Source organism: Balaenoptera acutorostrata, chromosome 15 (genome assembly GCF_949987535.1).
Source record: "Balaenoptera acutorostrata chromosome 15, mBalAcu1.1, whole genome shotgun sequence".
Classification (NCBI taxonomy): Eukaryota; Metazoa; Chordata; class Mammalia; order Artiodactyla; family Balaenopteridae; genus Balaenoptera; species Balaenoptera acutorostrata.
In genome coordinates this window covers 60,719,314-60,789,800 of record NC_080078.1, presented here as the reverse complement: position 1 = coordinate 60,789,800, position 70,487 = coordinate 60,719,314, and the positions used below count along the sequence as shown (strand labels likewise).

At 52.6% G+C, this 70,487-nt stretch overlaps 1 protein-coding gene across 2 annotated transcripts; it reads left to right on the top strand.

Moving 5' to 3' along the window:
• Positions 1-26,704: 26,704 nt before the first annotated feature.
• SIRPA (signal regulatory protein alpha) lies at positions 26,705-69,349 on the top strand. Of its 2 annotated transcripts, none has more exons than XM_057530226.1 (9): positions 26,705-26,845; positions 27,706-27,793; positions 45,615-45,968; positions 51,701-52,021; positions 52,607-52,936; positions 54,761-54,871; positions 57,901-57,925; positions 64,395-64,434; positions 66,850-69,349. In XM_057530226.1, the coding sequence occupies exons 2-9, from the start codon at positions 27,715-27,717 to the stop codon at positions 67,102-67,104; spliced, it is 1,515 nt and encodes a 504-aa protein (XP_057386209.1). In that variant the 5' UTR covers positions 26,705-26,845; positions 27,706-27,714; the 3' UTR covers positions 67,105-69,349. The 2 variants fall into 2 exon arrangements, with proteins under 2 accessions (XP_057386209.1, XP_057386210.1); XM_057530227.1 differs by lacking the exon at positions 26,705-26,845 and adding an exon at positions 27,113-27,220.
• Positions 69,350-70,487: the final 1,138 nt, after the last annotated feature.

Sequence of the window (70,487 nt, the reverse complement as noted above, 5' to 3'; positions counted from 1 at the left end):
GAAAGGCCCAGGGGCCGAGGGTGGGGCCTCCCCAGCTTCTGCCCCAGTGAGTACGCACAGTGGATGAGCCCGACATCTGGGAGGGTGGGCAGGGGCACTGGCACACGCAGCCTGGTACGGGGATAAGGCAACACGCCCCAAGGAAAGACGGACCCAGGGCCGTGCTGGATCAGGCTGGCTAAGGCTGGTCAAGTGGAGACTGACCGACGCTGGACAGCAGGCCCAGTGCAGCCCTCAGGACCCACACGGTGTGGGCCAGACCTTCCTTCCAAATGGAGAGTCCTGTCTCAGTGAAGCAGAGCTGCCCCCTCAGTCCCTGATTAAAAGTAGAACGTGGCAAGAAAATGTATCGAGTGGGAAAAATGCATGTTCAAGGGTGTGTTCTTGCAGAAACATAGCAGGGATGTGTGACCTCAGGGGAGGGACATTACCTCTCCCGGCCTCAGTTTCCTCATCTGTAGTAAGATGTGGTTCCCAGAAGTGCCAACTGCATAGGCTTGCTGTAATTAGGACGTAATTAGATGATGCATCGTGATGCCTAGAAGTCACCTAATAAATATTACCTGTTATTATTGGTTTTTTCGACAGTATTTTTGGAGCATGGCACACATGCTAGGCCCTGGGGCACAGCGGTCATCCAAGAGACATGGTTCCTGCCCCCACCCTCGTGCTGCCTACGGCCTCATGGACGTGCTGAAATGCTTTATATAGAATGTTAAAGAAAGCAGGATAGGAAATTATGCATAAAGGATGAGTCTAATTTTGTTTAAACACACACACTCACAAAGGCCCAAGGGATATACACCAACATGCAACGACAGTTAACACTAGATGGTGGAATTGAAAGTGGCTTGCATTTTTACAATTCTTTCCTGTTTTTTTTTTTTTTCTTTTAAAATTTCACAGTGGGTTGTATTATCTGAATAGTCATTTTCTGAAAAGAAAGGAAAACAAACACGCTTCTTTCTCTGACTCCCTGCCCCTCACAAATTTCATCTGCTTCTTCGGGAAGCAGGAGCTCCTCCCATTAGCGGACACTTGCTGGTTCTTCCCAGGGTTCCGGGGCCTGGCCTCACCCCCACTGTCGGGAAAGGGGGTGGGGACCACCGTGAGAGCCACAATCCTGCATCAGTGAGCGGAGAGCAGGAGTCGAGCTCCTCATCCTCCCGCCCTCGGGGTCTGAGGACAGTGGTCTGTGCTTGTCTGTCTACATGTGACTGGGGAGGCAAGGTGTCCAATGCTGAGGGTGGGCGCTGGCCCCTGCATGTGCCTGCAGGCCCAAGCCCCATTCTCTTTCTCCAAAGCTCACATCTGTTCACCTCTTGACTCCCATGTCTCCTTCTACTGATTCTGAACTTAAGTGGGGGAAAAAGAAAAGTCATGTTGACACCATAAAATCACATGGTCCAAATCTGGCTCCTAGAAATTGGCAACTAATAAGGATATTAGTTAGCCACTGATTTTTCTCAAGTTTCCTGTCCCCTTTGACATCTAAGACAGCGTGATAGGCCTAGCACTCTTGGAAAGTTCTAGCAAGGTCCCCTTTAGTGGACTTGACGGTATTATCTGTCTGGGTCCCTTTTTTGAGAAAATGACACCTCCCCCACAGCATGTGGGCTTCATGGGGCTTCCATCAAGACCACCCAAACAAGGGTGGCCGCAGGTCCCAGAGAGGACCAAAGTGATTTTCTGGGCTTGATATGCAGATATACACATGGGTATATGATGTGTGGGGGAAGGAGCCCTCTCTTCTGCCAGGCCTACTGATCTTGGGGCACCTGTGAGTGGCCATCTTCCCTACCACATATTGAGAGCCTGCTGGTAGGATAAAGCCAAGAAGAACAGATGCGTGTGTTAAGTCCCTCTGTCCAGCTATTCCTGAAAATGCCTTCCTCAACCAGAGCCAATACATTCCTTTATTTTTCTAAGTGAGTTCAAGTTGGGTTTTTATCAACTGAATCCGAAAGAATCCTGACTAGCATCATGGAGTGGACATCTATTGGTTAGAATTTTGTGACCGCCCCCAAATCCACATCCCCTTCCTAACATCCTCACTGTTTAGGAAAATTGTCTCCATCACTGAAAATATCTGGAGGAATTTCTGGGTGCTGACACCACTCCTCGTTCACTCCTAGGTCACTACCTGGATCCCCAAACAGAGCAGGTGAGTTGGTCATAAGTCCCTTCCAAGCCTGCCAATAAAACCTCCTACATGGTCCTCCACACCCTGTCCTTTCCTCTCCTCTGCTGGGGGATGCAGAAGACCCAGAAAAGAATCCCAGACCCCAAAGGATGACAGAGGCACTGGAGGGAAGGGCCTGGACCTCTGAATAACTGTGAGGACTTGACCCACGTAGGGCGGACATGAGTGAGAAATAAACATTATGGTGTTAAGTCATTAAGATCTGGGGGCTGTCTGTTACAGCAGCCGCTCTGCCCTGATCAATACAGTACGGCAGCACTTTGGAGATCGTACCTGAGAGCTATGATTCTGCGAGAGACTCAGAGCTTTTCAACCACAAATATATACTGAGCTCCTATTCTGTGCCTGTGTGGCCCCTGGGTTTCTCTTTACTCGACCCACTATTGCCTCCTTCCTCATCTGTCTTCTCCACCTGGACCATAAGCTCCCCAAGAGCCAGGTCCTCATCTGCCCTCTTTCTCTATACTGGGTCCCTGGGATCTAGTCTAGTGCCAGGCGTGATAGATATTGATTGATTGGCTTTGCAAAATGACCAGGTGCACAAAATTGTTGTGAGGCTTAAGTGAGGTTCTGATGGTAAGGCTATAGGACACTCAGTAGGTCCTCAGCCAATAGCCCCAGAGTAAAAAGGAGCTATCTAAAGACACATGTGTTCTGGGGAAGGCTTTCAGAGGGAAGGCTAGGACTTATCCTACCCCAAACCCCTTAGAGTCAGTTCTCTCTGGTCCCTGGCTGGCCCCAGACTCAATACAGCAGACGGAGACTGGGCAGAGCAGGGCAGGGGAGGGGACCCACTGCTTCTGTGAGGGAGCCCCAGCCCCAGAGCGTTTGGGCTGTGGTAAGGGTAAGGCGACACTTCAGAAAATCATATTCCAAAGGCTTTTGCTGCGCCAGCAGACTTCTCACCCTTGCCTCGGCGTAGAGGTGGGTGTGGAATGACTGATACGCTTCTGAGGTAAGGCTTCCCTTTCACAGCTTGAAATCTCATCTCAGGAAAGGTTAACTCCTTGTACCCAGTCCTACTTACTGGAGACAGGCTCCAGGGATCTAGAAGAAGACTCCTAGGATAACGTTCAAGGTGCACGCCAGGGCTGAGGATGAAGGCGGGCACCCAAGCAGCATAATGTAGTAGTTAATAGCTTGAGCTCTGGACCAGAGAACCTGGCTTCCAATCCTACCTCTGGCTTCTTATTAGCTATGGGATTTTATGAGATTTATGAGATTTTATTTTACTAATTAGATGAGTCTCAGTTTTCTCATCTATGAAGTAGGATGATAGTAATAGTAACCACACTAGAGGGTTGTTGGGAAAATTAAATGAGTTAATACAAGACAGGTTCATGATACCCTGTGACCACCGGGCCTTTCTCTGGTGGTGGTGGTGGGCGGTGTGAATTTCATGTCTTTACTCTTGTGGCACTGCAAACCAATTACAAGCTCTGATTTCATTAACCCTGTGATTGCCCTATGCTGCATTTTGGATCTTTGGGATTACATGATTGGATCTTTGGGGTTACACTTACTATGTCCCAAAAGCCGGGCAGTAAATCCTTCCTTCCTATGGGGGAGCTGGGCACCCACCATATCCCCTTACTTGCTGTGTGATCTGCCTACTCTGAGCCTCAATTTCCTCATCAGCAAATAGAGGAAATAACTTGCAGAGGGATGATGAGGATAACATGAGATCATTGTTGCCATTTGTATTTATTCAACAGTTGCTCTTGTTGAGCACCTACTATGTGTCAGGCACTGTTCTAGACTCTGGGGATATAGCAATGAACAAAATAGACAAGATCCCAGTCCTAATGGAGTTGACATTATCATCGGGGCTGCCAGACACTAAATAAATAAGTAAAATTACTTAGCATATCAGGTGGTGATAAGTGTGAAAAAGTAATAATTAAACCAAGAAGGGGAATAGGAAGTGAGGTGAGGAGGCCATGCAATTTAAAATAGGATGGCCAGGGAAGGCCTCTCTAAAAGGAACTTGGCAAGGCGAGGAGGTCACGTACCTATCTCAGGGAAGAGCTTTGCAGGCAGAGGGGCCATGAGCGTGTGGCTGGAGCCAAGTGAGCAGGGGAGACGGACTGGAGGCAAGGTCAAAGGAGCGGCGGGGGTCAGCAGGACAGGGCGCTGCCGGCCACTGCAGGGACTTTGGCTTTTCTCCACCTGCACTGGGAGCCAAGGGAGCATCCTGAGCAGAGGAGGGCTCGACCTCACTATCATCTTACTAACAGAGCGGAACCCAGGTGACCAGATGAGATTGCAGCCACCTCCTCCCCTCTGCAGGAGCACCTGTGGGGGCCCATGAGCCCTGCCCACCCGGGCAGATGCTCTCTGCTCACTCTGCCCTCCAGACCTCCTCAGCCCCACCGGCAAGCCCCCTGCTGGCTCCCCACCCCACCCCCACCCTTGGGGCTCTGGTCCCACTTCCCTCTCCCACTTCGCTGTCTTGACTCCTACTTGTCTTCTGGCCTAGGCTATACCCCACCTCCTCTGGGAAGGCACCCAGAGCCCTAACCTGCCCTCATCCCTCCCTTCCCAAAGAACCAAAAAGCAGGATCAGGGGCCAGGTCTTAGCACTGAGGCACAAGGTTCAAATCCTCCCTACTTAGAATTCCTATGCCTCAGTGCTCTTCATCTATAAAATGGGGGCAATAATAACAGACACTCCCTCATGTTAGTGGACTCCCAAAGGTCCAATCCTGTAAAATGCAGCAAGGGGAAGTCATAGAGTTAATGAACATCAGAGCTTTAGTTGGTCTGCGCTGTCACAAGAGTAAAGACACGGCACTCACACCACCCACCACCACCCAAGGCTCATTTCCTAACCTCCTCCACCCCACTTCCCACTCAACCTAGGACCGTCTACATTTCAGAACAGGTGCAGGACCAAGGCTGGCTGCTCCTCACCACTCAAATTATGCTCACCACCTGTGGAGAAGGGTAACGAGTCCGTACGTGAAGAATCCTTGGGGGTGTACCTGGCGTGTCTGGTGAATGTCAGCTGCCGTCACAGCACCCATCGCACCATGCGGGAAGGACCTCCTTCCCCCTCGGCTTGCCTGCAACCTGTGAGAGAGATGCAAGTAATGGCCACGTGTGTCACCAATGCCTGGTATACAGCAAGGGCTCAATAAATACGCCTTGGAGGCAACCAGAGCACAGCTAGATGTGGGTGTGTGTCCTGGTTGTACCATTTCCGGGTGTTTGGCCTGGGGTGAGTCTACTCTGAGCCTCTGTCTCCTCATCTGTAAAATGGGAGGACTCATTCCTCCCGGCAGGGTGAATGGGGCACCCCCCAGGGCTCCCGTGCCTCAGCTGTGTACCTCACCAAGGTACCCAGAGTACCCCTGGCAGGGGCCCAGTGGACACAATGGTCCATCAGAGCCAGGACAGCACCCGGGCAGAGAAGATGGTGTGAGCTCTCAGGAGTCACAGGTTGGGCTCCGGATAAGACCTGGTGAGACTGGCAGGGGCTGAGGGCCTGTAGCAACAGATGGGAGTGTGAGTGAGTCGTTGTTTCTGTTCCGTCAATGATTCTGGGTTTGGTAGGTTTTCCCTGGGCTCAGAGAAGAACAAGACTCACTGGGAGCCTCTCCCCCTCCCTTGACCCAGTTTAGGGCAAAGAGCCCCAAGAAACCCACCACGAGTGAGGGCCTTCTATATGGTCCCTGGGCTTCTAGATGCTTCCTGACAGCTAACTTCCTGACCATAATTGACAGTTACTGAGCACATACTAGCAGTAGGTCTGCTCTGTGCACATCTCATATTCCATCTCAGATGAGGCCTCACAGCAGCCCTCTTAGCTCTGTCTTTCTAGTATCTCCAACTTGCAGGTGAGGAAACTGTGCCAGGGCCACACAAGTAGTAAGTGCTGGAGCCAAGATTTGGGCCCATGTCTGAGACCCTGCTCTGTCCCCCTGATGGGAGACTGAAGGCAGACAGGCCACCAGCCTGTGGCTCCTGAGCTGGAGTGGTCTGGGGGTAGAAGGAGCTCCACTGAGCCTCAGAGCTGAAGCCTGACTCTCCACCTGGTTTCTCCTCCCCCTCAGTAGCTTTCTGCTGAGAGAGCCTGGCCTGATGGTTAGAGCCATGACCGCTTCCAACGCCAGGCACCGGGGTGCAGAGCCTGGCTCTGCCCTTTGTTCTCCATGCCTCAGTTTCCTCGTCCGGAACGCCAGTGACATTACTGTCTTATTAGGCTGTTGTGAGGGTCGAGCTAGAGCTGCGTTTAGAGTGATCGACAGTCCATGGTCAGCAAAGCTCGCCCTGGTCCCACCAGATCCTGGCCCTTCTCTTCGTCTGCAGACTCCTCGCCACATGTCTCTTCCTGCCTTACTCCTCTCCTGCTCTCTGCTTTCTCTTCGGAGGCATATCTGTCTTGCCTTGAAAAACTTCTCTTTGTCACTTTCCTCTCTTTCTCACTCCCTTCTGGGTCCTAAATCCTGGCTCTGCATTACATGTTGCATAAACTTAAGCAGAGGGCAGAACAGCCATCCTGACAGGGGACACCTCAAACTTTGCTCTCTAGAAAATTCTCCTGGGGAATTCACTAAATGCAGATTCCTGGCCCCACTCCAGCGATTCTGGCTCCATAGGTCCAGGGTAAGGCAGGGAACCTGCATTTTAACCAGGACCCTCTCCCGCCACCTCCCAGCTGAGATAGGGTGGCTCTTGGGCTATACTTTGAGAAACACTGCAATTGCCCTCGGTTTCCACATCTGTAAAATGGTAGTAAACAGAACCCACCTCCCAAGGTTGTAAAGAGGAAATGAAATGATTTGTCTGGAAAATAGTGCATGCTTCTTCATTTTTTTCTGTCTTGGCTTTTAAATGATTTCTTTTGTCTCTGTCTTTCCCATTCTCTGTTTCTGGTGTTTTCATATCTCTCCCACCCTCTACCTGGAAGTGAACCCGACTCCAGAGCCAAAATGGAAGAATTGAAAAAGAGTGGCCTTTCTGTAAGGGCTGGGGGCCCCAAGACCATCCAAATGGCCCGTCAGCTCCTCCCCGCCTGGCACTCCGGCTGTCCCCCAAAACAGAGCATCTCCCGCCCCTGCAGCACCCCCAGCAGCAAAGCCCAGGGAAGATGGGGGGAGCCATTGTGCAGGAATGGCCCTGCTGCTATGGAAACCAGTGCTTAGGAACCGCTCAGAGCAGATCCATTCGGGGAGGAGCCCGGCCTTGGGGGAGGGGGAGAGGCCAAACTGCACCTTGGACTCTGCCCTCCCACTACCCGCCCTGTGACGCTGGGCAAGTCACTTAACCTCTCTGAGCCCTCTCTCCCTCACCAGGGTGGGAGCAGCAGCCCCCATTAGCAGTGGACGATAACAGCCACAATGACTGAATGCTGCTGCGGCTTTCAAGCCTGAAGACACGCCAAACTGCGGTTTGCTTTCACTACTACGAGCTCGAAATATTCTAGTGCCAGCTTGCTGTGCGACCTCATGCCACCCGAGGGTCACCAAACGATTTCCATGATAGAATTCCGTCTCGCAGAGGCGCAGGTCCGCTCTGAGTCACCCTCGGACACACACGCACACACACCAGCCACCGAGCTAAGCTCCCCAAACACCCCGTGACCCCAGTTGAGAAACGCTCTGCGAGGAAGGGAAGAAGTGAGTGGGCAGTCTGCGCGGTGACTCCATCCACAGCCCCAGTGCTTGCAGCTGCCCTGCAGCGCCAGGGCCCTTGTCTGACGGCTCATTTCCCCTCCTCTCCCATCCCCAGCACACTGGGCACCTCAGGCCTCCAGCCCTGTGTCTAGGTGCATCAGCCTGAGGCCCGCAGCACCGGCCTGAAAGGCTGCCCTGTCCCCCTGCTCCCTGGCATCACCCCCTGGACTTGGTCCCCACGAGGGGCTGGGAACTGCCCTCCCTCCCCCCGCGGAGGGGCACGAGGCCAGGGCTTTCCCCGTCTGTGCCTTAGCTTCCGCACACACAGTGCCCGCCACGCTCCCACACACACCCCAGTGCAGGGCCAGCGTCGGTCCCACGGACGCCTGGCCATACTCTGAACAAGCCTCCTTGTCTTTGCACACATTCCTCCAGAACTCTCCAGGATCCTCTGCGTGCCACCCCTCCTCACTCACCTATCTAGATTTGCAGAGGACACTGTGACTTGCCCAAGGTCACACAAGAAGTGTGTGCCTGAAGAGCCTGTGTCGGATCCCAGACCTCAGCGGTACACTGAGTCCAGCTGCTCCAAAGAGCACCCATGCATTCCCTCAGCCAGCCAGGCGTCTGTGTGTTTGTTTTCCCAGCAAACATTTATTATGCCTCAGGCAGGCTGCTCAGTGCTGGGGACCCAGCCATGAACAAGGCCAGCAGAGAGAGTATGCAGCTCAGAGAAGCAGACAGATGCTAAACAAGTAATTACAAGCGTGATGGATGCCGCAAAGGAAAAGCAGGGAGAGTCCTGGGAAGGGCCGGGAGGGGGTCACCAACGGCTCCTATTTGTACAAGGTTTTACCCTGGGGCATGGTCCTCCAGGCCCCTGCATCCACACCTCTGGGAAGCCTGTTTCAGCCCCCTAGGCCTGCAGATCAGCATCCCTGGGGAGAGATGCTTCCTCCTGAACACATGCCCAGGGAAGGCTGCTCTGAGGTGTGAGGGCCACAACTTAAGGGGCCTGGAGGGAGTGGGGGCTACGTGTTTTCTAATCACCCACCACATCCTGAGCTCATCCGCCTCTTGCCAGGCCTCTGAGAGAGAATAGCCTCAGTTTAAAGATAAGTAAATTGAGACCCAGAAAAACACAGTGACTAGTGAGTGCAGAGCAAGGATAACAACCCAGGCCTGTCAGAACCTAGATCTCCAGAAAGGTCCTCAGAGATGGTCCTGCTCCTGGGTGCCCAGCGCGCAGCCCTGCTGAATGTGAAAGAGAAAACAACCAGCCCCCAGTGAGCCCCAGGTTACTGATACAAGGCACCACCTGTACTTCACAATCGAGTATCTTCATAAGACGGTGATAGGAGGCTCTGGCATCAGAATGAGTGGTATCTGACCAGGTGCCTCTGTGTACCAGCTGTGTGGCCTCAGGCAAGTTGTCTAACCTCTCTGAGCTCAGTTTCCCTATCTGTAAAATGGAGATGATGATGGGGGGACCACCGCCGGGTGGTTGTGAGGAGTTTCACCCCTCTGGCTCCATCGCCTTCCCTCTCCCTCTCCATCCCTGCACTCCAGCTGCTCTGGCCTCCAGGCTCTTCTCAAACATGCCAGGTCCTCTCCCTGCTCAGCTGCTTTGCACATGCTGTTCCCTCCTCCTGAACACTCTTCCTCTAGATGTTCACATTGTCTCTCTCACTCCACTGCATCCTTTGGGTCTCTGCTCAAGTATCATCTTTTCAGAGAGACACTCACTTATCCTTCCAGCGAAAATAGTCCCTGCACCATCACCTGTGTCCCCTCATGCTGCTTTATTTTTCTCCCTTGTGCTGTCTCCAGCTTTTATGTCTCCCTGCGCGAGAACATAGGCTGCATAGAGGCGGAGACGTTGTTTTGTTCACTGCTGTTTCCCCAGTCAAGTTGACTAGGGCCACCCAAGCACATGGCCTCGTACATCCCCATGGCCTGTGCAGACCCCCAGCAGCCCAGCATTCCACCTTTAGCCTGGGCAGACAGCGAGGCCCAGGCAGAGCACGTTTGCTGCTCTGCAAACCTGCTCAGGCCTCCTCAACCACAGCTAAGGCTCTGGGGACAGGAGCAATGAATCCCCCGAGGCCCCCTCCCTGAGTGCCCTGGAACCGCCAGGCAGTGGAAAACCAGGCCCAGGCTTGGCAGGGGCTTGGCAGGGGCTCGGTGCCAAGGGGCAAGGCCCTGCCAACCTCACTCCCCAAACAGCAACTGATTGTCCCAGCAGCTCCCAAGTCCCCTGAAGACCTCCCAGCGGCCACTCTCTCACAGGGACACTCGCTCTGAAAGGGGCCGGTATCCTGGTTGCTTCCGGCCACGACAGGGCATGGTGGTCCCAGCCTCACAGGAGATCCTGGGACTTCCGGGCCTGCTGGGAACTCACAGCCTGGTGCCTGGTGGAGAGCAGGTGGGGACAGATCCCGGGTCCCGCCTGTCCTCTTGGCATTTGTATGCAGGTGCAGGCCCCGGACATGAGCTGGAATCCATCGCCAGAAAATAAAACACTCAGGGAGAGCAGGCCTCAGAAAACAAACGGCTGCAGGGCGAAGGTAACACCCACCCTGGCTTGCTGAGCCCTCGCTGTGACTCTCTCTCAGGGCGCCTCTGGATGGAGAAGCCTCCAACCCTCACAACAGGGAGGTGGGATCCCCACTTTCCAGAGAGGAGAATGAGACCCAGAGATGGGAGGCCACTTACCCAGAAGAAGGAAGCCAGGATTAGAACCCAGGCCTCCTGGCTCAGAGGCAGGGCTTTGACTGCTCTGCCACATCCCAAAACTTCCCTGCTAGTGCAGAGGATGGGGGTGAGGAGGGGCTGGTTACGGGAGTCATGTTTCCATGGCAAAGCTCTCCTTTATCACCCTGTAGAGCAGTGGGTTTGAGTCTGGCCTCAGACTACCTGCTTTAGAATGGAATGCAGGGAACTTGCTAAAAAGCTTATTCCCAGGCCCATCCCAGAACTGCTAGGCTGACTAACCTGCCTTTCTCACACAATTCTAATTGATTCTGATGCTCATCTGAGTTTGAGAACCACTGGCTTAGAGATAATTCTGACCTAGACAGAACTAGCTTTTTAATTGTTAGGCGAATAGACCTTTAGAAGAGTAGCTTATGTGGGATGTGGAGTAATAATAAGAGCTACTGTTTATTGAGCATCTACCATGTGCTAGGTACTTTTCTAAGTACTTTATGTTCATTTCATTCTCAAAACAACCCCATATACGAGGTAATATTATTATTTTGCCCATTTTACAGATGAAAAGGCTGAGGCACAGAGAGCTTAAGTTCCATTATACAAGGTTGCACAGCTAGAAAGTGGCAGAGCCAGGATCTGAACCCAGATCCACTCAGGTGGAGGCTCCAGAGCCTGCCCTCTTACTGCTAAGCTAAAGTCAGAGTTCCATCTCCAACCACCAACCACCCCCACAGACACACACACACACACCGCCCCGACCCCAGCCTTGTCCTGGAGCTCATGTCTGGTAAGAAAGGAAGAAGCAGGCACAAGTTGCCACTTCATGAGAATGTTCACTAAGAGAGGGGCATGCATGGGCTGGGGAAGCACAGGAAAGGGACCCCAACCCAAAAGGGGGAGCTTGTTGGAAAAACCTCCTTAGAGGAGGCCCTTGAGAGTTGGGCTCTGACAGATGAGCAGGAGTTTGCCAGGCAGATGTGGCGAGAATGGTGCTCTTACACAAAGACCAGGACGCATATTTGGAGAAATGCCATGTGACAGCCACAGGGTCCTGGCGGAGTACTTGATGACTTAGAAAGGCCTTCAAGTCCTGGTTAAGGAGTTGGACTGCATCCCAAGGACAGCCAGAGTGCCCCTGAAGTGTGGAGGACACAGTCTCGCATTCGGAAAGCCTGGCCTATGGCCTGGAGAGATCGGATTGAAGTCGGAGACACTGGAGGCAGGAAGATCCTCGGCTCAGGGGGCAGGTGGGGCTGAGCTGGGGCAGCAACGGTGAGAATGGGGCAGATGCACTGCTCGGAGAAACACTTCTGAGGCAGACCAGGCAGGACTGGGGCTGGGTGGCTATGGAGAGGAAGGGAGGCAAACAAAGGGTGTGGGAACGTTCTGGAAACTGGGAGGACAAAGACAGCCAGAAGAAGAGCAGGTGGGGGAGACAGTGAGGTCCTTTACAGGCACTTTGAGTCTGAGGCCCCGTGGGGCATCCAGGAGGAGCATCCAGGAAGAAGGTGGGGTTACTTGGGTGGGAGTCATCAGGGTGAATGGAGCTTCAAAGCTGATGATGGGTGAGGTCAGCCACTGAGAGGTGAAGTGAGGGGGGAGAGCCTTCACCCACAGTGGGTGTCCCACCCAGACCAGACCTCTCCCCTGCATACTGTCACACACTTTCTCTCCTCCCCACATCCTCGACTGGGGACAGGTGGGGGACGGGGGGAGATGGATGGGAGGGGAAACCATCACTTGTCCTGCTGTCTGTCCTCTGAGAGTCACACAGTCATCTGGAGGAGATCTGTCCGTCTTGTCTCTGGTGAACTTCCAGGTGCCTTGTACATGCTTGAGGCACTAAACGTGAACTAGGCCAGGTGATTCTGGTAGTGTGGGGTCACGGGATGGAAGCTTCCAAGGGAGCGAGGTTTGGGGGCTCTCCTACCCCCACCTCACCCCACACTCACACATCCACCTTCCTGTGCTCCCGAGCGAGGGCACAGAGTCCCACCTACTGACAGTTAGCAAGTTGCCTCCTCATCTTCATCTATACATGCCAATAGCACCTAATAGAGAAACGGGGTCTAAAGGGATCACACAGATAAAGCCCTAAGGAATGAACGGGGGATGGGGTCAAGCTGTGGAGTGCACGTCCAGACAGACCCTAACTGGACACCGTTTGAGGGTGACACAGACTTCCATCTCCAAGTCTGTACGATGGGGGTCGGAACTGCACGCAGTCATGTGAAGATTGAATATGCAAAAGGCCAGCACACAGTGGGCTTCCTGTATGGTAGCTAGAAGAAGGGTTGGTGCCTCCTGACCCTCCTTCCTGGACCCGAGCACTGGACGGACTTCTGGGGGGTTCCCCCGCCCCTGGTCTCAGCTGGAGGCTGGAGCAGGAGGCCCATGGGCTAGGTCGCAGGGAGAGCTGAGCTGTGGAGCTGGCTCTGGTAACAAAAGGTATTTGCATCAGATAATGGGTAAAGTGTCGTTATTCCATTAACTTGTGTAACGATGACTGCAGAAGAGAGAAGGGAGTGCTGGAAACCCACAGGGTGGGCAGGAAATAGGATCGCTGATCAGCGATCAGACTGGGGGCTTCCACGGGGCTGAGAAGCCTTGACAGGAGCTGCCGCAGGTGGCCTTCGGGCAGAGGGGTGTGGGTGAGGCTGGGCTTCAGTCCTAGACCCTCAGCCCCAGCTTCAAGGCAGGAGACCCAACCGGCGGCAAAAGCAAAAAGCACATCCCTGGCACCACCTCGCCAGCAGTCAGCGGCAGGTCACAGGAAGAGGGAAGAGCAAGCACAGAGCCCTGGTTTGGACTTGACCAGCATGTTCGAGGACAGGAAGGAGTCCTGTGTGGCTGAAGCAGAGTGGGCCGTGAGGATGGTACCACCTCAGGATGGAGAGGACTGAGGGACAGGGCGTATTGAGCAGTGTCAGCCGTAGGACTTGGGTTCGATTTTAAACACTGTGGCAGGCCCTGGAGGTTCAAAAGCAGGGAAGGGACGTGATCCAATTTAAATTGTTCAAAGGCCTCCTGGAGGCTGGTTGGGGATGGATTGCAGGGGGCAAGTTGGAGCAGAAGAGCTGAGAGGAGGCTGATACAGCATCCCGGCGTGAGCAGATGGTGGGCCGTGAGGGTAGCACTGAGGTGGAAAGAGACGAATGGACCAGAATTGGGTTCTAAAGGTCAACAATTGTCGTAAATGGATAAGGGGGTGAGGGAAGGAGGGGACAAGGATGAAATTAGATTATGGATGTGGGTAAAGGGTTTATTTAACATGGCACCTTGCATATAGTAAGTGCTCGATAAATATGGCCCGTTGTAAGAGCAGAATGTGCTGCACCAAGCCCAACCTGCCACCCAGACCCGCCCTGCCGACTCTGCTGGTGGAGTTTCTGGTCTCAGTTTCCTGGGTTGGGTCAGATGACCTCTAAGGGGAGAAGGAGGATTCTCCACCCTGGCAGGGGTCGGGCAGTCATGCTGTGCAGTAAGTGCAGTGGCAGCGGGAACACCGGGCAAGGACTTGCCTGGACTTCCCCAGGGTCATTGGGCTTGCTAGAGGCAGAGAAAGACCTGGAAACCAAGTCTTCTGACTCTGAAAATCCCCTCTGGGATCTGAAAAGTCAACGATTCCCAGGTGTGAATTCCAGCAGCACCTTCCCCCAGCATCCACTGAGAAACTGGCTCTGAAGTTCATTTCCTGACCCTTCTCTGGACCCCAAGGCTTCAGCGGTACCAGCAGCCCAGCCTCAGAGCCTTTGTGTTTGCTGTACCCTCTTCCCCAGCCTTCCCATGACTGTTCCTCACTCTCTCGCCCCAGCAACCCTGCAGAGGTCTGCTGCAGAGCAGGCCGGCCTCACAGTCTACGGGATTTCCCAGTGCCGGGCAGGTGCTTGAGCAAACCCAAGGGTCAGGTCATTACCATTGCCTCATCCCCTTCCACAGTCCACTTGGAAGGACTCCCCAACCCTATGCCAAAGGAGGCTGGCACAGCTGCCAGAACCCACTCTGTGGCGCCACCAGCCCTCACGTGGATGGGCCCTGGCCTCTGGGGGCAGAGCCACACAGGATAGACCCACCTTTCCTGCTGGGACGCAGCCCAGGCGGAATCCCCCTTTCTTCCTTCTCGCCCAGCTCGGATGTGAGTCAGGGAAGGTCCCATTGACATTTTTCCTCTCTCCTCCTCCCCAGCCCAAGAGGGCATGAGCAGGCACAGCCCTATATGGCAGGGAGGAGAGGTGGAGCCAGCTGGAGCCAATGCCCAACCTGCCTTGCGTGGTAAGGTCATCCAGGAGCTTCAAGCCAGTGGGCATTCCTTCCTCCTATCTCTGAGGCTACCACCTTATGCTGGCCCCAGACTCAGGATATGGGCTTTACACTTAACCCCAGAGCGGTCCCGGCCTCACTCAGGGCCAAGTTCAGACAAGAGTCAATCAGGGGCTTAAGTGGCTGCCAGAGAAGGCTAGCTGTCTAGTTATTAAACATTAAGTGGAGAGAGCCTAGGAACGTATAATTGCAAATGAGACTTTGAAGCAGATGTTCCCAACAGCTTGGACCAGCACTTGCAGTTGGGACCAAAAGGGGATTGCGCATCACCAAGCCAGGCTGCTGGCAACTGCCCTGTGTTTACTGGGCACCTGCTGGGTGCCAGGCTCTGAACTGGATGCTGCAGGTAAACATTGACCAGACATGATCTCAGCTTCAAGGGGTTCCTTGTCTAGTAAAGAAGACAGACAATGTAAGCAAAGACCCATAGCCTAAGGTAGTAAGTTCTGAGCCCCAGGGAAATACCTGTAAGGGGTTGGAGAATAGAGGTTTCAGAGGAGAAATTGTGAAGGATACTTTCAATCAGTTAGTCATTCAACAAACATTTGTTGAAAACCTACTGTGTGCCAAACATTGTTGTAGATACTGGGAAATAAAGTATTACATAAGTCAAACTTTTTCCTTCATGGCACTTGCAACTGAGTGGGAGCTTGCGCTCCATGGATGAATGAGTTTGCACCCTGAAGAAGAGGCCAGAGGGGAACAAGCCCATGCAAAGACTTGGAGGCATGAAGATGTAAAATAGATTCAAGGTGAGTAGGGAGTTCAGTGTGGCTGGTCACATGTGGGAGGGAGAGGTGGGATGGCTAGTAGTTGGGACCTGAAAAGTTGCCACGCCAAAGAGTTTGAGTCCTGGAGTTCAAAGTAAGTGGAGTGAGCTCCCTCAGGGACCATCCATGGCTCCCAGGATCCCTGGGATGGGACATAATCTGACCTCTTAAGCTGTCATCTTGAGAAGCGATGAGGGGAAGGAGACACCTCAGTGGACATCCTGGGGAGGGTGGCTGCCTGTTGGTGCCCACTGCACCCCAGACTGGGTTACTGAGCCTCCACTGCTGAGGCCATCAGAGGAGCCCCGCCCCTAGGCTTTCCTCACACCTGCAGCCTGTTACACAAGTTCCTGAAAGGCTGAAAACATACCCTGCGGACAAAGGCGCCTTTGTCTCAGTTCCTGCAGAAGGTGGAGGGGTAATATGAGCCCAGACCATTCAGGAGACAAGTCCTTGCCAAGGGAAGATTCCAGTTCAACATCCCCAAAAACGTCCCAGCTGACTGGGTCTCTCTCTCCACTGCCCTGCCCGATGTTGGGGGGAGCGGGGGGGCGGTGTCAGGGTGGACTGGATGAACCTTCAAAGTCATTGCCTGGCCATGATTCTGTACAAAGAAAAGCAAGAGAAGGGGGAGGGAGAGAAGAACAACATTTGAAGATGCTAAGATCCCAAGAGGATTAGAGTTCTTGAATATGCTTCTAAGAGTCTAGAGTTGCATGAGGCTGAGATTCTAGAATTCTATAGATGGAAAATTCTAGGATTCTAGGATCCTGTGATTCTAAGACGCTAGGTTGATTAGGGGAAGGAAAACATCAGCCATCGTGTCCTCTTAATAAAAACCATGCGTCTGGAGAGAACCCCAACCCTAACTCCAAAGCCAAGGAGGCTTGTTTTCCCCTTTCTGCCTTTAAATTGCCTTCTCACTCCTCCTCGGTGTCTGCTCATCTGCATACCACCCCCCCCCACACACACAGTCCCTCCTCCAAGCCTGGGAGCCACACATTTGCCATCTGCATGTAACCCAGTGATTAGCGCAGCCCAGCCGAGCAGGATAGGAGGGGTGTGGAACCCTCGCTGCCTGCCAGTCAGACGGCCTTAAGTCGACCAGGCTGCAGGGAGTTACCAGGCTCCCTGAAATGGTTGAGCAGGGGAGGGGAGACACACTCATGCAGACACACACACACAGCGCGAAACACACAAAGAAAGGCCCCAGGCACACAGGCACACAGAGACACAGAGAGAGACATGCACACCACACGTGGACATCTACAGACAGCACACACTCACGCGTGTGTAATACACACAATGCAAACAAACCAAACAGAGGCAGACACACAACCCTACAGTGACACACCCCCGAACACGCAGACATGCAAAGACTCAGAGAAAGACATGTACAGCACACGTGGATATTTGTAGTGCAACACACACACACATCCATAGAGACACGCCACAACAGTAAAACACACAGTGGCAACTCACACATACACATATGTACAAACACATGCAAACAAACGCAAACAAATAGACACATAATATATAGATGGATACACTCCCAGGAGGACACAGCACTGAGATGTTAGTGCACCCTCCAAATGAGGAATGACAGGAATGTCACCCTTCCCATCCCCATCTCATCCCTCTGCCACTCCCACTCATTCATGGGACATTATTGAAGGCCTACTATGCACACAGCCTAGCTTTGGGCCCTTGGGAGATTGCAGAGCTAAGACACATGAAGTGGGAGGGAGCAGTTCAGTTAGGTTGTGGGAGCTCAGAGGAGCTGACACACAGGTAGGCACCGAGTGCAGGAAACTGTTCCCAGAGCTGTACAAATTGGATTGCCCATAAAGGTAGTGGGCTCCCCACTGCTAGTGGCAATCTAGTGTAACAGAGAGGTTTGCATGTCAGATGAGGGAGGGAGTGATGGGGGAACTGAAGGACTTTGAAATTCCTTCCGGCTCTAATACTCTCTATTTCTATCAGTTCCACCGGGCTTTAAATCTGTCGTCTTCAAAAATGTTTTAATCATATTCCCTGTCAGTAAAAACCTTTTAAATATGCACCCCAATGTACATTTATTTGTGTATTTTATAAATGTACTATATACTTTTAGACTAATATATACTTCATAGACAGACATGAAAATAGAAAAAGTTGAATTAATAAGATCAAAATACATCTTTTTACACACCTTAAAGGACAGGCGGAATTAGAGGGAGTGATGTTTAACATTTATTGAGTACCTCCTGTGTGCCAGACTTGTGATATATATTATTTCTTTAAATCTTCAAAATAGCCCTATAAAAAAAAAGCCTATTTTTTCCTTTTTATAGATGAGAAACTGAGCACAGAGAGGCAAAATCTCTTTCCTGAAGTCACACCACCCGTGGCCAGCAGGGCTGGAGTGTGGACCCCAGCAGGCTGGCTCTGGGGTCCATTGCTCCCCCCAAGCTCCCAGGGAAGGGGTGGGGCTTTCATGGGGCGGGAAAGAGCCATTGCTTCTTGTGAGCAACAGTTACAAGTTTCAGGCCCTCAGGCTCAAAGGACACCCCAAGGATTTAGGTTTGAAATTGAACAGCAGGTAGGATTCCCAGGCCACAGGCACAGTTGGGCACCTGTGGTCTGTGGACGAGCAACTACAGCTTCACATGGGAGCTTGTTAGAAATGCAGAGTCTCAGGCTCCACCCGGACCTACTGAGTCAGAATCTACATTTAACTGGGTTAAAGTCTGGGAAGCCCTGGTTGACATTAAACTCCTCTGGTCTGTGATCCTATCCATTGGGATGAGGGGAAGCAAGTTCACTCTTGGTCATTCTGGGGATTCCCTCCTCTCCAGAGTTTGCTCAGTTCCAGAGTCTTAGAGAGTCCCAGGAAATCTGAGGTGGTTTCCAGGAATCTGTCTACACTGCTTTCCCTGTAACTCCAAGTGAAAGCTGAGGGCCTTGCCTTGCCTGTGAGGCTGTGAGCACTGCTTCCTCTCCAAGATCACCTCCCCACCCCAGCCCCCACAGCTGCCCATGTCCTTGACTGTGCCACCCCAGGGTCTTTGCACTGGCTGTTCCTTTCATTTTGTGGCTCTCCCTCTCACATCCTTCAGGAAACTCCATTCCCTGAGCAAGACCTTCACTGCCACCCTGCACAAGATAGCAGCACCCCTCACCACCATCAGTCTGTGTCCATCACCCCTCTTCCTTTTTCTCAGCAGCTACCGCTGCCCACATGGCATGCAGGGTATTTCATGACTCATGCATTCATTTTCCCATCTCTCCCACTAGAATGTAAATGCCTCCAGCACCCAGCACAGCCCCTGGCCCAAGGTAGCTGCTCAACAAATATCTGTTGACTGAATGCAGGCCATGAGAGTTGTCCCACTCCAAGGGGTCCGCTAGCTCAGCAGCTCTGTGGGACTACAGAGCCTGTGTGGCGAGGCCAGAGGCCTTGGAACCCAGGTCTGGCCTCCCAGGGCCACCAGGAGGCCTGCCCTGAGGCCTTGTCCCACCCCCCCATCCCGCCGGGGGAAGGGCAGCACCCTCTGCAGTCTGGGGCCCCCCAGCAGCCACATCCAATACATCTGCCTCCCTCCAGCCTCTCCCACTTCTCTCTGGCAATTTCTTCAGTTTCAGAGTTTACAAAAACCAAGAAGCCCTTACTCTGGGCACCCTTCTGCCAAATCCCTATGATAGCTGTTTACTAAGTCCCAGTATTTGCTTGAAACTGGGGAGAAGAAACACTAGGAGGACACACACAGACTAATACCTTCCTATTGGGCCTGTCAGCATCTCGGTGGGGAGACTTTGGGCCACCCTGTTTCCCTCTCTTCCCCTCAGTCTTCTTATCCATTCCATGGGAACCATTACTACTTTCTTTCTGGTCAGGGAAGAGGGTGGATTGTGGATAAAGACGTGGAGTAAAGGATTTGGTATCAGAAGATCTGGGTTCATCACCTTGCTTCCACTAGGCCAGTATGTCGCCCAGCAGTCTCTGCCTCTCCTGGAGCCTCTGTTTGCTCATCTGTACAAGTGGGTAGACATAAGTGGAACAAACTCCAGCCGGGCAAGGCTGACATGCAAGCCCAGTCTTTGCAGAGCGTGGCTGTGAGGCTCCCATGGGGTAAGAGGCCAAGGAGCTCTGGAAATGAGTTCTGGGGGGACCTCCATCCCACTGCCCTCCTCCCTCCAGGGGCAGTGGCGGCGTGGTACCAGCATGGCCACCCGCCGCCCTGAGGCCACAGCGCCAACTCTTCAGAAGCTGGGAGCAGGGAGCGTGGTGTGTGCTGCTTCAGCTTCCCCTGAGAGCCAGGCCATTTCCTGCCCAGGGACAGATACTTCCTCTTGGGAACAGGAATGAGGCCAACTGGAGTCCTGGCCTCCCCGCCTAGGAAGGAAACCCAAGTTCAAGGAGGACATCTGTTTCTTGAGGAAACCCAGGCCAAGCGGGGGCAGGGGGCAGAGGAACCTGCACCCTCAGGGGAGCCGCCAGCGCCACGTGGACAGAGCTGCTCCCTGCCGGGCTCCTTTCACTCTGTCAGCAGCTGTTGTGGAGGCCCCACTCTGCAGAGACAAGGCTCCAGGTGCTGGAGAGCAAACACAGAGACACGCATGGAGCTCGAATGGGGTGGGGGAAAGCTCCAGCGACCAAAGAGTATGTCGTATTTACATGCCACCAAGAAAAATAAAGTGGGTTGGGGTGTAAGAAATGATAGGACACTTTTAGAAAGAGTGGTCAGGACAGGCTTCTCCCAGGAGGGGACATCTGAGCAGAGACACAAAGAAAGAGATAGAGCAAGCCGGGTGGTTAGCTGGGGAGAGTGGGTTCTAGGCACAGGGAGCTGCAAGTGCAAAGGCCCTAAGGAGGGCACCTGCTGGGTGTACTCCTGGAATACGGAGAAGATGAGCATGGCTGGAGTGGAGTGAGCTGGGGGAGAGGGGGTAGGTGAGGTCAGAGACGGAGGAGTGGGTGAGATCACAAGGGGCCTTGTGGGTCACACTGAGAACTTTGGGGTTTATTCCAAGAGATGAGAGGCAAGACTGTTGGAGGTTTTGACTGAAGGAAGGACCAGATGAGGAGTCCAGTGAGAGACAGGAAACCAGTGAGGAGATGGAAGGAAGCAGGTGGGACCAGAAGATAATACGGGTGGTAAGAAGTGATCAGATTCTGGGTCTCTTTTGATGGTTGAGCCAAGAGGATTGGCAGGCAGGACTGTGAGTGGGGCGGGGGCGAGGAAGAGAGGGTTCAAGGAAGACACGAAGGTATTTCGCCCGAGCAACTGCAGGAATGGAAGAAGACGGGACAGAGGCAGGTGCCAAACCGGCTTCTCACTGACGTTTGCACTCTCCCTCTCTCTTTCTCTCTCTCCCTCCTTCACTCCCTTTATATCCATTAATCCTGCCCTCAAACCTGTTTCCAGACGAGGAAATGGAGGCTGAGATCCACCCAAGATCACACAGCTAGTGAGGGACAGAACCTGCAGTTGAAAGCACGCCTCCCAGCCACCGAACTGTCTTGTCCCATCACAACTGGAAAGAGTCAGACTCATCTGCTGATTCATTATTCCATTCACCAGATACTTTCATGCTTGCAACACGTCAGCAGGCCTGGTGCTCAGCACCACAGAGGGGCCTGGAAATCAGCAAGCCCCTCCATGGTGATGGAGACCCAGGGACTGTGCTGTGGGGCCTCGAGGCTCATAGCAAAGTATTATAGAAGTCAGAATGTGCAGAGGTTTGGAGCAGGGGCTGGGGAATGAGAACTCCTGGATTCAAAGTCCAACTCTGCAACTCACAAGCTGTGCGCTCTTGCACAAGTCCCTTAACCTCTCTGCGCCTCGGTTTTCTCATCTGTGAAATGGGGATAAGAATTGTGTCCACATAAGAGAGTTGGAGTGAGAGGAGCGTGAGAGAATCCACTGAAATCCTCCCGGCCTGGGGCTTAGTTAACAGTCCTACATTTTAGCTGTGATTAGTATTATCATCAGGCAGAGTCAGCACTTGAACACAGGTCCCCTAGTACAGGCTGAGCCAATCAACTCTGTCCTGATGCCACCCTTGCATCTCCACCCTGCAGGGGACCCCCACCCAGAGGTGTAGGGGGAGGCTAGGCTCTACACAGCTGGGCTCAGCTCCAGGCAGAGCCAGATCCCCAGAGCTTGAGAACAGTGTTTAGGGCCTGGCAGTGCAGTCCCACCCCTGACGAGCTCAGGCGAGCTTCCTACCTGTCTGCCTGCCAAGTCGCTTAGTTGCTGACTTCCCCTGGAAAACACTAATTACAGCACGGCTCCCCCAGGCCCTGGCTCTGTGATCTGTCAGAGCCCCGCAGCTTTGGGGCAGTAGCTGCAGTCTCTGAACCAGTACTGTTGCCCCCTCTGCTTTCCCCTGGGCTGGGAGGACAGAAAACAGAGGGATAGACCACAGGAAAGCTGAAACTGCTCACGAAACAGTCCCACCCGTCCATTCAGTGGTTCTTTGAGAACCACTGGACCAGCAGCATCCGCATCACCCGGGACCTTGTTAGAAATGCAGATTCTCAGATCTTACCTGAGACCTACTGAATCAGAAACTCTGGGGGTGGGGCCCTGGGATCTATGTTTTAACAGTCCTTCCAGGTGAGGATGATACCTGCTCAGCTCTGATTCCTGTTCAGCTGTGGCCGGAAGGTGGGGGCTGTGGAGAGGTGATTATAAAGTAGGGTGCGTTGAAGCACAGGTTCAGAGAAACCCTCCTTCAAATCCAGACTCTGCCGATGTCTTAGCATGTGATCTTGGGCAGGTCATTTTTGTAATTGAATAGATATTTACTGATAACCTACTGTTCACTATTAAGGCCCTGGGGCCGCAGTGCTGGGAGAAAACAATGACAACAGCCAACATCTTTTCCCAGATTAACTCATTTCCCTTACAAGAGACCTTTCAGGTCTGGTTCCATCAATCCCTGAATCTGGGTAAGTGAGGCACAGATGGGCACAGTAACCGGCCCGACGGCTAGTCTGAGGCAGTGCTGGGGTTTGAGCCATAGGATGTGCTCCCACGGCCGGGCACTGGGCCCCAGGGCTAGGCTGACCTGCAGCTAGTTAAGGAGATGGACAACATGCAATGCAGATGCACAACGCTGGCAAGTCGTGATGCATGCAATGAAGACAAAAGAAAGTAGGGAAGGAGGTAGAGCACATTGGGGTGGGGGGAGATGACTTTTAAAAGGGTGGTCTGGCAAGGTGACCTGTGAGCAGAGATCCCTCCAAGGCAGCTTAGAGGAATTATGAGTACCCAGGTGTGGTTTGAATATGTCGCAAAAATATGCCTGTAAAGCACAGTAGATGCTGAACAAACGGGAACTGTCGGTATTATTTGGAGAACTGAGTTCAAATCCTAACCGGCTTGGTCACTCACTAGCTGTGTGTCCCATGTCCGAGCAAGTCACTCCATCCCTCTGAACTGCAGTTTCTGTGACCTCTGGAGATGACCCACCTATGGGTCAGAGAACAGAGCCAGGTACAGTGAGGACAGTCCCTCCTCCGGTCCCCACCGGCTTCTCTCCAGTCCCTCAGCAGCTCCTCTCTGGGGCGGTCGGTTCCCTGATCCAGGCTGCCCAGGAGCCCTTGCTGGTTTTATTTTTATTGCTCTGGCTCCACAGCTGAGGCCTCTAACTCCAAATGGCTCCTCTTGCCCAGAAAAATAGGTCGTTGGCAGCTCCGGCCTCATGACAGGCTCCACACAAAGGTGGCTGGCGGGCCTGCGTGTTGACGCCAAGCCCAGGGTGACGGGAAACGAGGAGAAGAGTCCACAGGGCTGGTGCCCGGCAGCACTGGGTCCCTGCAGGTTCCTGCGTGCCCTGGCAGAGTGACCCTGGTCCAGTCGCTTTCTGTCCCTGGGCTTGTTTCCTCACCTCTGGAGACATAGTGGGGTTGCTAAGGCTTCGAAGACATCAAAGGGCCTGGTACACACGGGGCACCATCACCCCACCTGCGGAGGCAAACTCCAGATATGCTCCCACCACAGTTGCTTTCACATTTGTGCCACCACCGACCCCTTGATGAGGGGTAGACCTTGTTATTCTTATTTCACAGATGAAGAGACAGGCTCATAAAACAAATTTTCCCCAAGTCCAATGAGTCAAATAGGCAGTCTTGACTTCAAGGCCCTGACCCTCCCCTCCACACACTCATTCAAATCTTCTTTCCACAGATGCTGGACAACAGGGGAGGGACGTGGGCTGACCCCTGGCTGCTGAGTGGAGAACAGACAAGGGTAGGAAGAAGGAGCCCAGGTGGGAGATGATGCAGGCTCAGACCCAGGTGGTAGGTAGCAGGGAGGGGTGAGGAGTGCTTTGGTTCTGGATGTGGCGGGAAGGTCCAGCCCGGGGATGTGCTGACACATTACCCCAGGGAGTGACAGAGAGTTGAGGACCAATGCCTGGATGGAGACACCTCTGGCTCCAGCTCACATTTTTCAGGTCTTTGCCCAAATATCACCTCTTCTGAGGCCTCCCCTAATGCTCTCCTCTCTCATTAGCCCTGGGCCCCTACCCTGCTTTATTTACCCTGCAGCCTATCCCCATCCCACAGACTAGCTATTTTACAGACTGACTTGCTTGCCTCACCAGAATGTCAGTTCCTTGGGGTGGGGTTTTTGCCTGTTTTTCCCAACTGCTGCATCCCCAGTGCCCAGCCTGCTATGAAGGGGGGCTGATTCACCTCAATTATCTGCCATAATCTGTGTGACCTCAGGCAAATTGTCCCCCCACCTCAGTATATCCAGCTGCCCATTGGTCTCAGTGACTTCCCAGCCCTGACAGTCAGCCACGGGTGACTTTTATGTGGATGCTGGGTCAGGAGAACAAGGCCAGGGCCCCCACGTGGGGCGGAGGTGAGGGTGTTGGGAAGCCCTGCTGGGCGCCCTGGCCTAAGGTGCTACATATAAATAGCAGCTGGTTCCACTATTATCCTTCCCTAATCCGCAGTTTCCTAATCCCGGGCAGGTTTGTGTGTGTGTGTGTGTACAGTGAACAGCAGAGCCTTCTGGAAGCCCAGGCCAGAGGCTGCCTCATCTCTGACCTTCAGCAGCAGCCCCGGGCCCCACTTCCACCCAGATGGATCCGGGTGATGGATTTTCCCAGAAGCCCCACTGGTCACCTTCCTGGTCTCAGTCACAAGTGGCCTTGAACAGTTAGAGACTCCCTACCCTCACCTCAGATACTACGAGGACCCTAGAAAAACTCCTCATTGGTGTCCTGATTCCACACTCCCTGCCCTCCAGCCCACTCTCCACTTATAGCCAGAGTGGCCTTTTAAACACATAAGTCAGACCATGCTTAACACCCGCCAACGATTTCTTTCCTGCAGAATAAATGCAGGTGCTTTAGCAAGGCCTGCAAGGCCACCCAGCTGGACCACTCTCCCCCATCCTTCACTCGTTCCCCTCCAGCCAAGCTGGCCCCTGGGCCTTTATATGTGCTGGTCCCTCTTCCTGGAACAAATCCCCAAATCCTCACCTTGCTGCCCCTCTGTGATTTAGCTCCCAGCTTCTCGGGAGGCCTTACCCCTATCTAAATGAGTGCACCCTTCTCACTGTGTAAGCTCGACCTTCTGTTGTTCATTAATTATTTCTGCTTGTCTACCTATCTGTCTCCCCACTAGAATGTAAATTCCTTGCAGACAGGGACATGGCGTGGGTCATTGCTGTACTCTCCCACCCAAAGAAAAGAAAATCCCCTTGCACTTCAAATACTGCCCAGATCCCTGTGGGTTCCCAAGGACTGCTGTCAAATGCTTGACTTATTTATCAAACGCTATGTGGCACTTGGTACATGCCAGGCACTTTTTAAAGTGTTGTATAAATATTAATTCATCTAAACCTCACACCAGTCTTTTTAGGTTGATACTCCTGTTGGCCTCATTTCAGATGAAGAAACTGAGCCACAAAAATGACAAGGTATTTTCTCAAGTCTACACAGTTCACAAGAGGTGGCTGGCAGGATTTGAACCTAGGCAGCACCCTGCCTGCCTCCTTGTCTTAGCACCATACCAGGACCAGGCACTCGACAGGGAGGCTGGGGTAGGGTCCGGGGAGGTGCGGGAGAAGTGGGGGCTGTCACTGTACAAAGATCTTTAGCCTGGGAATCAGAAATTCAAATCTGGTTTCTACCCAGGCCTTGCTGTGTGGCCTTGGGCAAGTCCCCTCCCTCCCTGAGCCTCAATCCCCACTCAGTTTATCGGACTGGCCCTTCTCCCACCTTGCTTGATATCGTCCTAACGGCTTTTTGAAGCCAAACTGGCTATTGTTATTTACAATTAGCAGAGGGTCTTGGTCTCCCTTCCCTCCCATAGTCTGGAGCCTTCTTTGTCCGGGTGACCAGAGGATTCCCACCTGCTATGTCTGGCCTGGCTGCTATTGGGTACACAGTTTTCCCTCAAAGAAGGGGAGAAACAGAGAGAGAGATTGAGAAAGGGAGAATGGTTGCTTTTTTCTCACCAGCAGGCTCTGTCCTGCCTCCAGTCCTCTGGCCCCTGCTCTCCTCCCATCCCCTCATCTTCCTCACCGCCAGCCATCTTCCTGAAGCCCAGGCCTTCAAGTTCCCCCTGGCCCCGCACCCCTGCCTGGGCCTTCTGCACCCCTGAATCAGCCAGCCTTGACAGAGAGGAACCTCGCTTAAGAGAGCCCACCTCCCCAGGGAGGCCCGGACCCTTCCCTTCGGGTTTCCTGGCCACAGCCCCTCTTCTACTCCCTCTCCTCCCCGCAAGCTTTTCCAGGCGGTACTGAAGTCCTTCCTACACACACGCTATTTTTGTACCATCACTCTCTCCTTCCTCCCCCCCTTCCCCCTACCTTCACTTACTTCCTGCTTTTCCTTCACCTCGGCCCAGCTCTGAAAGAATCTGGGCCCCTCTGGCCCTCACCCACCCCGAGAGGGGCCTTCGGCTTTGGGGCACAGGGGCAGGGCCACTGGGGAGGGGCGAAAGGCAGGCTCCCCCTTCCTTCACTCCCCCGCTCCTTCGCCGCCTCCAGCCTCCCGCGGCGGGAAGCGGGGGACTGGCCGCGGCCGGAGTCCGGAGGCGAGGGGAGGCCGGCCGCAACTTCCCCAGTCCACCTTAAGAGGACGATGTAACCGGCTCGCGGCGCTGACCTTAGAAAAACAAGTTTGCGCAAAGTGGAGCGAGGGGCCCGGGCTCTGGGCAGCCCCGGCGGCTCTTCCACCGTCTCGCAGCCCTCGCCGGCCCGGCGGCGCAGGTCCGAGCCCGGCTGGCCGAAGGAGGGGGCGAGGGGGAGGCGGTTCGGGGTCCGGGGCCGCCACGCGGGCTTCTGAACTGGCACAGCGTCGGAGCCCGGGCTCTGGGTCCAGTCCCGAGCCGAGCGGTGCGCCCCCGGCGGGGGCCGCAGCCTGGGCCCGGGCGGGGGTGCCGGGGCCGCGCGCGCCGCCCTCCCTCCCGGGGCGCGCAGCCGGCGGGCGCTCAGCTGAGGTGCCTGCCGGGCTGGAGCCCCGCAGCTTCCCGCGCGGCCGGCGGGAGGAGGGGGAGGGGAAGGGGAAGGAGGGCGGGGGCCGTGGCCGGGACTGTGGGCCAGAGGAGGCGAGCCACGGCGGCGCGAGGAGCCCGGGCGGGGCAGGTGGGCAGCGGCGGGGGCGGCCGGGCCCGCTGCCCCTCGCCCTGCCCTCGCGTCGGTCCTCCCTCTCCCGCGCTGTCTCGATCTGCGCGCCGCCTTGCTCACTCCGAGCTCGCTCGCTCGCTCGCTCGCTCTCTCCCCCTCTCTCGCCTCTCTGTGTCTCTGGCTCTCTGCCTGGCTCCCTTGGGTCTGTTTCCCTCTCCTGCCGCTTCTTTCGGGCCGTCCCTGGCTTCGTTTCTCGCGTGCTTGGGGTCTCTCCCCCTCTCCGTCTCTCGATCTCTCCGGGGGGCGGGGGGTTCTCCGAAAATCGCGGCGCTGACGGCGGCTCCTAAGCCGCTCCAGGCGCCCGTACCGGGGAGGTGGGGGCGGGGGGGAGCCCGGCCGCGAGGAGAGGAGAGAGGAGAGGGGGGAGCCTTAGTCATTTCCCCGCTCCAGTCCGCGCCCGCCCGAGCGCGCACTCACGGCCGCTCTCCCTCCTCGCTCCGCAGCCGCGGCCCATGGAGCCCGCCCGGCCGGCCCCCGGCCGCCTCAGGCCGCTGCTCTGCCTGCTGCTCGCTGCGTCCAGCGCCTGGTCAGGTAAGCACCCCCACCCCCCACCGCTGCCGTCCCCAGATTGCGAGTTCAGGCCTCTCAGACCGCCACTCGGCTAATGTCGAGCAGTAATGGGGGAGAGGTGCCCGTAACCAGGGTTACAGATGCGGAAACTGAGGCCCAGAGAGGGACACGACTTGCCCAAGGTCACACAGCCAAGGATGGAACCCAGTCTCGACTCTGACTGTGCGGCACTATGCTGGGCACCCGGACAGACCCAGATGAGTTGGTTCACCAGCCCCTGCCCAGTCTGATGGCGGAGGCAGCCTGTCAGCGGCTTTCAGAGCAAGGCGCCCCTGGCTTCTCTAGAAGCTCTTATGTTTTCCACATGTTTGACTTCAGGGTCTAAGAGAAGGGGCAGAGGTCCTTCCAGTACTGACGGGATGGAACAGAAGCAGGCTGTTGCAATTAGGGAAGAGTGAGCTATCCCTCTTGTGCGCAGAGTAAAACAGTGTTAGTATGGGGGAGAGAGAGGAAGGGAGGCCAGGGTAGCCCTGGGGTGAGCTGCTGCAATCCACAGATCCTGATGTGAAAACACTGCGGATTGTCCCCGTGGTTGCCAAAGCCTCTCGCTGGATGGTCGTGCTCCCTGCTGCTCTCCGGCCCCTCCTCCTTCCTCCTCCCTTCCCCAGGCTTCCAGGCAACTCCCTGCAGCTCAGGTGCTCTGTGGGGCTGTTACCTGTGGCTCTGAGCATGTCTTTTTGTTGGCCTACATCAAACACCTGGCTGTATCCAGCAGGCGGGCTCAGAAGTCTACCGTGTGTTCGCCAAGGGGTGAGGTCACCATTCAGGAGCCCTGCTTCTTAAAGGGGTTTTGCAGCACCCTGAGTCTCCTGGGAGGGGGTGGGGGGGGGTGGAGAAACTGTGTTAAAGGAGTTGTTGGGGGGAGAATGGGAATCTTGTTTTTTTGGCTCCTTGAAGCTGTGTTGTCAGCAGAGGGGTCTCTGCACCTCCCCTCCCCTAAGGAAGGAGGTAAAGATGAGCTCAGTATACACCTCCCCCCTCCTGCATTTGCCTAGAGACTGGTAACCAGCTGATAGCAGTGAGAAAGGGAGAACTAGCAAACAGTGGGTGGAGGGAGAAGTGGGGGTGGACAGCAGCTTCTCTCTGCCCACAGTTTCCCCTGAACCCACGCAGGCATCCCCCCACCTCCCCTCCCCCAGTCTTTCAATTACAGTTGGGTCCTCTCTGGACAAGAGGAAGCCCTGATAGATTTCATGGCTCTCTGGTGAGCCGATCGCATCTCCGATCTACTCCTTCCTGCCTGAGCCGGCCATTTACACCCAGCAAAAGTCCGAGGCCCTGCCCTGCCGTCCTTCCTGGCCTGGAAGTGCACGAGGGTCTCTCTCAAGTGCTTAATTTTCCTGAAGCAGGGAACTGGGCCCAAGTTAATTTCTAAATGTCTATTCCAGACCCTTCTCTAACCAGGACCCCGTGTGGTTCCATCCCTGGCAAATGAGGGGTGACGCTGATTAACGAGTGGGCAGCTGCCTTTCCCAGGGCTGCCTGGGAACACCAACACCCTTCTCGGGAGGAAATTCTCCCCTTTTGCCTGTAAAAACAATCTATAAAACGGTAAAGGTTAGGCCATAAAACTTCTGTTCCAATCCATTCAGCATCAATAGCCTGAAAAAGTGGGAGCAGCAGAGGGGCAAAGATTAACTTTGAAATAAATAAATCTTAGGAGGTAAGAATAAACTTCTTGGTTGAGGGTGGTGAGGAAGGCGTGTCACCGCCAGAGCTCAAGCATCCCAGCATCCTTCACTCAGTTCTGCGGGGTCCTGGTCACCCTCGCCCGTGGCATGGAATTCACCTGGTTTGGCTGAAGGATGGGGCTTCAGACCCTTCTCTCAGGGCTCCAGGCATGGACTTTATGACAAAGCAGAAGAGAGGCAGGACAGAAGGGCAGGAAGGTAGAAGGAGGCAGTTGTCCAATTTTCTAAGAAAATGGATTTGTTTGAGAAACTCAAATGTCAGGCTTAGGAAGGCAGCTTTGGATTGAATGACTACTAGTGTCTCTGGCAGAACTGTCAGCCTGGGAAGTGTCACATGATTGCTATGGCTTCACATGATCACTGTTTGGAGGGGGCTGGTCATGTGAATTATCTTGGTTGGGGGAGGCAGGGAAAGAAGTTTCTAAAGATTGCTTTCAGCACAAATGCTGCCAAAGGGAAATTCTGAAAAGAGGCTAGTGAAGTCACCAACCTGTGTTCTTGGAGCCAACGTGAGGCCTGTTTCTTCAAACAGCTTCACGGAGGGAGATTGTGAGGCTGGCAGAAGGGCAAGGGGCCGGGGTGGGGACAGCTGGGCAGCCGGATTCTGCAGCACAGCAGCGGTGCCTGACACTGAGCCTGCAGGCTCCTCACTTGGCCCCACCTAGGTCTGGGGACCTCTGGGACCCCTGCTGAACAGGCTTCAGATAAACTCCCATTCACTCCTCGCTCTAACTTGGAGAAGGCCAGGCCAAAATGGGGGTCAGGCTTTGGGGGACAGCTGGCCCTCTGCTGAACCTCTCACCTGTCGGAAGAGGGTAGCGTGCTGGTGACTCCTCTGTACTTTCCTAAGTGGTGAAGTTCATCTCACTTCCTCTTTCACAAGGAGAGAAAGGGGGGCGGAGAGCTCAGTCTGTGGAAGGTCCTTTAAGGCTTTGGTGTTCTCTGGGTACTTTCTTGCCATTAATTATTCCTTTACCAACCCCGTGGAGACTTGTGGTGTGATTCATTCCTTTACTTGCTGTCATCCAGCACGTATGAAGTCCTGATGGGAACCGTGTGTTGAGAGAAGGGAGGAGAACCAATGTTCCTTGAATGTTACCTGTATTCCAGGCTGTGTGCTGAGCGCCTCATCTGCGTAATTCCATCAATCAGCGAAGCAAAGCATGAGTTGGCTGTTATCCCCATTTTGCAGATGAGGAAAATAAAGTCCAGAACTGGGGAAGTAACTTGTCCAAGGAGTAAGTGGTAGGGAGCCTGGATTTTGAATCTTGTCCTCATGGCTAGGCAGCCTTTGAGGGAAGAAATTCAATGACTTAATCAGGGTTACTTAGTCCAAGCTGAAGAGAGCCAGAGGGGCCCCCGCCCAGCTCAGATGGAGGTTTGTGGAAGGGTTCCTTCTGGGGCAGAAGTTTTTAACTGAGCCATGGTCATTTCTCTGAAAGCGCCCAGAGGATGCAAGCACTGGCAGCCCCTTGGTTGTCATAAACGACAGCTCTGGGGGCAGTGTGGCTCCCATCAGAGCCCCCGATCTGGGCTGCCGAGCTCTGGAGGCCCCAGAGCTGGAATCTTCCTCCCTGCATCTTCCTGGTGCCCTTTGCGACAGATGGAGAGGGGGTGTGTGAGAGGAAGGCAGTCTAAAACTGTTGTACAGATCCCACACACGCTCGCTTGCTGCTTCCAATGGCTCCGTGCGACAGATTATTTTCTTATTTGTAGTCCTGGACTGATGGAAGGTGCCCCCCGCTCCGCCTCTTTTTAATGTGCTCAGATTTCTGGTCTGTCAACACAATTCTAATCATGTCACTCCCCTGCTCAAAACTGTTGAGTGGGTCCAAGTTTTCTTTTTTTAAAAAAAAAACCTACAACAAGGCCTGGGCTCCCTCCCTGACAGGCCCTATTTCTCAGCTACATGTTTTCCAAAGAGCTGACCTGTTGAGATGCTGCTAAACGACCAGGTTTCCTCCCTGCAGCCAAAGCTTTCCTGGCAGCTCAACTGCATTGGCACCTAAGAGACCCTGAGAAGGCCTGCAGTTGTAGAAGCCCCAGCCAGACCTTGTTTACTCCAGGGCTCCCCAGACATATGAACAAGAAGCATTGGGTTTGTTTAATGCCCATTAACACACGGCCTAACCCAGTTTGGTAAATGCCTTTGTACAAATCCACACCCTCAGCTGAACTTTCTCATCTCTGTGCCTTCACTTATGCTGTTCCTGCCACCAGAGTTGCCCTTCCCTGTATGTCCCTATCTTCATATGTCTGAATCCTACTCAGCCTTCCATTTGTGCTGCCTCGTGTTCCGTGGGATCTCTTCCTCCTCTGAACGTTCACCCCAGGATTTATCTAAGGCTACTTATCACTTTCCCCTTGCTTTATCACATATGAGTGCATGTTTAACTCTGGTTCACATAGTGGTTCTGCATTGTAGCCTCTCCATGTACAGACACAGCATACCCTACTTGGACAATTTATTGAGCTCTGTGTTTCGGTTTCCTCACCTGTAAAATGGAGATGACATCAACAACTGTATTTCAGGGACTAAGTCAGCCAACCCATGTATAACGCTTGAAGCCATGCCTGGCATGTAGTAAGCGCTCAGTACCAGTTTACTGCACGTTACATTCAACCAGTGTTGTAATCGTCATTGTTTCGTCCTGTTGGGTATTCTCATCTATGGGAGTGGGACTGATGTTGGTAAAACACCCAGCACAGCTCCTTGCACACAGTAGGTGCTCACAGAACAACAAAAGCTGTTGAGAGTGAACACGAGATTGGCATTTTTCCCTGTGGCTTTTGTGCGGTTGGGGAGGACAAGTTGCGCAGAGACCGACCAGCTGGTGTGACGGAATAGTTACTGGGACTGAGCGCCCGCCATGGGCACAGCCTGCCTCTAGGTGTCTCTGTCCGGATCCACAGGGCTGGAATTGTGGATTCCTAGACCTGGAAAGCAGGAGGGGACCTGAGAGAGCCATCAGTCAGCACCTCTTTGTGCAGCTGAGAAAACTGCAGCCCCGAGGGAGGAAGGGACCGGCCAGGCTCACACAGCAGATCCCTGGCAAGGCCTGGGTGGCATGCCAAGCCCCCTGTCATCCAGGCCAAGGCTCTTTAAAACTGAGCTGTGCTGGAAGTTTCCATCGTTAAAGCTAGAAATCTGACAGGATCCCAAATTCCCTGGAAAATACCAAAGTAATAATAATGGGAAACATTGTTTCTGGCCACTTACTGGGCTCAGCACTGGGCATGTATGATCCCAGTGGTACTCAGTTACCCTGGGTGATGTGCATGGTTGCCATCAAATCCATCTGACCAGTGAGGAAACTAGGCTCAGAGAGACAGAGCAACTTGCTCAAGGCCACACAGTAAGTGGCAGAGTCAGGATGACCATAGCACCCATGAGGTACACTCACTAGGCGTCACTTCGCCCTGACAGGTAGAAACACTGAGGCCCTGGGGTACTGGCGTCCTGCCCTCTTGGCGCTCCTCTCATATTTCTGTCAATCAGTGCATCCTTCTGGGAGGCAGAGGCAGCGGGCGTTCCCAAGATGTGTCTCTGTCCCATACTGAAGAAGGAATCATCTATTTTCACAACTGAAACTGCTTTTCTGTTAACTTGGGCGTTCCTGGGACGGGTCTTTTGATGGAGCCTTCCGCAAGGTGGATTTTCCCTGCCAGGTGTCCTGCCAGGCCCTCAGTCCAGAGAGATGCAAAACAGCTGAGGTGGAAGCTGGCCATTATACAGAATTGGCTCTTTGTGTCTGTAAGATTTCCTGGCATGTCCGATTGGGGACGCAGAGTGTGAGATGGCTGCAGAGTAAGCCAGGAGCTGAGGGAGATCAGGTGCCCAGATCAGGGGGAGACTGGAAGCCAGGAGTGAGGGATGAGCCTGCAGGCTAGGGGGCCGGAGCCGGAGCGTGTGGGTGACAATGCCACGGTGGGCTCTAGTGCCCTCATCGTTCAGAGCCTGCAGTGTCCTCCAGAAGTGGCAGCCCATGCTGGAAGAAAGTAGTGCACGGTGTGCTAGGGACCAGCTGAGCTGTGAATCTGTGCTGCCTCTTCCTTATCTTTTTATTTTGGAAAATTTCAAACATTTGCGAGATGAGGAATGGTGTGAGGAACCCCAGCTTCAACACTCATCTGCCATTCATGTTTCACCTGCCCCTCATTTTTCTGGAGGTGGGAGGAGGGGGGAGGATTGTAAAGCAAATGGTAGACATCAGGCATCATTTCATCCATCAATACTTGGATGTGTGCCACTGTCTAATCCTTACAATGAGCCAAAAAGCATAGAATCCTTCATCCCCATTTTATGGATAAGGAAACTGAGATCCCCCAAAGCTGAGTTGGGCTCCTCCCAAGGCCACATAACCAGTGAGAGTTAAATAAAGCTGGATCCAAGGCTTGGTTTACTCAACCACTTTTCCGTCCTTATTATCGTCATTTTAATTACAGATATTCATTCAACAAATATTTTTGAGCATCTATGTGCCAGGGGTGGCTCTAGGTGCTAGGGATACAACCGCAAACAGACAAAAATACCTGCTCTCATGGCACTGACACTCTAGTGAGGAAGGAAAAACAGACCCAAGTAAATATTATGTCAGGTGGAGACAAGTGCCATGCAGAGAACTAAAGCAGGTCGAGGGAATAGAAGGTTGAGTGGGGAGAGAGGGAGGGCCTCTCTGAGTAGTAGAGGACTGCATAAAACTGAGGGAGCAACCATGAGAATATCAGGGGAAGAGCAGGCCACACAGAAGGAGAAGCAAGTGCAAAGGCCCTGAGGCTGGGATGGGTTAGCTGTGTTCCAGGAATAGCCAGTGAGTCTGGACTTAAGGGAGATAGGCAGTAGGGGAGTTAGGAGAGGTCAGGGCCAGACCAAGTAGGATCTGGTTCACTGAGCACTTGACATTGAACATGTGAGGTCATGTGATATGATCATTACTCTGTACATCATCTCATTTAATTCTCACCACACAGTTCTGTAAGATGGAAACTATTATTATACCCATTGGACAGATGAAGAAAGAGAGATTCAGAGAGGTGAAGTGACTTGCCTAAGGTCACACAGCTTATAAGTGCAGAGCTAGGATTTGCGCTCAGACCCCTAAACGCTGTAGCATCCTCATCACTGCTTTCCTGTTTTCACTCTTACCCCCTCCAGTCTCTTTACCCATAGCAGCTGGAGCGAATCAAATCCTCTTTGTCCTTCTCCAAACTTTTCAGTGGTTCCCACTGCCCTTAGAATAAAATCAAACTCCTTACAGTGATCCCTGAGACATGGCATTTTCTGGACCACATCCATCTCTCCAGCCCCAACTAGTACCACACTTGCCTTGCTCCATGGGCTTCAGCCACTGCAGTCTTCTTTTTGGCCTTCATATGCACCAGCTGCTTTCCTACCCCAGGGCTTTTGCACTTGCTGTTCTCTCCTACTGGAACACCTTCCTTGGTCTTTGCTTCCTTCAGGTTTCAGCTGCAATCTCACCTCCTCGGAGATGCCTTTTACAACTGCCCCATTCTAAAAGTAGTTCTGCTTGTTATTCTCTATCGTGGCACCAAATTCGTTTGCACTCCTAGCCATTTCTATATTTGTTTAATTATTTCAGCCCTGTCTCTCCCACTAGAATATAAGCTACATGAGAGTAGGAACTATGTCTGTCTTATTCACTGCTGGGCCTCCTGGGACCTTACACAGGGCCTGGTAACAGTAGGCAGATTAATACATATTGGTTGAATGAAGAAAGATGCTCATTTTTAAAAGGGAGCTCAGAGCCATGAGGTCACACAGGCAGTAACCCTGGTTGGAAGGCAAACCTGTGCTCTAACCACTACACAGTCCTACCTCTGTAACGGGGGCCATGACCACACTGCAAATCCCTGCCTATCGTGCTGAAATAGGGATCCCTAAAATATCAGGAAGCACAAAATATCAGTGCCAGCTGGGATGGAGGTAGGGGCCCAGAAACCCTGGAATTGGTACTTAAATTCTGGCTATACAGAACAGCTTGCCCCAGTGTAGACACCCTGGTGAACCAGCAGGCAAACCATGAAACATGACGCAGTTCGTGCTACGCCCTTTTGGCCTTGATTTGGTTTGGAGGGCCTGACTCGGCGCCAGCCTCCCCCAGAGGGTCTTTCATTGCACAAAGCTGTGTGGTGCAGTGGGTGAAGTTGTGGGTGGAGTCAGACTGCTCCGCAGCCCTGTGACCTTGGACAAGTGGCTGTACCTCTCTGAGCCTCAGTCTTGCCCTCTGTGAAGTGGGGGTGATGACAGCCTGTGTTGCTGGGTCCCTGCGGAGGCTGGTGAAGCCTGTCGTGCTCCTGATGATACGCGTGCTCAGTGCTCATTAACCATCATTACTATGACTGTTATCTTTGTGTGATCACCATTTTATGGTTGGAGCTCTGCAGAGCAGGTGGAGGTCCTGCTCCATCACTTACCAGCCGGGACTTGGAACTCACTACACTGCCCCTCTGGGCCTCAGTTTCCCCTTCTGTGAAGTGGAGGCTCAGCTTGGCTGCTCTCCTGCTGGTCCCTTCCAGCTCGGATGCTCCAGCCAGGATGCCTCTCTCACCCTTCATCTTGATGGTACCCCAGAACCCCTCTCTAGCAGGGGAGGCAGTGGAGAGGTACCCACTGTGTGGCACATTCCTGAGTGAATCCAGCATGTGCCACTTCTTGGCTGTGTGCTCTGGAGCAGGTGTCTTTCCCTGCTCTGAGCCTCAGTTTCCTCATCTGTAAAATGGAAATGCTACCACTCTTTCCTCCCGCACAGGGACTGTTGAGGGTTAAGGGATTTAAGAGCTGTGGAAAGTGCTTTTGTGAACTGCAAAAAGCACTATAAAAGACATCAGCGGATAGTGTCAGCTTGGGGAAAAATCTTGTCCAGAGACTATCTGCTGTGGGCAGCAGAGTGTGCTGAAACCTTGGCAAATGTCATTTAATAAATGCGTGTTCCTTTTAAGGGGGCCTTTATCTCAGCTGGGAAAATGTGTGTACGTCCTTGGCAGCCTGAGAATCCAGAATCCTGAGCCAGAGGGGACCCAGTCACAGGGGGAAGAGCTCGCACGTGACTGACCTCAGTGTTTGAGTCCTGCCTCTGCCCCTTCCCTGCCTGTCAGGGTCTCAGCTTCCTTACCTGTAGGAAGGGGCTGGTGACAACAGCACTTGCTTCACTAGGCCGTCGTAACAGTTAAATAAATGAGGGCTCCCTGTTATGTGACCTCATCCACACGTTGTACCCATGAGACCGTGGCCGGGCATCACCAGGACCTGTCCTAGAGTAACAGCTGGGCCTGGAGGTTGGAAGGACACCACCTGGGTTCTCAGCCTCTCCAAGCCTCACTTCCGGGCCTCAGTTTCTCCCTCTGCAAAATGGGGAGGTGGGAAGGGGGTCCTTAGGTTGTCAAGGAAGTGGATGGTTGGTGTTAGTGCCCCTGCATGCTCTCCCAGCCTCACCTGGCCCCCACCAGGCCTGGCAAATATGAAGGGTGCTTACAGCGCACACGTATCCATAGTTCTTTCCCTGCTGCTTTGCAAACAGGGCTGTGCTGCGAGCATTTCTTCATTGCCTCCAGGTCCCATCTAAACCTAGCAAATGCTCACCGGGGCTCTGACCCTCCCTGCCCCCCGGCCTCCCGCCAACAGTGCATACAGCCTGCCCACAGGTCCAGCTCCAAGTGTTCTTGTGCAGACATTGGGGCAGAGCTAGTTCTGCCTCAGAGAGAATCATTAGCTTCTCAGGCTTAAGGCTGTGATCCTCCGTCATCCTCTTCATCCTTAAATATCCACTGCATGGTAACACTGCCCTGCACCGAGTGCTTCCTCTGTGCCAGGAGCAGCACTGAGCTCTTTACACACATTAGCCTGTTTCATCCTAGAAGAGCCCTAGTGTTATTATTATTATTATTATCATCATCATTCTCATTCTATAGATGGGAAACCGGAAGTCCAAAGGGGTTAAGACACTTCCTGGGGTCTCATGAGTGGCAGAGTTAGAATCCAAACCAGAACATACATTCAACAAATGCCAGGCACTGGTATAAACCTGAAGGAAACTGCAGGGAACAAAACTAAGTCCCTTTCAAAGGGCTTATAAGTAAATCTAGGGTAGGGAGATAGATGCTAATGAAATTGACAAATGCTTGTAATGTGTCAGGTTATATGTATTGTAGATACAGGGTGATATGTGTTGTAGAAAAATAAAGCAGAGCAAGGGACATCGAGGGGGGTAGTGTCTTATATACCATGCCAAGGAAGGCCTCTTAGGCCAGAAGGAGGTGAGGGACCCAATATGCAGATATCTAGGGGATGAGAGTGCCAGGCAGAGAGAATGGCAAGTGCAAAGGCCCTGAGGTGAGTAGAGAATCTGGCATGGTTGAGAGCAAGGCTGCAGGGCCCTGGGGGCCACCGAAAGGATCCTGGGTCTCACTCTGAGTACGGTGAAGGGTGCAGGAGGGTTTTGCACAATGGAATGATGTTACCTTAGGTTTTAGAGGCTCCTCTGGCTGCAGGGAGGATACGTGTTACACAGAGGTGAGGTGGAGGAGCAGGGAAGCCGGTTTGGAAGCTGAGATAAGGATCTAGGTGAGGAACGGTGGTGCAGTAGAGATGCTAGGGAGAGGTCAGAGTCTGGCCAGATCTTGGAAGGTGAGCCAGCAAGCTCTGCTAATAGCTGGCTGTGGGTCAGGAGAAAGATGGGAGTCGAGGAAACGTACAGATCTCAGGCCAGCTCTTCCAACCACTGAACATTTGGCCTTGGGGAGAGAGACGTTGGTACCCCCTTGTTTACAGGTGAGAAAGTGGAGGCTTAAAGAAAAGTGACTCTGCCAAGTCACTCCACTAGGGCTGAGATATACAGGTCTTCTGGCCCCAGAGCCCAAGCTATGGACTGTCCTGGCACCTTAGGAGTTTACCTGCTGCATGGAAGGGGCTACCAGGGTCTGCCCTTTCCCTGCAAGGGTATGGACAGTACCCAGTTCTCTGAGTGCCTGGAGTGGGGGTGAAGGAGAAAGTACCCTGGGCCCACTGGGCCCTCCCCCACCTTATTCACAAGGCCATGTGTATCCTCATTTGTGCTGGTTCCAAGTCAGGTGCTAGTTTCCACCGCAGGACCTGGGGCATCTCCACCTAATGGGTACCAGTAGACTGCTCCCAGTGATGACCTGCGACTGAAGCCATCCTTTCAGGTGCTAGGTTAGCCCAGTCCCTAGCCCTTCCCCAGGTTGCTCACAGCCATTGAGCATGTCCCAAAGACTGCCCTGGTCCCTGAACTGTGCCAAGCCCTTTTCTCTCCTCTGCACCTTTGTGCAGAGGAAGAAAAGTTCCACCTTCTTGAATGCCTTCCCTTCTCCCCAGCCTCTGTCAGCTTTCAAGATGCAGCTCAGGGACCACCACCTCCAGGAAGTCTTCTCAAATCTCACCCCTCTTCCAAAACCCTATCCCCAAGCCTCTTCTTGCTCACTGATCACCCTGCACATGATCATTGCCTGTGTCCGGGACTCTGATCCATCTTACTTGGCTCTGTGTCCTGTGGCATCTAGGACAGGGCCTAGCAATAGAGTGAGGTTTGAAAGGGCATGAATGAATCATTCTGACTCCAGAGGAAAATCAGTGCCTAGCTGCAGCTGGTGCTCCTGAATCAGAGCCCCAGGCTCCCCAATTGGGAACTGCAGAGTCTACACAGCCATCACCCATGCAGCCCCCTCCTGAATGCATCCTGGGAACCGTCTGCCCCACCCAGGGTCATGAGCTTCAGCAGGGCATTTCCAGGCTGGCTTCTTTACCACTGTGCCCTACGGCTAACACCCAGTAAGTAGGTGCTCAGTAAAGTTTTGAGTCTCTGGTCAAGGGCAGGACCCTGTGCCAGGGGCCATGCAGCACTTTGCCCACCAGGAGCCAGATTTGAGGGAAGCATCTCCCCTGCCCTCCTTCCTCTCTCACCACCCTGTATGTGCCAGGCATGTTCACCACTGGGTACACTCACACACTCGGGTGCATGGACACACAGTGTACACAGACAGTGGTCTCCACACACGCTGGGCCCCTGCTCCCCAGCACTTAAAGCACACACACCCTCACATTCACACTCATGTATACACAATTTCCATCGCACACATGCCCTCCCTGCGCACGCACACACACACACACACACACACACACACTTGTGCACACAGCCCACTCCTATCCTCCCCTGCCCACACACACATTCTATGCACCCACATGCTCACACCCCTCCCAGCTATCTATCTGTTCACACCTCAGGTGCAGACAGACCCTCTCATGCCACCAACAGGTTCACACCCACATTCAGATACTCTCCTGGGCACAGTTCACGCCCCCCTCCTGCCCCTGGTCCCTGGTCCTCTTCTGGCACACTTCTGAGCTGCACCAGAGCACGTTCCTGCACACACGAGCATCTTGTGCACATGCCCACCCATGCACATGTGTGTGAACACTTGTCCTTGGCACACTTGTGCACTCGTGTACCCACTCCTGCATCTGCCCTCTTTCACTCCTGTGTGCATACTCCCATCCACACTCCTGCACTACACACTCTCGTACACAGACATCAAATCATAACCCAGAAGATACCAAAGGCAGCACCTGATGAGGCGCTGCTGTGTTGGGGGCATAAACCAGCAGCCCCCTGAGGATGGCCGAAAACGATCGAGGTCAGGAAAGGGGGATGCTGAGCTGCCCCAGCTGTGGGGGCCACGGTGGATGCCATCTTGGCATGCCGAGCCCTGGGCACTGCCAGACCTCCGGCCATAGCCTACCAAGCCCCGGGCTCCTTGAGTTTGTGGAAATCTGAGGGGTAACCTCCAGCCTGTCCCCAAGACCCCTGCTCTGGTGACCCACTGCTTCCAGGGGCAGGCAGGCTCCCATGCAAGTGGCAGTGAGCCGCCCATCAGGGAAAGGCTGGCTCTTGGGAAATGTGCATTTCAGCTTTGCCTCTGCATCCTGATGAAGCAGCAGGAATCACACCCAGAGATCACAGTGGCCCTGTTTCCCTCCCGGCAAGTTTCAGTTCTAAGTTGATTTGTTTTTTCCATTAGAAAAGCATCCATGCTTATTTTTTCACTTCTGATGAAATTGTTTTCATCTTTTCTTAATCTCAAAAACTACACATGATTGTTGTAAAAAAAAAAAAAAATCAAAGATATTTTTCCAAGTCCAATGGTCAGTTTTCAGTCCCCATCTTATTTCATCTCTCACACCCTCCTTGGCCTATTCGTGGAGGACAAAGTGGGCCCGGTGGGGGGGAAGCAGGTCATGGGGAGGGGGCAGGAGATGGGGTCAGAGATGCCAGCAGGAGTCCCTTGTCTAAAGGGTTGGGGCTCAGTCCAAATGTGGCATTGGAGTTATTTCTTTAAAGTCTATCTTGTCTGCTCGTGTGCAAGCCCCATGAGGCCAGGACACAGCCGTTCTGCAGCCCTGAGCTGAGGGCCTGGCTCACAGGAGATTCTGGTAATTCATCACTGTCCACCAATGCTGTGAGCTCCCTGCATCCTGTGGACAGAGTTCCTCTTACAACAAGTACAAGGGGCAGTTCCACCCACTGTGCTGACTTCTTCCATTAGATAACTTACTCACGTGTTTTATTTCATTACTTAATATTTTTCCAAAAGCAACAAATGTTCACTACAAAAAAGAGAGAGAGACTTCAATATATTATTTGCTGTAAAACAGAAAATATGCCTCTCCCCGTGTCCACCCACCGCTGGTGCCACTTCCCAGTCGTAACTTACCTTAACATCGTGATGTTTATCATTCTAGGCCTTTTCTCTAGACAATTCGGTCAGTCAGTCTGCAGATACTTATTGAACATCTGTTCTGCGCCAAGCACTGTATTTTCTTATTACAAAATGGGATACTGTAAATATTCTTTAATAGGCATCCAGTTTAGAAAATCTGAAAATACCCAAAATAGAAGGAAAAAAAGGAAAAACCCATTAGATTCATGATCCAAAGAGATTCATGATCCAAAGAGAGTTGTCTTTTATAGCTTTGTATAGTACCTTGCAGTTGTTTATTTATACGTAGTTTTAGTTTACAATGTCATGATCATACTGAAAGCAGTTTTCCTGCTTTTTTATTGCACAAGTAATACAAACAGAAGACATAAAAGCAAAATCCCTTGGAAGTCTACTACTCACAGTTAATTACTACTAATCTTTAATATCAGATATACATTTTTTTCAAAACTAGAAGTTTGGGATCACACTGAAAACATCACTCAGGAACTGACTCTGATCTTGTAATCCATTTCTGTGTCCGTAATTATAATCCTTACATGTAGGCTTGGTCATCATGTGAGTTCGTCATCAGGGGATCAAGAGCCTCCTTTTCTTGGAAATTAGAATATTTCCAATTTTTTATTTTTATAACAACACCTGAATGAATGAAACAAAATGTTTGCACATATCCTTAGTAACCTGAGTATGATCTTACATATTTATTCACTCATATTTTAACAACATCAAAATGTTGATCACAGTTATCGTTGATGGTATTCTATGAGATTATTATTTTCTTTTTATACTTTTTGTTTTCTCTAAATGCTTTGCAATAAACAGATCTTTATTTGCTAACCACAGTATCATTTAAAATTATGCCATGCAAAAATTTCCAGACTACTACAGTTTCACAGTGATGGTTTTTTATGGCTACCTGTAATTCCATCTAGTGGACAGGCCGCTGTTCACTTAACCATCCCCTGTCACTGGCCACTTGGGTTTTTTTCCCAACTTTTTCAAGATCATTACATGGGAACCCCACTCCATATTCGGGGTCATGTCCTCATGGAACAGCCCAGCAAAGGCTGGAGAACAGCTTTCACACCTGTGGTACCTCCTGCCACACTGCTTTCCCGAAAGGACGTGCCAGTCTCCATTCCCACCAGCATCATGTGACGATGTCCAGCTGCCCTCCTCTCCCAGAGACAGTTCAGGCTGCTAAACCAGCGCTTTCTCTGCCAGGAGGGCAGGAGAGAGCGGGAAATGGGTTTGTCAGTGATGCCAGCATGATGACCCCAGGCCCAGAACCGCAGGAGTGATTTTTAACAAGGCCGATTCCCAGAACAGAACCTGCAGAGAAGAAGAAAAGCAAGCAAGCGAGGGAAAGACTCTGCTGGAACACACACACACACACACACACACACACACACACACGCAGATTAAAATAATATTTGGCACTTCTGTCGCACTTTTAAAATTCTTCAAACGCTTTATAAACACTAGCTAATTAATTAAGCCTCCTAAATCTGGCTGCAGTTGGTGGAGAGAGCTTGAGAGGAGCTAAAAAAGGCGGGGTGGGGGGGGCAGTCCCACACAACTCCAGATTTTATTGTCGCCTCCTGGCTGTGACTGCAGGCCTCCGGCGGCAGCACAAGAATAGCCCTGCCCCAGCCGCAGGCCTGGCTCCACACCTCCTCTCCTGCTCCCGGCTCCCTCGCCAGCTGCTGACTCACAGCCCTGTGCGATGGTATGGATAAGGATAATAATAACCATCATTGATTGCGTGTCTATGGGCCAGGCACAGTCCCGGGCTCCAGGCTCGCCATCTCCCAGATCTGCCTGTGACAGTCCCTTTAACAGATGAAGAAAGAGCTTCAGGGAGAGGATTTGCCCAGGAGCAAGTGAAATCCCTCCTTCCTTCATTAATGCGTTCATTCAACGTGTATTTATCAAGGGCCCGGTGTGTGCCAGGCAGTGTTCTAGGCAGGGGGCTGGAAACACTTCCTTGTGGATCCTGCATCCTGCTTGGGGGGAACATGACAACCCAGAGAAAATCAAGTATATAATAATGTATCTGTGATCATAATGGGAACAGAAACTAAAGTTTAACCAGCACCTGTGCTGCAGGCACTTACGTCTGACTGTGTCCTCATGACTATCTTGGGGGGGTGGGTGCCAGTACCGCACTTTGTGGAGGACGGAGTGGAGGCCCCGGGAGGGCGGGTGCTGAGCTGGCTAAGGGGGGACCGTGCTCTCACCCGAGTCTGCAGGCCCAGCGCGCATGCTTCCTGCCGGTGGCAGTTCTAGCCTAGTCTCCAATGGAGAAGGCAGACCCTTCGGGAATGGTCCTGGCTGGATGCTCTTGGCAGCTGTTGCTGCCGCCTGGGATCTCTCGGGGCCCCTGCCTGCCTCTGTGGGCCTCCTCCGTGTGCCTCTCACACACCTGGTCAACAGTTCTACCCCAAGCCCCTGTCCTCTGCAGACAGTGGTTTCTTCCCTGCACCATGAGGGTCAGGCTGTCCTCAGGCTGCCACTCTGCATTTCCACTCACTGGCCATGAGAAACGGGCAATCCCTGGCATGGGAGTCAGGGCTGGGACCACAGGAAGGGGATGAGAGGCCCGTCCTGAGGCCCTGGGCTTACCTGCAGTGAAGGAGTCTGTGGCTGGGTAAATTCACAAGGTCTCTCTGCAGCTCAGCCAGAGGTGAGGGGCTGCTCGGGGCATCAACTGCAACCCTGTCCAAAGTACAAGGCAAGGTGGCCTCGGTCAGGACAGGACAGGGTCACATCAAAGGTCAACCAGGCAGAGACCAGTTGGCGCATCTGCATCTCTGCCAGTCTGCTGCCCCTCCGTGTCTCTGTCTTATTCTCTCTTTCCCCCCGCCTCCTTCTCAGCCTCTCACTCCGTCTCTGTCTGTCTGCCCCTCCCTCTGCCCATCTCGGTGGTTCTCTCTCTGTCTCTGTGTGTGTGTGTGTATGTGTGTGTTTCTCCAAGGTCTTCATGATCTGTCCTTTCTGCCCAGCCCACACCTTGTTCAGAATCGAGGCCCCGGCTGCACCTCACTCCAAGCATCTACAGCACCTCTCACAGCATCTTCACCAGGCCCGTCCATCTTCCTCCTGTGTCCCCCTCCCTCCCAACCTCCTCTACTGGGAGTCCCTGTTCATGTACCCCAGTCCTCTCCAATCTGGGGCTCAGGTCCCTCCCCACCGCCAACCTCTAGGACCCCTTCCAGCTGTCCAGCCTGGGAGCCCTTGAGGCCCGACCTGGGTCCAGCCCCTGTGTGTCCCAGCATCCAGCCCGGGCCTGGCCTGAAGGAGCATTAGCGAGATCTGGTGGGAGTGAAGTTTGAGCAGCTGACCCTCCTCGTTTATTCATTGTGTGATGACAGTAGCTTCCCCTGTGCCCAGCCTGGTGCTAAGTGACTTCTGCGTGTGACCTCATTTTCTTTTCAGAACACGCAGAGGCCTGGGGGTGGTCTACCCATCTTGTAGATGAGGAAACTGATACTAAAGCAATGCATAAACTCAGGTCATGGGTGAATAAAAAACGAGCCAGGTCTCAAACCAGTTCAGATGGCTCCAAAGACCAGACCCTTCTTTTTGACACTGTCCTGGCCTAGGCATGTTGTTTGTTCCTCCTAGAGATCCGTGGAGACGGGGCCATAGTAACTGACAGATGAGGAGACTGAGGCTCAGAGGGCAGTAAAGGGACCTGCCCAAACTAAAGGCGTCACGCAATACCCAGTGTGCAGTTATCGAGCATGCTCACAGGCCTCCCTGTGGGATCTTCACGGTCGCCTGAGTGATGGCCAAGGTCACACAGCAATAAGCCTTGAGCCGGGACTCACACCCAAGTCCTTGTACTTCACAAGTCCACGGCCTGGACAAGCCCCAACTGCTGAGTACTTTTCCAGGGCCTGCTTCCTGAGCCAGACCCAAAACAGAATCTAAGCTCCTTGTAGAGCCCCCCCGCACACCATGCTGCCACCGACCTCTGAGCCTTTGCCCAGGCTGCTCCCTCTCTCAGGAACACTGTGCCCCTTTCTTTATTCCTGGTCAATTCAGATTTGAATTGAGAGCCCAGTTCAGACATGACTTCCAGAGCGGGCTCAAGTACTCAAACCTACTCTCTGCCACATTATTTAAGCTCTCTATGCCTCACTTTCCTCTCTTGTATTAGGGTCTCAACGTTACAGGCTCATTGTGCAGCTTACATGTGATACACGTGCAAGGTGCTGAGTTCAGGTGTGGCTCATGGTGCACGAAGTCAATGAAAACTGTTGTTGATAAACACTTGAGAAAACCTACAGGATCACATAAGGATGAATAAGTAACTGGATTGTGTTTCCCTCCAGGAGTGGCAGGTGAGAACGAGCTGCAGGTGATTCAGCCTGAGCGGTCAGTTTCAGTTGCAGCAGGAGAGACGGCCACTCTCCACTGCAAAGTGACCTCCCTGCTCCCCGTGGGGCCCTTCAAGTGGTTCAGGGGCACAGGGCCAGGCCGAGAGTTAATCTACAGTCTCAAAGGAGGCACCTTCCCTCGAGTAACAAATGTTTCAGATACTACAAGGAGAAACAACACGGACTTCTCCATCCGCATCAGTAACATCACCCCAGCAGACACCGGTATGTACTACTGTGTGAAGTTCAAGAGAGCAAGCCCTGACGTGGAGGTTAAGTCTGGACCAGGCACTCATCTCACTGTGAGTGGTGAGTATGGCCTGGGTCTCCTTTGTCCCCCTGGTCTGTGACAGCAAGTCAACAAGAATGCCCTCCACCCTTTGAGAAAAAAGAAAAAAAAAAAAGAATCAAGTGCAGCAGTGGGTGCTTATATCATGATCTGATTTCACTCCCTTCTACAGATCAGGGAAACTGAGGCCTGCAGAGGTCGTGCTACTTGCCAAAGGCCCCACAACTGGTAAAGCTGGGGAAAGTCTGGAACCCCAGTCTGCCTGGCTCCACAGCCCTTGCCTTTTCCATCCCGTCTAGCCCTTTGGTTCCAGGGATGAGGGAACTGAAAGTCTGAGTGACTTGCCCCGTCACAGCCCAGGTATCACCTCCTGCCTCCAGAGAGTGCTCCCCTCCATGTGGCTGAGTCTTCTCTTTATTTAGCACCTATTGAGCACCTACTGTGTGCCAGGCCCTGCTCCAGATGTTGTGGAAGCAGCAGTGAACAAAGCAGACAAGGGCTCTTCTCCCATGAAACTTATGTTCTTTCCCCTTCCAAAGAGAAGTCTCTCCAGGGCAGGGTTTCTTTATTTCCTCTTCAGAAACATCACACTGAGAAGAAATTCTTTCAGCACAGGTTCAGTGTTTACTCTGACAGCCTGGGCTAGAGGAGATGCCCAGAGGTTGGGTGTTTCCTGGGAGTCTGTTGGGAAAACCCTCCTGTGATTCAGGGACCGACTCACAGAGTCACTGAAGGCTCCCAGCAGAGCTGGGTCATCTCAGAATGTCCCTCCCCAGGAAAGAGGTTCCCCATGTGGGTGACTTAGGGGCTGCCCCATTGAGGCAGCAAAGGTGCTTATTTAGAGTTTTCTGACAAAGACCCTGGATCCTCTTTCTGACTCCTGAATCCTGGACTGTGACACAGGAGGGACCTTTAGACACCATCCAGTGCAACCCCCAACGTACACATGGGGAGCCTGAGGTCAAGACGTGACAGGGACCTAGGCCACAGCCACATGGTCAGTGAGGGGATCCTCCCAGAACCCGATCTGATTCCGGGCCAGGCTCCCTCCTGCACCACCACTGGAACTGGTTTCATGGAAGAGCCTGGCACATAGAGGGGACAAGATAAAAGCTCCTTGAATTAGCCATTGAACAGGGAGCCTTTTCATAGGTTTCCCCAAGGGTCAGAATGCCCCTCACATTCAGGCCCTGAGGCCCAAGGTGACTGGGAACCTCTCCCTATTTTTAGCCACAAATCCCTCATTCCATATCAGCACCTGGAGCTGCCCAGTGTTTCAACAGCTGCAAAGCACTCAGCATATGGAGACAGCGTCTGTCAGTCTTTTGTTGACAAATATCAAGTTGTTCCCAAACTTAGGATATTAGAACAGCACTGCAGTGGATAATCTTGTCCTGCATCACTCTACTCAAGTGGGAGATGCCCGCTGGAAGTGGCATTGCTAGATCATGGACTATGTGTATTTTAATTTGTGTGGATATTGCCAGATTTCCCTCCTAGATGTGGTAGCAATCGAATCTCCCCATTACCCCTGGACATAGGGAAGGTGCCTTTATCCTGACTTTGCAGCTATTACTAAACTTCCCAGATGGTGGTTCCCTTGCTCAGCCAATCACAGCTAGTAAGTGGCCCCTCCACCACCCAGACCAGCTGCCTGCCAGGAGGCGGCTCACCCTCCTCCCCAGGCCGCCTGCCCAGAGGATTCCCTGGATGAGAAGGGGGCGAGGGGAGGGGGCCAGGGAACAGCAGCCTGACAGACGCTGAATCTTCCTCATGGCCTTTGCTCCCTATGACCAGTGCTCAGAAGGAAGGGCTGTCTGTTTTCCCTTCTACAGATAAGGACACTGAGGCTCAGAAAGGGGTGTGGCTGGCGAGCAGGTAGGGGAGCCAAGACTGAACCCCCAGCACCCTGACTCACACCCTGCTCTCTGCACACCCCGCTGTGCTGGTCAAAGTGTAGAGAAAGCTTCAGCCCTCTCCTATAAAATCCTGTATTGTTCTGTTCTTCAGTAATAACTATGAGGAAAAGTCCTGTGTGAGAGGCAGGACTACCTTTACAACCATGATCAGACAGATACTACAGTGTCTCATGATGTCCTGAACGTGTTCCTAAAAGACACACTTAAAAGCACCAGGAATCGTTTTTCCACCATTGTTGTGATCTTGCTCCTTCACTAGGCCTCATGCGGGAGCAGCTCCAGGAAGTATAGCGTGGACAGCACAGAGAGGGACCACTGCAATCCCAGCAGCACCATGCACACCCATTCCTGGCTCTGCAGACTGAGGATGAGGAGGGGGAGGTGTTCCCTAGCAGGTGCTGGGGACCCCACATGAGCAAGAGTTCATATTCTAGACTCAGGGGTCAGGAGCCCACGTCTTCCCTTGTTGCTACAGGGTCCCCAGGCCTGGGCACTCAGAAGCCACTCCTCCCTGTAGTTGCTTGAAGTCAAGAATCTCAGAGGGAAAAAAGGGGAGGGTGGTGGTCAGTGTGGGGGCTTGTGAAGGTGGGGCGCTTGCTCTGCTGATGGACATGAAAGCTTGGAGGCGACAGGAAATACTTCTGGGACACAGTGGGGGGCGGTGAGGAGACAGTCCCTTCATTTCTCTCAGCCTCAGTTTTCTCATCTGTAAAATGGTGATTATCATGTTCTCCTTTCAGGATAGTTGGAAGGATTTGAGGTGCTCTGTCTAAATCACCAGCACGGAGTAGGGGCCCCCCAGTCGAGGTGTTTTTTCAAGGCTGTGACCCAGTTCCCTGTACTGGGCCCCATTTCCTCACGTGTAGAAAGAGGATAATCACACAGCCTTTGCAGGATGTCCTGAGGGTACAATGACCTGGTGACAGGACAGCCCCTCAGGGAGTGATGGTGCTGGCCTCCCAGGCTGTGTGATCTTGGGCATGTCTCAGTTCCCTCTAGTCCTCAGTTTCCCCATCTGTGCAATGGTGGTAATCACGCTGCCTTTCAGGAGTCTTTGATGATGGAGAGGATCTAGGAAGCCCTGGATGGAGTGGGCTGGGTGTCACTGAGCTCAGTGCACAGCGGTTGAGAGCATGGGCCGAGCCCCCACTGCCTGGGCCCCCATCCCAGCTCTGCCCCGTCCCGGCTCTGGGACCTCTGACGAGTCCCTCCCCACATTGGGGCTCGGGGTCCTCGTCCATCAGTGACAGCACTGCCCTCACAGAGCTGCTGCAGGGACTGAATGAGGGATGCATGTCAAGAGCTTAGAGCAGAGCCTGGCACCCAGAACGTGTTCCACTAACGTGAGCTCTGCTGTGCCGGAGCCAGAGGACCTCAGATGGGTTACTTTCCCTCCAGGACTAAGTACAGCTGGGGTTGGGGTGGGTCTGGGTGCCTTTCAACCTCAGCTGCTCATTGGAATCACCTGGGAGACAGTGAAGCGCTCCCCAGACCCTGTCCCCACCCTAGAAATTCTGATTTAATTGGCCAGATGTGGGCCTGGGCAGGTGAGTGTTTTAACTCCTGCAGAGGATGCTGGTGCCCAGCCAGGACAGAGGAGCCCTGATCTACATGTTCTCTGAGGTCACAGAGGGAAGGCTGTGGTTTTTCCCTGACAAAGGTGGGTCCCCCGTGGTGCCTGAGTTGTAAGAACAGTTCTTCCGGGTGTGGGTGCTTCAGAATAGCCCGTGACTGTGACAGCTCTTAGGAGGCCCAAAGAAGTCAGCCTGAGTGGAGAGGCAGAGACACCTCCCCAGTGAGCTCATCTGGGCTGAGAGGGGCTTCCTGCCCACTCAGACCACCCTGTTCAGACCCGAGCTTTACCTCTGGGGAAACTTTCCCATATTTTAAACACGTGTGTATGTGTCAACAGGTGCTAAAATCCCTGCAGACACTCCCTGCTCAGCCCAGAGCCCTCCTGCCTCAGTACACCACAGTGACACTGACCAAGTCTGTGTTCCCTCCTTTCGAAATGCTTCCAGCTTCTGTAAAGGGCTGACCTGCAGGAAAATGCCTATGATCCCTTGTGTGTTTTGAAAGCCAGTTCCCCTAAATTTTTCCCTGAGGGGATTATTTTTAAAAAGAGGGAGAGAATCATAATTTGGTGGTTTCCTACTCCTTTATTCATGTGGATTTTTCATGGCAACTGCAGGGAACAAGATTTGAGACTTTTCTTGTTTTTTCCATAATACTTTTGTTTTGCCTTCTTACTTAGAGAATAAATACATAGTTTCAGACCTAGGAATGACCAGATCTTATGATTAAGATGTTATTGTGTTATCGATTAAGCAGCTATATGCCAGGCTCTGTGTTTTACATACATCCTCACTCATCTTACCAGGTGGTGCTTTATCCACTTTGTCTAGAATCAGACGCTGAGGCTTAAGAATAAAGATCAGAGACCCTAAAATCAGTCAGTCCTGTGTGCAGTGAGATGAGCTCTGACCTTTCCTCGCTGGGTACCCTTGGCCAGCTGCATCCTCCCTGAGCCTCATCCCATAAATGGGGCCACTCTCGAGCCTCCCTCTCAGGACTGATGTGGGGAATGAGAGAGCTGAGGTTCCTAGAGGGATCAGCCCAGCATCAGGCTCCCAGAAACTCTCTATAAGTGCTAACTGATCACAGTATCTGCTCCCTTTAGTTACGTCCAGGATGCTGGTGTTTTTATGACTTGATTTATTCAAGTAACACCTCCTTACTATGTCCTCAAAATGTTTGATGAGTTTTAGGAAGCAAGTTAAATATTTACAAATGCAAATATTTATAATAGTTGCTGTCTGCCAACTTTTACAGGAGGTGTTACGTAATAACGAACAATTTGGAGACACCCTAGAGGGCCCTTCTACAGGGAGAAACTGCCCTCACTTTTGATTTGCTGATTTGTGTACATTTTCAGGACACAAGAGGTGCTTCTGCTGCTTCATAGGCCTGTGTCTATGTCTCTTCTGATTTAATAACGATTAAGAAATTCACCACCTTTGGTTTCTTAGCACTCAGTGATCTTTGTTTCAACCTAAAACTGACCCAGGAGAAGAACCCAGATTCAGAAAAACACCCCTTTGCTCCCTTCCTTTCAAATTCAAGGATTGGCACATTAGTCCTACTGGAATATTTGTGGAAAGAATGAAAACTATGCAGTAAATTCATAGATACCTGAAGGGACAGCTCTGGATATAAATACAGTCTGGGTTAAAGAGAGATCTGTGTTTGTTTAATTTTGCGAATCATCTTGTGTTTTACTCGTAGCAAAAATGCTCCCACTGCCTGATTTAACCCTCACTGCAGCCCGGGAAGGATAATGCCTGCTGTCCCCTTTCACAGACGAGGAGCTGGGAGGTGCCATGGCCACGCCTCTCGTTGGATGGCCAGCCTGCTTCAGCTTTCATGCGGTCCCGCTATGACCCTGCTTCCCCTGCATTTACTTCTGTAAACTCTTCTCCGAACTTACCTAAGTGTTCCAGGGGGAGCCCAGCTAGGAACAGTTAACAGGAGAGTAAGACCAATCAGTATTTTTGTTCCTTTGCCCAAACTGGTGGGAAATCACCTGGCTGATGTAAGAAGGTGGACTTTGAACTCAGGCCTGGAATTCGATGTCAGCCCTGCCCCTGACTCAGAGTCACCTCTGGGAACCTGTGCGTCTCCTCTGTCAGATGAGCATGATGACACTGCCCTCTCAGAACTATTTGAAGAATTTAAAAAATAATATGTGTGGTGGTTCTTAACTGTGTCACATTTTTATCATTAGTGATGATAATTACAATCATGTCCATCATTTATAAATGTTCTTTTTGTAGCCAAACCCTCTCCTCCTGTGGTATCAGGCCCCGCAGTGAGGGTCACACCTGAGCAGACAGTGAGCTTCACCTGCAAATCCCACGGGTTCTCCCCCAGAAACATCTCCCTGAAATGGTTCAAAAATGGCAATGAGCTCTCAGCCTCCCAGACCAACGTGGAACCAGAGGGAAACAACGTTTCCTACAGCATCTCCAGCACAACCAAGGTGGTGCTGGCCCCGGGGGATGTTCGCTCCCAGGTCATCTGTGAGGTGACCCACATCACCCTGCAGGGAGACCCTCCTCTTCGTGGGACAGCCAACTTGTCTGAGACCATCCGAGGTAGATGCCCCTCATGCCAGCCTAAGCCTGCACCTACCCTCAAGGCCCCAGCCTGTTCCTCCTCCCTGCTTTTTGCTCCAGGCCTCAAATTGCCTGGAATCTACTTCCTGACAGTCCTGCCCCATCACCAGGCTCCTAGAGGAGCTGGTCACTCACTACTGTTTTAATGGCAGCTGCCAGGTGGACACCCATCATGTGCCAAGCAGTGTGCTAAGTAGTTTCCTTTACTTTATCAATTGTTTTTCCAACTACTGAGCTCCTACTATAAGCCAGGCCCCTATGTGCTTGGTGATTTCATATATTTTGCTGCAGTTATTATATTCCAACTGCATGCCAGGGGCTGTGCTTGTAGATGGCACACATTATTAACCTAATAGGAGCCCAGTCCTTGAGCACCTACTGTGTGCCCTGCAGTGTGCTTATGCTTTCATTTATATGCAAAGAGACCCTCGGTGTTTGAGCACCTGCTGCATGCCTGACTCTGTCCTCTGGTGACTCCCTTGCTGTGCTGCAAGCTGTTATCCAGCCCCTCTCCTGTGACCTGCTGGTTCCATAAGGTCAGAGCTTCTGCCTGTGCTGTTTCAGTTCCGCCTACCTTGACGATTACCCAACACCCCATGGCGGGGAACCAGGTGAATGTCACCTGCCAGGTGAGCAAGTTCTACCCCCAGCGCCTACAACTGACCTGGTTGGAGAACGGAAATGTGTCCCGAATAGACATGGCCTCGACCCTCATAGAGAACAAGGACGGGACCTTTAACCGGACGAGCTGGCTCCTGGTGAACTCATCTGCCCACAGGGAGGCTGTGCTGCTCACCTGCCAGGTGGAGCATGACGGACAGCCGGCGGTCACCAAAAACCATACGCTGGAGGCCTCTGCTCCCCAGAAGAACCAGGATGCAGACGAACGTGTGGGTGAGGCCTCCACTCCAACTGACCCAGTTCTTTACCTTTTGTATTTAATATTAAAGGTAGTAATTCATGCTTTTTATAGAACAATCGAGAAGTGAATAGATGTAAAATAGAACTTTAGAGTGAGTTTCCACCCCCAAACCCCACACCCCCAAGAGTGACCACTTGTTAGAGTTTGGCATATTCTTTATAGATCTTTTGACATAAATATCCATGAAAGAAAGAAAGTAGGGAAGGAGAGAGATCGTCCTGTCCATAGCATCCTGCCTCTTGCTTTCTTTCACTAACAGTAATTGTGTTCACCATTCCATGTCCGCCCACCTCCCTCCGGCTTGCTCTTTCTTACCTGGGCCTTGTCTCCCTGGCTGCCATCGCAAGGGTGCCCCACTGGGAGTAGGGATGGGAGCTTCAGGGTGTCTGTGGCTTATCTCAAGTAAAATCAATGCTGCACTAAATGTCCTTGTACATATTCAGTTACATGAGCAGCTATTTCTGTGGGACGATTCCCAGGAAACATTTCTAGGCCCATTTACGGTGATGGTGACGCTGCCACCCTTCTGGGAGAGTGAAAGGTGTCAGCCCCCATCCAACCTGTTGTCGATGTGTCTCCCTTCTTTCTTCAAAACGGCAGCACCTAGTTGGCGTTTTGGTACCACTGTGAAATGTTCCATCACCTGTACGCTTGTACGTAGCGACCCTTTGAATGGATTAGAATAGAGTCCATTTCCTTCCTTCGTGCATCCTTCAAGGGAACAGCTCTAAAGAAGCCTTGGGGCCTGTCACGGTGCCCTTTGGTGCCACCAATGGCTGGTTTTCACAGGATGAGCCCTGCCCTTGGAGACAGGTTGTGTGGATCTACTCTGCCTGTCACAGTCTTGCTGGGGAGCTTAGACAAGTCAGTGCCCGTCTCTGGGCTGCTCCGCCTGCCCCTGGCAATGTTGAGGGAGGTGACCCTGGTGACCCCCCCCCCAGCTTTGAGTCTCAGCTGCTGGGACCATAGCTGTCGCAGCACTGTAGCTTCAGGGCTGGGTATGCAGTAGACACTCAAGAAATACTTTTAGAAAGGATGAAAGAGTGAGTTAGCTGGTTGATGTGCGAGCTGGTTTGGTTAGGTAATCCTCAGAGCTATCCAATGAGGTAGAGATTACTATTGGCCTCAGTAACATAAGCCAGTGTGTGAGGGGGGTTTAAATGACCTGCTCAAGGTCACACAACAAAGGGCATTGATTGGAACCCCCCGTGTCTGAGACCTGCTCCTGGCCTCCCACTGTGCCCTCATGTGGGATCCCCTGCCTGTGCCCGGCGCCACCCCTGCCCTGTCTCCGTGTCCCACGTCCTGGGTTCAGCGCTCCTAGGCCCAGGCCCTGGGCACGGACCAGGGCACAGCCTCGGGGCTCTGCATGTCCAGACGCACGTCCGCCACTCCTCGCCACCCCTGCCGCCTGCGCTGTGTGTTGCCCCAGCTACGATTAGGAGTTCCGGGCAGACCTGCGCCCCTGTGTGGCCACTCCACGGCTCACTCAGATGAGGAGGAACGTATGTCTGTTCCTCGGGAGGGAGATTCCCGCCCATGCCCTGCAGCTGGGCCTCTCCGAGGCTGATGGCAGCGTTTCCCCCCTGTTACCTCGGCACGGTTTTTGCACTGCCGGTGGGTAACCCATGAGGAGAGGTGTGTGCAGACCCATGGACGTGCCCATGTGGCCTGAAATGTCTGAGCCAGATGTTTTCAGTTAATGAAGCCTGCCTCGTGGTGAATAGGGGCAGTGGGTTTTCCTTTTTTTTGTTTTAAATTTTCCTACAAGAAGCCTCTATTTTGTGTGGTCCTAGACAAGGCTGACAACTGGAACAGTATCTTCATCGTGGTGGGCGTAGTATGTGCCCTGCTGGTGGCCCTGCTGATCGCCGCCCTCTACCTCCTCCGAATCAGACAGAAGAAAGGTGGGTACTTTCCTCAATTCCTCCTCATGAGTTTGCCCCTGGGCTGTCCTTCCCAGAGGGGGAGGCCTCACACAGTTTAAGCCATAAAGATGTCCAGTTACTCCCGGTAACAAGAAGTCCAAAGGTAACAGTGCCATGGCTGTGTGGGCCCTTCCCCAGGCTGGAATCTGAGTGGGTCAGCACCCCCGCAGCCATCACTGCTCCAGGCCTCACATCCTCACAGGACCACTACCAAGGTGGGAAGCAGGGAGATGCCAGGGTGGCAAGAGGGCCTCAGGGAGGAAACAGTGTTTCCCAGGAGCCCCGGGCAGACTTCTGCTTTCCCCTTACCTGTCTAGGTTACATGCCCAGCACCCTGGCAGGAGGCTAGAAGGGAGTGGGGATAATACCACAACTTACTTCTGAGGCCGTTGGGAGGATTAAATGGCTGACTGTGGGTACAGTGTTAGTGAGATGCCCAGCACACAGCAAGTGCTCAATAAATGTTAACTCCTGTCGTCAGTATTGTACATGAGCCTGGAAACATGAGCCATCTCCCTGGAAAGCTCCCTTCACTGTGGCAAGATGTGTGGCCTTTGACTGCAGCAGGAGGGTATAAGTTCACATCCAGGACATTGTCCCCTTGTTTGCATGCTCATGCACGTGCGTGGGCAAGCACGTGTGTGCGTGTGTGTGTGTGTGTGTGTGTGTGTGTGTGTAGTTGTTGCTGTGGCCAGACCTCTGACTTTGGAGTCAGACAAACTAGGGTTCCAGACCCTTGTTTTATGCTCTAAACAATTTGGCCTCCGCGAGCCTCCATTTCCTCACCTATAAAATGGGTGTGGCAGTGCCTGCCTTGGAGGATAGTTATGAAACAAATAAGCTCATGTGAAACAGCAGCTCTGACACAGTCTCAGACCTAAAAAGATACATGTTCTCCTTCCCACTCTTGAAGGAGACTATTTTAAGCCAGTGTTTCTGAAACTTTTTCGGCTACAAGTGATAGAAATACATTTCATGTCTCAACCCAATGCACACACACCCCATCTATAAAATTGGAACTCTGATATTTTCCTTTTTGTCATATTTTGTACTATATTCTTTTAAAAATGCTGGTTGTGACCCACCACATGCCGCAGCTTATAAAGTGTGGTCCTGAGCTGTGCTTCTGCGCCCAGACCTCCAGGCAGAGCTCAACAGGCATGTTGTGCATCAGCCACGCACCCCTCCTGCACCCCCTTTCCTCTGGTCCCCAAGTTTCCCTCCCCGCTGGGCTGGCTGGAGGGACTCAGCTCTGAGACACTGCCTGAGCCTCCAGCTCCCGTCCAGGAGGGCTGGCGTCAGGGCCCGCATATGTGGAATCCAGAAGAGGTTCTGCCAGATGATCTACAGGGTGGTTTCCCTGACATTCCTGGAGCCCCCGCACAGGAAGGACTCCTCCTCAGGTGGGGAAGCAGGGTCTGTTGCCCACCAAGAGTGACAAGCCAGCCCTTGGATGGAGCGTTCACGGTGTCCACTAGTGTCCCAGTCCCCTTTGGAGCCTCATCCCTGGCCACCACGTCAGGCTCCGGCACATGTGAGCTCAGTACCGTGGGCCCGGGCATCAGTGACCCAGCGTTCCGGAGGGGGGAGGGGGGTTGGGGAACTGCAGATGCTGGTGAAGGCCACCCAGCCCTGAGTGGTGCGTCTGCTTGTGTGCAGAGCCCAGCTCTCACACATCGGCTCTAGAGACAGTGACAACTGGCCCTCAGTCAGATCTTCTGATGTGCCAGGCACTGTTCACAGACCTAACCCCACTTTACAGATGAGGAAACTGAGGCATGGGAAAGTTATAAAACTTGCTCAGGGTCTCACAACTGGTGAGTGCTGAGGCCAGGATTCACACCTGGACAGCGGGTCTCCAGGGACTATGTTTGAGACCACTCTGCACTTCACCTCCATCCTAAGGAGACACCCCTTCTCCCTCATTGGTCCCTGGAGGTATCTGCCATCCTCTACCTCATACTCAGTGAAATATCCTAATTTCAACTCTATCACTTACCAGTTGTGTGACCTTAGGGAGTCATCCAGTGTCCTTGGTGTAAAATGGAGATGATTGGTCCCGTCACTGGACTCCCTGAGATGACTCATGACCCAGCACTTGGCAACCCATCAGCCTCCATTCAAATGTTAGATGCTGCGCTGCAGCATCTAACTGGTGCCACTCACCTAAAAATCCAGTACCTGCCCAGGCACCAAGCGTTAATCTGGCAGTGAGAATTCTTGCATTGTGGCAGCCTCCAGCCTGTTAAAATGGGGTGCAGAGCACATTTGCCTGTGCGTGTTGCTTTTTAATTACAATTTTACAGCAAAATGAGAGTCAAATGGTGGCTGAGCCCTAGTGGCTTCTCTGTGGGATGCCCCATATCACAGGCTTAAAATCTCTGAGCCAGATGGACTCTTTCTTTCCTCCCAAGATCCTTTTTTGGAAAGTGGTGAGATGAAAATGAATGTCCAGCCCAACCCTGTGAGTTAGAGCACTGAAATCCAAGCTCAGAGAGGGGAAATGACCCACAGAGGGTCACACAGCAAGTGAGTTGGTGGCAGAAGTGGGATTCACACTTACTCCCCTACCTAGCAGACCTGCTAAAACCTGTTCTCCAGCAGTGAAGGGCCCTGATGGGGACCCAGGCTTGCTGTAGGGTCTCTGGTAAGGTGTGTGATGCATGGAAGTGAGGCTCAGACAGAGGTAGGGCAGTTGACCTCTCCCAGGCTGAAGGCTGCTTTGGGATCTGACCTTTGGCAATTCCCAGAGATGGGAAAGCAGGAAGGCCCAGCTCACTCTTCCTCCATGGAAGATAATGGGCCGCCCACCCCAGTGGGGTGGACATGGGGTTTCCTGTGGTTTAGAGGTGATTTCAATTATTCCTCCCAACATCCTTTGAGGTAAACCTCTGTCTCCCCCTCTACACACACACACACACACACACACACACACACACACACAAAGTTACGTGAGAAAAGTGTGTTTCTAAGTTAAATAACTGGCTTTTGTTTTTTCTCTCTTTCAGCCAAGGGCTCCACTTCTTCTACACGGTAAGTACATCACTGCGCTAGGGTGATTTTGTAGTTATTTTGTTGTTTGCCCCCAAAACTGCAAAGCATAATGCACACCCACTGACCCTCACTCCTGCGCCAGTCAACCGTTCTATTTCTTTCCTTTGTAAGCTCTTCTCACCAGGTCCATCTTTAATTACTATCTCAAATGAGGGGATTTGAGGGGATTTCTGCACACAGAGGCACTGATTTCTTGCTTGCTGTCCACAGACAGTGAGACCCTTATCAAATCCCATTTGGACTGTGGCAGAAACCTCCTGCACATTCTGCCCCCGAATCCAAATTGTATACTTTGCTCTTTCCTTCGTTCACTAAATATTCATTGAGTGCTTTGGCACAGACGGCCCTGGCAATGCTGGCATGAGTAGGATAGAAGCATCTGTGCCCTCCTGAAGCCCGTGACCTGGTCAGAAGCTAAGCCGATGACATTACATCACAGATGGTACATTAGTTTGTTGATTCACATTATCGGTGATTTTTGCTGAGTCTACTGTGCACCAGCTCTGTTCGGAGCACTCAGGATACAGCAGTGAACAAGAATCAGTCTGGGCCTTCGTGAGGCTCAGATGCCAGTGAGAGAAGCAGGCAGTAAGCCTGGAGGCAAAACAGTATAATGCCCTGTCAGGTGGTGACGAATCAAACACAGCAAGGGGATGGAGACTGGGGGGCAGGGAGGGCAGGGGCAGGACCTCCTCTGAAGAGGACATATGAGCAGGGACCTGGAGCTGGGGACCTGTGAGGGGACACATGCTGGGTGAGAGAGCAGGCGAGGCAAAGGCCCGAGGTGGGCAGTGCCGGGAGGATGGGGGAGGCCAGCAGTTGGAGCAGAGGAGTGAAGGGACAGGAAGGGATGATGTCAGGAGGTGCAGGCCCACGTACCTTAGCTGTGGCCCATGCAGCAGATGGGTGACTAATCCAGACTTTGCAGCTTTGGGGAAGGCCCCCGACATTCAGCCCAGCGGAGTAGAGGCAGCACCCCATCATCTACCACGTGAAGGTACCTGCATGGAAACATGAACGTCCACACCAAGGATGATAAATACAAATTATAAATAGCTTCATGTTGGTTCGGGACAGGTTTTGCCACCAAATGGGTTTTGCAAATCTTTTGATATTTTTAGAGCTTTGTGGATTTCAGAATTGCAAAGCAGAACTGAGGATCTGGAGGGGAAGCCAGGGGTCTAGGCCCTGTAGCTGTTAGGACTCAGGGTTTTAATCCCAGTTGGATGAGGAGGCTTAGGAGGGAGATGATCTGACTTTGTTTTAAAAGTATCACCCTGACCACTCTGTGTGGACCAAGCTAAAGGAGGTGAGGGTGGAGGCAGAGAGGCCAGAGAGGAGGCTACTGCAGTAGTCCAAGCAGATGGTGGTGGCCTAGACCAGGGTGATGGGATGGGCTTAGAAATGGTCAGATTCCGGATATATTTCGGAGGTAGAGCCAAGAGAACTTGCTGATGGATTGTAGGGTCAAGGACAATACCAAGGTTGGGGGCATAGGGGTGCTGTGTCCTGTGTTGGGGACCACAGATGTAGGGGGGAAATACTAGGCACTGCGGTTGCACACAGCAAGAGCATCTGACCTGTCTGAAGGGCCCTGAGAAACACTATGTGTCCCTCCTGCCCCACAGCGGGAGTCTGTGGTGCCCTTGGGAAAGAGCCTTGCTTTCTGCTCTGACCTCCACAGGTGGCTTCCTGCTCTGAGCCCTGGCCAGCCTCCCGGCTTCCCCATCCCTGAACAAGCAGAGCCACCACTCCAGCAAAACCAGGCTCCTCACTGTCCCCAGGGAAACGTGCTTCCTGTTGCCGGGCCTTCACCTGTCACACTTCCCACCCAAGTACACTCTTCTCAAGGGCAAGGCTCAGCTTCCATCCTTTGCCTAAAACCCCTCAGTGGCTCCCTGTGGCTCTCGAGGTAGTCCAGATGCTCTCCTGAGGCCCTCAAGCCCCTCGTGGTCCAGCCCTGCTGCGTTGGACAGTTTTACTTCCAGCCACTCCTGGAGCTCACATTCCGTGGCTCAGCCAACGCTGCCCCCCTTCACCTCCTCCCTCACGCTGCATCCTCGCTCTCCTCGCCCTGTGCGCTGGCCTCTCTCCCTGAGATGTGCTCCCCACCCCTGCTCCTGAACCACCCAGGGTCTGCACAGCTTCAGGGGGCGGCAGTCACGGCAGGCTCTGAACAGCGCCCCCTGGAGTTGTACCACATGGAAGCTAGTGTAGGCGCCCCTCCTTTTCCCTGGTTACCTCTTGCTCTTCCTTCTGGGCTCAGCAAGGGTGTTACCTCCTCCAGGGACAGAGGCCCCTCCTGGGAGCTCTCCTAATGCCCCTGGATGGACACCCCTGTGTGTCCAAGTTGTCTCTGCACTTGTCCCCGTAGTATAACCCACCCCTCTTGAAGGCAGGGATTACTTCCCTCACGTTCACTGCTAATTGCTGCTGAACTTGGCACCATGCCCAGAATGGAATAGGTGCTCAGTAATGGTTTGTTGAATAAATGAATGAGCAAATGCCATCCCAAACCACCACAGCAATCCCCGATCTCTAACTTCCTGAATCCCTAAAACTCTCCCTGTCAGTGGCTTCACAGCCCCAAATATGGAAGGATCTCTCTTTTTTGTTTTGTTTTTATTGTTGTCACTATTTGTTACGTGTCATCTCCTCAGTTAGACAATACATTTCTGGAAGAAAAGGGGTGTGGCAATAATAATAATGACAACAGCATCAGCGGCTAACATTTATTGAGCATTCACTGTGTTCCAGGCACAGATCTATGATTTTACCTATATTAGCCCATTGATGATTTAATTATTGCAAAAATCCTATGATTTACTATTGTCCCAGTTTAATTCAACAGAGGCTCTCAAACTTGAGTGTGTAGCAGAATTCCCTGGAGGGCTTGTTAAAATGCAGATTACTGGCCCCACCCCCTGAGTTTCTGATGTGGAATTTGTATTTCTAACAAGTTCTCAGGTGGCACTGGTGCTGCTGCTTCCAAGCTGGACTTTGAGAACCCCTGCTCTAGAAGCTTATTATTGTCCCTATGTTGTGGTTGAGGAAACTGAGGCTCAGAGAAGTCATGTGACCTTCCCAAGGTCCCACAGTTAGTAAGTGCTGAACCACGAGTCAACCCAGATTTCTCTGACGCTGAAACTGAGGCTTTTCATCACTGATCCAGTGCCTCTTGCTGCCTGTTTCTTCTTCCCCAGAGAAGCCAACCGTTTTCTGCCTGTTTTTTATTTTGCCAGCATGAGCCTACCGAGGGAGCCGTGAGATCACTTGCTCCCTTTCATCTCTCTAAGCCAAAGCGTTAGCCAGTGAGCGGTAATGGCGCTTTCCCATGCAGCCGCCAGCTTCAGCTAGGCTGACTGGGGTCAGACGCTTTCCAGAGGACATTGGCATGGGTAACAGCCCAGCACCCCGGGAGGGGGCGGGGCAAGGGAGGGGGCAATGCCGCCACTTTGAGCTCAAAGGGCCCATCAGGTTGCAGGGCCAGTGGGGGGACTGGCTATTTCTAACTCCCTAGGTTAGGAACGTACAGGAGAACGTTGTAATCTTCCCCAGCTCAGATGAGAGAAAAATGTGGCTCTGCTCCCTTAATTGGGCACTGGGGTTCATTCGGTCGGCCATTTGTTCACTTGTCAGACATTCACTGAATTTATTCTTGGAATATTTAAGGCTTCCCTGACTCTTTCATTTATTCATCTGGATTGAGCGCCAGGCCTTAAGCTGGGGGATTGCAAAGAGGAGCAAAAAAGACACTAGCCCTGGTCTCGTGGCACTTTTGATCCCATGGGAGAGATGTTCATTCATTCAGTCATTCATTCAACAAACATCTATGGCATGCTAACGGTGCACCGGCCCATTACTAGGTGTCAGGGCTCCGGTGGTGAATGACACGGGCCTAGTCCCTGCCCACATGGAGCTCGTGGTCCACAGGGAGGCAAGTTACCAAACAAGCTAGGAGGTTAATACACGACGTGCTGCGGGCACTGACTAAATAACACAAAGTGAGGTGCAGAGCAGAGGTTGTGGGGGCAGGGGGTGGGTGTGCGGTCGGCGGTCAGGGAAGGCCATCTAAGGAGGGGACATTTAGGAGACAGCTGAGGGGCGAGAAGTCTCTAGCCATGGGAATATCGGGGGCAAGAGTGGACCAGGCAGAGGGAATGGCCAGTGCCAAGACCCCGAGGCAGGAGCAGTTGGACGTGTTCACAGACCGTGGAGGAGGCAAGGGGGCCAGAGCTGAGTGATGGAGGGTGGAGACAGAGGACTAGAGCGTTTGGTGTGGGCACATCACGCAGGCCAGGCAGTCAGGACTCGGAGATGGATTTCACTGCGTGCTGGGAAGGAGTTGAGGGTTTTAAGCAGAAAAATGATATGACATCGCAGATGCAGTTTACAAGTGGGGAGTGGAGTGCAGGCAGAGCAGGAATAGAGCAGAGACGCCAGAGGCTCCTCAGAAATTTTAAACCTGGATGGTGGTGATGACGGAGTGGAGGGGTTCGATATGTACTTTGCAGGCAGAGTCGACAAACCTTGCAGTGGATTAGACACAGGTTTTAAAGGAGGAGGGAGGAGAATCAGGGGTGATTCCCACTTCCTTAGCCGAGCACAGGGATGAGTAACAGCAATGCCATTCACTGAGACGTGAGGGACCGGAGGAGAGACAGACATGAAAAAATGGATAACTGCTTCTGGTCTGTAATAATTGCTCTGAGAGAGGAGCCCCAGTGTTCTGAGAATGGAGTTTGGGATTCAGTGAAGGTTTCTCTGAGAAAGAACTATTTGAAACAGCCCTGAGGGAAGAGAAGGAGTGAATCAGATGAAGAGGCAAGGAGGAATGAGTGTGCAAAGGCCCTGGGGCAGCCTGATTGTCATTCATTCCAAGTCAGTTTTGAGCACCCATACCTATGTGGTGAAGAAGCATGGCAGACAGCCAGACACACAAGCCAGATGGGAAAATATGCAAGAAGTTTGAAATTGTCACAGAGGGGCAGCCCAGCCAGCCCAGCACTATCAGAGCCTTCCCAAGGAAGTGACAACGTAGTTGAGTCTTGAAGGATGAACAAAGGTTAACCAAGAGGAAAAGTGGTTGAGGGGGTTCTTCAAGGCTGTTGTTGACATGTAAAGTGGGCCTCATCAAGTAGCCCTTGAGAAATATTGGGTGAGTGAGTAAGTGGGTGAATGAGGGAGAGGGAGTGAATGACCCCTAGGGAGGTCAGCCAGGGACAGACTGCACAGGGCTTACGAGCAGGGCGAGGCATTAGACTTGAACCAAAGGCAGTGGGCAGCCAGACCCGTTGGAAGCAGGAGGGGTATGGATGGAGCTGAGTGAGTGATGGTCCTCTCCAGACGATGTCCCTGCTCCTGGAGGGCCGTTGCTGTGGCCACGTGGGGCCCGTCCTGCCCCAGAACTGCTTTCTGAGCCAAGCGCTCATGCCAAATCCATTAATAACCCCACTGCCAAGCCCCATTGCTCATTTCTGACATGATCCAGGCTAACATCCCCAGACTGGCCAGCTTGAGAATTTACACAACTCCTGCAGAACTAGCGGCTCTGGTTTGCTCACCACCTTGACTGTGACCCTGCAGTGAGCCAAGCCACAGCCTCCAATTACAGAATCAAGTGCTTGAAGAGCTTCTTTGATTAACCAGAACACTTGGTCCTTCTCTTTTCCTTTCTTAATGGTGACTTAGATGTGTATAATATAGAACATTGGGAAAACATGGGAAACTAAAAAGAAGAAAAAATACCACCCAAAGACCCCTGCTGTTAGCATTTTACTATGTTTCCTTCCAGTGTTATCCACACATTTTTCATAACTGAAATCATTCCACAGAGAATTTTGCTTTTATACTTATCATTTTAATGTAATCATTTGTAATTAAAAAAAAAAAAACTTCCTCATAAACCTTTTAAGTCTTTATCTACAAATCTATCCTAATTTCCTTAACCAGTCCTAGTTGGTGGAGCTGTGAGGCGTAAACCTTCCTCCCCCATCTCATTCTGTGGTAAATGCCTCTGTGCATAAAGCTTTTTCTATATTTTGAATCCCACCCCCCAACCCGGCCAAGTGTGCGATTATGAGTCAAAAGATGAGGACAACTTCCAAGCTCTTGACTTTGCCAAGCGGCTTCCAGAAAATGTTGTGCCGGTCGGCCCCTCCCACCAGCAGTGTGTGAACCTGCCAGTTTCACTGCACCTTCCCCAGCACCAAGTATTATAATTTTTAAAGATCCTTGATGATAAAGTAGGTTAAACAAAAAAAGGTAGTGCATTGCTGAAAAGCCCTTTGGTCCAAACATGTGATAAGCAGTTGTGTTTCTGTTGGGAATCGCTCATCCATGTCCTCCACCCATATAGGAAGTGGAACCTAAATGTTATTCTTATCCATTTGCATGAGCACTGGAGATAGTGAGGGTATTTTTATCTGTGCGTCTCTTTCCTTTTTAGGTTGCATGAGCCCGAGAAGAACACTAGAGAAACAACCCAGGTACGGTGCTTGGTGAGATGCCCTTCCTGGGAAACAGGAACAGGCTGGGACAGACTCTCCCAGCTGGAGCAGCGGGAGGGGGGACTCAGGAAAGCAAGGATCCTCCACCCCTGGCACCCGCCCACCCTGGTGAAGGAGTCTTAATTTAGAACAGGATCTGCAACTCCTGTCGATGCAAGGAAATCATACCACCGAGAGTCTGTCCCCGCCTGTCTGACTCAGTGCCAAACACTGCACAGCTTAGAAGGGCACCGACCACCATGTGTTCTGTCTAAACGGTGCCCTGGAGTCAGGCTTAGTGTTCATCACGCCATCCAGCCTCCGTGCACGTGCCCAGCCAGTCCTTCCACCAGGGGCACCCTTGCAGCCCTGTGCCTCTCACACAGGGTAACACGCAGCACTGCGCTACCTTTGCTGATGGGAAGACCCCATGTCATTAATGACCTCATGCAAGGGCACACTCCCTTGAGCTGGCACTTTCGCCCCAGCATCACTGCGAGGATTTCAAGGCACCATGGCTGGCCTGTTTCCGAGAACTCTGGCCCTGTCTGCACCGGCTGACGCTGTCGGACCTTGGAGGCAGAGGGCTCCTCTGAGCCTTGTAAGGAGACAGGCCCTACCCTGAACCTGGAATGAGAACATGGCAGCTGTCCTTGACATTTCCCTGGCAGTTGTCATCGTCATATCTGTAGTCTGTTGAAGAGAGTCAGGGCTGGTGAGAGGCACGGTGCTTCCAGGCCAAAACTCTCCTGACCCAGCACAGCCCCACCCCGCCCTTCCTGCCTCCAGCGGGTCCTGGGCATGAGCTCAGGTGGTGATTAGAAATCCAAGACCATTTCCAGTCATGGGACAGGAAGGCCTTCTCCCCCGTCATTTTACTTTCTGGGATTTTCAAAGTCGAAGTTCTTTCTGGAACTTTGCAGGGAAAGAATGACGGCGAAAAGAGCACTGAAACTTGTACAGAATTCACAGTCAGTTGGGACTTCCTGAGCACCTACTATGTGCCAGGCCCTGGGCAGTGAGCAAGGCTCTTGTGGAGCTTGCAGCCCTGTGACTAGGACTCCCAGTGCTGTGGGCCGTCGGACCACAGCTTTAGAGGCCAGCAGACCTTGGCTCTTTTCTAGCTGTGTGACTTTGACCCAATTATTTAACTTCTCTGGCTCTCAGATTCTTCACCGTAAAATAGAGTAAATAATTCCTACCAAGCAGGGTTGTGATAGGGCCTAAATCGGGTGATCCACGTGAGAGCAGGGCGCCTGTCAGCTGTTGGGGACTGAGGTTATTTTTGTGCATCAGGTAGGATCATGGGTGTTGGTAGCTCCCCTCCACTTCTACAGCGCAGGTGCCAGGCACAGAAGGAGCAAAGTATGTCATTCATGATGGGTAATTTCAAGGCGGCAGTTGTGGGTAATAAGATGAGCATGTGGGAGAGGTTCAGGTTTGCCAGGTGGCAGATGACAGCTGACACGTGCTGAACATATGTGCACTTGACACGAGCCAGGCTCCGTCCTAAGAGCTTTACCTGGACCATCTCATTGGATCCTCCCAGTGACCCTGGCAATAGATACTATTATTAGACCCACTTTACAGATAGGGAAACCAAGGCCTAGAGAGGCTAAGTGAACTGCCTAGTCCCTTAGCCAGAGAGAGCAGAACCAGGATTCACACTCCGACTTCTGCCTACAGAACATTTACCTCCTGTTCACTGCTGGCCTCATTCTCAGACACCCCTGTCTTCTGTCCCCCAGTCCCCAACTTCACCAGGAGCGGGGCTGAAACTGTTGCCATCCATTTATCCATCCACCACTCATTAATTTGTTCATTTAACATCCATGGGGCTTCTTCTGTGTCTGCCTTGGTTTCTGCATCATAACAGATGCCTAGTGAATTTTTCTTGAATAAATGAGTAAATAAGTGAATGTCTGCATCCACTGGGGGGTCAGCATCTTCTCAGACCTCCAAACAGGCACAGACAGCCCTAGGTGGTGGGTGCTGTGATGCAGAAGCACAGACTGAGGAAGCACAGAGACAGAGCTCTGGACCCAGCTGAGAGGAGGGTCTTAGGATGAAATTGACAGGGTGGATTGGGTTTCATTACAAGAAGAAGGAGGGCTGGACACTCTAGGCAGAGGAAAGAGCATCGGGAAAGGCAGGCGAGGACTGCAGGACGGGGTGACTTTGAAGCAGGGACGTGAGGCGACTACACTGATGGTTAGGAAGACCCTTCAGGCTGTGTGAGGAGGAGGCTGATTGGAAGGGCGAGGCTGGAGACAGGTGACCTTGGCCAGAGAAGAGGGGGCATGAACTAGGGCTGAGCCAGTGGAGGCCAAGAAGAGACAGAAGCAACCAGACTTGGTACTGAGGGTGAGTGAGTGGCTGGGGGCTCCAGAATGACCTTCTCTCCATCTCATTTAGATCCAGGACAACAACGACATCACATATGCAGACCTGAACCTGCCCAAGGGGAAGAAGTCCACCCCCAAGGCCGACGAACCCAACAACCACACGGAGTATGCCAGCATTCAGGCCCGCCCACCACCTGTGTCTGAGGACACCCTCACCTACGCCGACCTGGACATGGTCCACCTCAACCGAAACCCCAAGCAGCCAGCCCCCAAGCCTGAGCCATCCTACTCAGAGTACGCCAGTGTCCAGGTCCAGAGGAAGTGAACAGGGCCGTGGCCATCTCTAGGGTCTGTCCCCATGAGCCTTCCTGCCCCATTGCGGGCAGCCTTGATGAGGACAGCCAGCCCTGTTCCTGGAGGGCCAGGGTGGAACAGGACCCAACAGTGAGGGTAGCTCTTGTCTCCCCAACCCAGCTGGCTCTCCAGCATTTCCAGGGCAGCCATGGCCCCTCTTTGTGGCCACACATGGAGGCTGATGTTGCCAGACTAGGCAGGGAACCGACCTGGGAACTGGCCAGAGCCATCAGGGGTGTAAGAACTCTCACGCCTCTGTCCATCAACTGTGGGCCTTTGTCATGGTCTTGGAGACCACTGACTGCCTCCTTGACACTCTGCAGCCCGATCTTCCAGAGTGAGGAGGGAGAAAACCCACCTCCTCCTCCCAGCACCACCCACCTGGGGCTTTGGGGAAAGTTCTCCCTTTAGATCGAACTGCCCATCCATGGAGAAGAAGCTGGACGCGCATCCCGAGACTTGGTGCCGTAGCTGCCAGCAGTCCTGGCCTCCCCTCCCTGCACTGACCAGCCACAAGCCCCGGGGAGCAGAGGACCGTCTGAGGAGCTCCTCCGCCACCAAGGACTGAGGGACAAAACGCCCCTCTTCTTCACGGCCCTCGAGACCTGGAGGATCTCCGACGGTGATACTCCACGTGGCCCCACCTCTCCCTTCCATACCTGAGCTCGCTTCCTTCAGCAAGCACTAACTCACAACCTCTCGCTGTGGACGCCTGTAAATTATTGAGAAGTGTGAAATGTGCAATCTTGAAACTGAGGTGTTAGAAAATTTGATCTGTGGTGTTTTGTTCTGTATTTTTCTTAAAACAGCAGTGTTATCCTGGCTCTTTGTCATGTGTTGAAGTGCGTGGTTGGGTCTTGTGCAGTCTAAGGTTGAACGGTCGGTTGTTCTGGAGGGATTCTCTTACAGCGGAAACTGAGTCCCTCCCAGTCCCAGAGGCTTGAGGGTGGGGAAGAAGGTTCCAGGTTGGCTACTCCACGGAGACACTTAGCCTTCTCTCCACGAGGCTGGTACTTCTGCCTTCCGAGCACCCAGTGTGCTAAGTCTGCACCTGCCCGTGCTTCTCCAGGCTGCCTCCTTCTCCATCTGGCCAAGACCTAACGCCTCAGTCTGCTCACCTGTACAGAGGGGAGAGGAAAGATGCCATCCCTCCCCTCCATCGCTCACAAGCACTTTAGGGCCGTGCAGGGTAGGAAGCTGTGCCTGGCTGTTTTCCCCATTCCGGCTCTCTGAGCTCATCTCTGAAGGTGGAATCTTCCATTTCTGCTCCCAAACCTTGTCGAGATCAAACTGGAATAAATCAAAGACAGCCAGGAGGACTGGGCAGCTGTGAAGCCAGGAATGACCCACCTTCTGTCCCTCTGTCTCAAGAGGTTGGGCAGAGGCCGTGACCCTGTTATCCTCAGACCCCGCAACCCTCCAATTCAGTGTGGGGGCCTGGCTGGGCCCAGGGCAAGCAGGTGTTGCAAGCTCTGTTTATTCGGTCTTCACGTGTAACTGATCAGCTCTCAGAGCTGAGATGCGAATCTTCACTGCCCCCTGGGTCCAGCCATTTGATGCCCAAGGGATTCCTGGCTCAGGCTGTCAGAGCCAGAAGCTGAGCCATCCTGCCCATCAGCAGGTCCTCCAGGTGGAACTCCAGGAGCCGAGGGCAGACCCAGCTCTCTGGGGGACGGTGATCTGTTTTACATGATGGCATGCAGGAACTGGCTGAGCCGACAGGCCATGTGGGCAGCTCTGGCCCCATAAGCCAGAGTTTCTCTGTGGCATCTAGGAGCACAGTGGCCCAGCCACCTGGCTCGAGCTATTTCCAGATTCCAAAAGGTTGGCTTGTAAACCTTGGTCTCCCTCTCTTCTGCCCAGAGAGAACACACGCATGTGAGCACACACACGCACACACACAGAATTTTTAAAAAATGTTTTCTTGGTGCCATTTTAATTTTATTTTATTTTGAGTTTTGGAAGGGGAGTAAGGAATGATGCCAAGGAAGTCACGTAGTTTAGCTTCAGCCTGGCAGCCTGGAGATTCCCATACCTTGTGAACCAAACCCCAGGAAAAGGAAGCAGTCGAAACAACAGTATGGAAGGAGCATGGTTTTGGGAGTTTATTTTCAAACTGCGGGGAAGGAAACAGGCCCTATTTTGTATATAGTTGCAACTTAAACTTTTTGGCTTGCAAAATATTTTTGTAATAAAGATTTCTGGGTAACAACGGCCCCTCTGGGTGTTGAGTGTCCTTGTCTCTGTGAGTTTGTCCCTGTGCCCACGAGCCTGGGAGAAGATCATGTGGGCCCCAGGGCTTGGAAGCGACTTCAGCGTCTGGTCCTCTCTTGGGTTTTATAGACACAAAGACTTTGTTTCCCCTGGCTCAGAGGGAGTCAGGGTAAGGCAACCCAAACACCTGCTTGAGCAGAATTCCAACAGAAAACCAAGTTTGAATCCCGGCTCTGCCACTTTGTAGCTGCGGGAACAAACCACTCACCTCTCTGAGACTCAGGCTGATCATTGGCACAATGGGGACGCCCCCCTCTAGGGTTAGTGTGGGGATTAAAGGGGCTAGGGTGCTCGGCACATGGCAGGCCTTCACTAAGCGTTGGGTCTTCCTGCCTTAAACATTGCACAGTGGGGTCTGGTCACCCCTCACCACCTGTGGGATCTTGGACAAGCAGGTCACCCTCTCGGGGCCCCACTTTCCTCCTCTACCAAATGTGGACGCTAATGCTTGTCCTAGAATAACCCTGCCAGATGATTCATGTCTCGTGCTAGTATATAGTAGGTTCTCAATAAATGTTAGTTTCTTTATGTCCCCTCCATAAGAATATTAATAATATTAATGACAGTTATATAATGATGGCAACATAACATTCATAGTTAGTGCTTACTGTGTGTCGGCACTTGATTAACCCCTTTATACCTTTCAACTCCAGGTAAATAATAGTACTGACCTTGTTTTATAGACAAGGCACAGAGAGGTGGTGTAACTTTTATGGGATCACACAGCTAATGAGTGACGTTGCTGAGACTCAAACTCTAGCTGCCAGCTTCAGAGCCCAACTTCTAGCCACTGAGTTAATATAAACACATTACATATTGGCACTGACTATGCAAAATTATTAGCAGTAATAATAGCTAATGCCTGCTGTGGTGAGTAATATGCCAAGTGCTTTACAGTTATTAACTCATTTAATCCCCCAACCACCATGTGAGGTAGGAACTCTTATTATCCCTGTTTTACAGATGAGTCAACCAAGGCACAGAGAAGTTAAGTCATTTCCCTAATGCCCCATGGCAGAGCCCAAGTAGTCTGGCTCTTCCCCATTATGTTTTTTCTTTTTTTTTTTTTTGGCTGCATCG

Excerpts from the sequence above, each read along its gene's own strand:
- SIRPA (XM_057530226.1), top strand. The coding sequence starts at position 27,715 with ATGGAGCCCGCCCGGCCGGCCCCCGGCCGCCTCAGGCCGCTGCTCTGC. Across the intron at positions 57,926-64,394 it reads GGCTCCACTTCTTCTACACG|GTTGCATGAGCCCGAGAAGA; the intron begins GTAAGTACATCA and ends TTTCCTTTTTAG. Across the intron at positions 64,435-66,849 it reads ACACTAGAGAAACAACCCAG|ATCCAGGACAACAACGACAT; the intron begins GTACGGTGCTTG and ends CATCTCATTTAG.